Genomic DNA, 72,089 nt, shown 5'->3' on the forward strand with positions numbered 1-72,089 from the left:
AGCTTTTGTCCAGCACTGTACTCTGGTCTCTCTTGGGAGCACTTTGTTGGCTGGGCTGAGTTTTTCGCATAGATGGTCAGCGTGAGAATGCACCCCTGATCCTGCGGCGCGATTCACTCCAAATCGTACTCATTAGTTGGCCGTTAATCATGCCCAAATCAAGTTCGCATACCTCTCAAGCGCGATTTCAGATCCACAATCTAAGCAGCACGCATATGGAGCTGCCAGCATGAACCCTACAGCCTTCCGAAGTGAAAGTAAGCTTCACGGTACTACCGGGCAGGAAGGACGTATGCGACACTCAGCCTAGACTTATTAGGGAGGTCAAAGGGCAGAATGAAATTCTTCACATGCGCATTAACAACAACGCATGGCTTGTCATCGTGAGATAGACGTCGAAAGATTGGCACCTATGTGATACATTAACTCGGCTTCAGCAGCTGAGCTCCACGGGATACACGTGGCTTTAAGCTTCATCCCTGCTCAACCTACTAGTTTTCGATTTCCTGTGTACAGTGAGTGAAGACGTGGCCTAGATGCTTTGACATCTATGTTCGTAAATGAGCTCGTGGCATCAGTGATGCACGACCACACACACACACACACACACATACACATAAAGAGACGATGATGAGATGCGGAAAATATAGCGGAGAAAAAGACGTGAGAAAACGAGGTTGGCGGAACAAACTTTTTTGAAAGATTACAACTCATGTAACATGCTGCGGGAAGAATTTGGAGAGCGGAAGCGAACACGCAAGGACAAACGCAACAAAAATATTTGTTGTTTTACGCCACAGACACTCCAAGAAGTGTTAATCTATCATCTTTGATATTCTATGGGACCCATTACGTAGATAGTTATAGCTGATGGAATATTTCCCGCATATTTTAACTTTTTCTTTGCCATGCGTAGTTCAAGGAAAATGGCAGCTTTATGCAGTGGTGAGAGCTTCGAGATTGTGATTCTCATTAAACGCAATAACTGCTCCAAATATTATTATATTGCAAAGATTTTGAAAGCGCAACACAGGAAGTGCGGTGGACAATTTTTTTATTCGCCTTACTTTGTTGCTATAAAGAGTGCGAGGAAAAAACAAGCACAGGAACTTCGCAACCATGCCCTTCGGATGTTTTCTCTTCGTTAGAACGTTTGTACGCGCCTATACAGGGCGTCCCAGAAAACGTGTCATTGAATTATAATTACAAAAATACGCCACCTAGAATCATGCCATGAACGACATTTGTTCTTATTAGGTTTTTGCCACCTCCTAATGTGAACGTCATGTATCGTAGTCTAATTTTGTAAATATTTGCGAACTGAACTCGGATATTTGCGAAGTAAAGGTCATTCTTTTACGCCACCAATATGAAGAGCGTGCCGAATTCACTCAAATTCATGATAATTGATAGTGATATTCACGAGCTATCGCATCGGAAAAAATAGCCGAACGTCATGCTTTTCGGGGCACCGGACCATAACGCGCGACGACTTTTTGAGCGCAGTCGCTCTGAGTCCGACGAAAGGAGGTTCCAAACCCGATTGTATCTCATTACGGCCGAAGTCTCATTACGGACGAAAGTCTCAATACAGCCGATAATCCTTTAATCCCCAAGTGTCTCATTACGGCTGAAGTCTCAATACGGCCGAAGATGTCTCATAATGGCCAAAAGTCAACGTGTGTATTGTAACCTTCATTGATATGCAATGTTGCAGCCAGGTATGGATATACATTCAGCAGGGTATAAGCCATGCAGTGTGCCCTTAGGGCCTTTATATATATGTAGGCTGAGGTAAAAGGATTATCAAATGGCCACGAAGTTTTACACAAGTTTCAAAAAAAGACGCGGAAACAGATTTTAGGGAAGTTACATACACTAGTTTATTACATAGGGAGACGTTAAAAAGTAAAATGGGCAAAGGGTCGACGTTTCGACAGTGGCACTGTCTTCGACAGGACAAAACATGCGTAGGTGGTTACACTTAAATAGGTTTGGTACATGACGTCATAATCGGTACGGGCACGCCAGAGGCGTTTGTCAGTGTGTCAGATTTGGGAATATTCCAGAAGGTCAAGTCCGGGTGGTGATGTCATTCGCCGCAGGTCACTGTCCGCTTTGGGGAAACTTCCTGGACAGGGTGAGCGCTGCTTCGAACTTTGCTGAAAAAAAAAGAGAGAAAAGAAAACAGAAAAGAAACGAAAAGGAAGAAAGTGTGGCTCATCTAGGCAGCCAGATTTCTTATCGTTGAAAGTGCTCCCAGATCTTCGTTAATGGTTGATTGGAATTTGTAAATGAGATAAGATTCGCGTTGTTCGCTGCACCGATCTGAGCTAAAATTTGACTGGAGAATGAAAAGTGACACATTATTTAGTGAATGACCTGGTTGTTTGAAATGGCGAGAGACCGGGAGGTTTGGCTTTTTGGTAACGTTAGATCGGTGGTTGTTGAACCTGATCCGAAATGATGTTTTAGTCTGACCTACGTATTGTGCTTGGCACATGCCGCGCTGAATGGCATAAATGACGTTAGATGAATTACAGTCGAAGTCGCCATTAATTTTGACGGAAAAATTTGAATTAGTAGTGCTTTGAAGTACTTGGGTGCTTTGCATTAACTTGCATATTTGGCACCTGCGACCATCCCACGGGTGGCAGCCGTTTCCTGGCAGTGCGCTGCTTGGCTAACCTTAGAGCTAACTAGATTACCGTGCAGGTTGCGCGCGCGCCTGTAGGTTACTCGCGGTGGCTGAGGGAAAATTTGTCCGATGCCGCTCCGATTGGAGAAGGAGATTATGGTAACGGTTTAGTATACTGTTAACGCTTGGAATATTGCTGCTAAATGTTAAGATGAGGTTTACGGAACCATTATCTAACATGCGTTTCTGGTTTTGGAACATGGCTTTGCGATCAGCTTTGCGGGCTTTGTTTAGTGCGTTGTCAACTAAGCTGGGTGGATATTGACAACAGACGAATGTTTCCCTCAGTTCAGCTAGATTTCTGTCCAAGTCATCGTCACTCGAACAGGTGCGCCTGTATCGAAGTGCTTGGCTGTAAGGGATGGCAAGTTTAGTATGACGCGGGTGAAAACTGTTCAATGCTAGATATTGTTGAGAGTCCGTAGGTTTACGGAACAGGTTTGTTACGGAACCTGTTCCGTAAACCTACGGACTATTTCACAAGGGATGCATGAAACACTGTCGCAGTATTGTGTGCGTGAACCATTGCGTGTGACACAAGCAGTGAGGGCGCACCCGCCTCGGAGACGCTCTGGGAAGCATACAACACAGCGATTGCTAATATGGTGGACGCTTCCTTTTTCTTTTTGGCCGTGATGAAACATCTTCGGCCGTATTGAGACACTTAGGGATTTAAGGATGGGCCGTAATGAGACTTTCGGCCGTAATGAGACTTCGGCCGTAATGAGATGTTACCCCAATCCCAGCCCACAGTGCGATAGTAGAAAAAGTAACAGTTCCTGAAATTGGGAGAGGGAAAGCATTATCCCAGCGAAAGTCGGACGCGATAAGTCATTCATGTGTTATCTCTTTCTGCGATGCCGGGGTGGGCTGGGTTTCGAACCTCCTTTCGTCGGACTGACAACGATTCCGCTGAAAAAATTCGTCGCGCACAATCTTGTGGGAGATCCGTAGAGCATGATGTTTGGATATTTTTTCCGATAGGATAGCTCTTGAATACCCCTGTCAATTATCATTAGTTTGAGTAAATTAGACATGCTCTTCACATTGGTGGGGTAAGAAAGTGGCTTTACTTGGCAAATTCCCGATTTCAGTTCGCAAAACTATACATAATTAAGCTTACGTTACATGACATTCACATCAGGAGGTGGCAAAAACCTAGTAAGAACAAGTGCCGTTGAGCGCATAACTCTAAGTGCCGTAGTTTATAAGTGCCGTTTTTTATAATTCAATGACACGTTTTTTGGGACACCCTGTATGTATGCTGTGCCAATTGAGCATGTATCGTTGGAAGAATATGTAAGAAGAAACGGAGATCCTCGCTCATTTGGCGAGTGCGATACCCACATGCTAGAGGGGTCCTCAACCGGTGGGAATGTCGGGGGGGTGTGAATGACATCATGTAACATTCGCCTCCAATCGGCCCTTGCGTGCACTCTGCGTAGTATATCATTCACAGGACATCTCCGTCGCCGGAAACGCCTCGATGGTATACGTCATGATGGCACCAGCGCGCGGTACCGGCAGGGCTACCTAGCGGTAAGACCACTCAGCACAAACAATACTTTCAAGAAACGCAGAAGACACAATAAAATACCAACAATTTTTATGCGTGTATTGCTTTGGGGTTATTATAGGGGGTTTACGCTTTGATGAACGGCAAATGGGGTGAGTGACGCAAAAAAAGAAAAAGAAAAGGCTGTGAACCACTGTAGGCTAGCCTTTATTCGCATTTAAGCTCTTTTCTGGATGCTGTTACATTAACCGAAACTTCATACAGCCATTAAGATGATGTAGCGCACGTAATGCAGCAGTACACGAATTAAAAAAAAAATAAAGTGGTCAAGGGGTTATCAATTTTCTACAGGGCTGTGTGCCGGCTCTGTGGAAGCCTACTCACTACGATAGGGACTGTGCTCTCCGCTCTCGCTGCTAAGACACTTAGTGTGCGTATTTCATTTAATGCGATAGCATTATTGGGCTCCCTCCTCTAAAATTTGTGGTCTGCGCCGAAACCTCAGTTCGGATGATAGATGGCGCCACGGGAACCGTGGGGCGTGGGCGATGAAATTTTTATTAAACGTGACTCCCCTCCTCCAGCTATATGGGGTAACTTTGCCAATAATCCTGGTGGGTATCGTGGTACAGGGAGCATCCGATTGAAGACTATGCTGAGGGATGCTGCCCCTTGAACTACCCAGGTCCCAGAGTAAGAGGGTTAGCACGCCCAGGGTTAGCACGCAGGGTGTGCGACCATCATCTCCCCTCCCTTTTTCATCATCCCTCTTCTCCCTCCCCTGGGTGCACGAGCCGCCACTCTGGACCAGGCACCTTCCCCCTACATCACCCCATCCCACCCTACCTATCCCCTCCAGCTCAATGGAATGAACCGATAACATCTTGCAAGCGAGATTGCCAAGGTGAGAGAGCGATGTCCTTGCTTCGTCGTGGCTAGAGTCACTAAATAAGCTACGCTTCAGAGTATCGACACTGAGGCTGCGTTCCAATACCCCGGTTAGTCGACTGCCTAGCGGTCTAACCGGAAGTGCCGCCATGTTAAGTCTCGTTCCAAATCTCGCCAAGTCTGCTATTCAGTCGGCTACCGCCTAGTGCGCGTCGATGCAGTCTAGTTATACGCCTGACCATCTGACATCCGGGATGGAGACGCGCGATGACGGTACCAGCGTGCCCGCTGTTTCTGCTGGCTTTAAATGTAAAGTTGCACATAGTGGTATATTGTTTTTTTAACTGCGTAGAGAGTGGCAACACATGTTTAGTTGTGAAGGTGACAGTTTATGCACTATGTCCTACAAACTTAGCGCATTAGAGTCCTGCTGCACTTGCGCCGTACGCATTTCTTGCGTGAGCAACGAGATGGGGCCACAGGCGCCTCGGCTAGGCAAGCCTGTTCCAATGGTGACAAGCCTCCCCCAGCCTCCCCCAGGATGGCTAACATTCCCTACCCCTTAATCAAACAAACAAACAAACAAGCAAAGGGGTCTACTCAGCTGCCTAGTCAGCTGCCTAGTCAGGCGGCTTCGCGGGCGCGAGGTATTCGAACGCAGCCTGAGTTCCAAGAGCGAGCATGCGCCATCTTGTTTTCGCGCCACGCTGCCCATGCGCACGCGCACAGCGCACGTTAGCGCAGGATGCCATCTATCGTGTGCGGGTGAAATGTTCATTTCGTTTACGAGCAGCAGTTGACGGCCTTGACATGTTCTGGACGCTCAGGTGGACAATACATGGATTATCGCACAACAATCATACACGCTTCTCTATCCCACAGAGAGCATTATATTAGCCGTCTTTGATCCTCAAATGGGGATGATACCGGTGTGGTGCGAAAACAAGATGGCGGTCCTGCTCTTCCTTGGACCTCAGTGTCGGTACTCTGAAGCGTAGCTTATTTAGTGACTCTAGTCGTGGCGTGGGTCTGCCGGCATGAACATAGGGATATTCCCAGGATAGTCATGTCGGGTCGGTTACGCCCACTGATCTCTATAGTATAGGCTGTATCGCGCATTGGGTGCTCCACAGCGTGGTCACCGGCCGCAATATTGGTGGGCCCATCGCATCCTGTCGTCTGCATTTAGTTCAAGCGGTGCTGCTCGTATTTTTTAAAATTTCTTTTACATTAAAGGGCATGTCATGCCAGTTTGTTGCAGCTTTGAGTACACTTCACGCGGACAGAGAAAGAGGGATAATTTTTCCCAGGTAAGCTCTTTATTTTGAAGAAAAATCTGTTTATTCGTATAGCGTGCATCTGACAACTCGGACTTGTTTGCACTTCGCTTGTGCCATTGCGTACTAAGAAACTATGTGTGACTGCTCCTACAGATCTCAAGACCATGTATTTTCTATAAACAATGCGCTTGTGCTTGCAGGTTCCCATCACAGTCACTAAGCTGTGCCAAAGAACCGGATGCAGAACCTACGCCAATAAGCCAATTTCTTCCACTGTTCTTTTAATCTGTGAGGTACGGTGGAAGCAAATAAACTGCTGTGTTAACCTCGTATCTGCAGTCGCTCCTACAGCGTGTGTGATAAGTCATGCATGTGCATGCTTTTCGTGCAGAGGGCTTCGAATTTCTGTAATGAAATACGTTAACAGCTGAACAACTGCAAAGCACTCGTGACAATAACGTTATTTTAAGATGAGGAATAGGGAGTTTCATCGCCAGGGTCTATACTCCACCTCATTGCTGGTGGCGATGTGGTGAATAAAATTACGAGGCCCTTCAGAATAAGGATCGAGGTCTTATTGTAGCACACACACACAGACACTCGTAGAACATAATACGATACTGGAAAAGGTCAAACGAGAACCGTACAATACCAAATCATATAATAACGATCGAGAACCGCGGAACACCACACGAAAACCGAACAACAAACGAAAACAAACAAAAAATATAAAAAAGAAGGTACCTTACAATAACAGACAGTGTGAAATCTTTCTTTGTAAAAATAATTAACTTTATAGGTTGACATTCACCAAATTCACATTCATGCGTACGCGCCCTGTGCACGACAGTTACGACCCCTATTCGGAATACACATAGCGGAGAAAGAAAAGAAGGCAATCACCATTAAAAACTAGAGGAACACGGCTGAAGCACGTTTGGAATACATCAGCACACTGATTGCTAAGAAAGATGCGTGCTAATCAGCAATGAGGAGCGTTTGAAGGGACTATCGCATCCGGGAACGTATGTATGATACCGACAGGGTAATGTTCGTCACCGCTTCAGAGTCAATTTGGCTAAATTTCTACGAGTTTTTAAACGAGTAATTTAAACGAGTTTTAAAGGTTCGCATTCAATCTGCAGCCAACACGATGATGACGTAAGCAAGACGCACGAATGGGAGCGCAGCGCAGGCGATTGCCTCCGAGGTCGTCTGCTTTGCGTTTGCATCGCAATATACTAAGTGAAAAGTCTTCGGTAAATACGCTGACTTTCGCTTACCAGTGTGAGACCTGACGTAACCACGTTGCGTGAAACACGGTGTCACGCTCCTGGCTGTACGAACACGTCCAACGTTAATCAGAAACAACATTCCGCGAGCCGATCACAGAGAAAACGCCGTCCCCTAGCATTCCGGCTGGCCCGCCCGCGTGTCGGTCGGTCGCCAAGGCTACCAAGGTCCCTCCGGCCGCTCCATGATTGGTCTCCTCCGCGTCAAAGGGCGCGTAGTGATTGGCCTCGTCCGTCTGATGTTTCCAGAGAGGGAATCCCGGAATGCGTCGTCTGCTCTTGCCAAGTTTTTTATCAAACTGCACAGGAACAATGCCACCAATTCGCGTCGGACTTTCGGCGTTCTTATCAGTGATGAACGCGGAGTAAAACGGCACTACAGTTTCGGAATCGACCGGGGCGGACGCGATAGTCCCTTTAAAGCGCAATAAATACTCCAAATCAAATCGCTTCCCATTGTTTCCTATGGGAGCAGCCGGCGACAGTGGGCCCTCCAACATGGCGGCCGGTTGCCGCACCTCTCTCCCACGAGCCCCTCTCCTGTGCGCGATCCAGCCCTTATATATAGAGATCAGTGGCTGCGTTCCAATACCCCGGTTAGTCGACTGCCTAGCGGTCTAACCGGAAGTGCCACCATGTTAAGGTTTGTTCCAATTCCCGCCTAGACTGCTATCCAGGCGTCTTTCGCCTAGTCTGCATCGATGCACACTAGCTATGCGTCTGAGTGGTCGTCGCTGACAGCAGCCGTGAAAAATAATACGCTTGTCGACGACATCGATACTCTTAGGTCTGGTGCGTTTACGGCGTTCAACAATAACTCCAAAAAAGAGATATTTTATCTAATGTATTTATTGAAAATACAAGAATCGCGCATTTATTGGAATACTACGCCGTAACAGCTATGAGCCGTGACGGCATTTTCGCTGATCACTGTGTTCTGCGATATAACTATACGCAGGAAGAATGCATCGACAATTGAGTTGAATTATTTAATTATTTGAGCGTTTATAAATGAATTACGCGGCGTTTAAACCAAATGCGGAATTAAAGTTCCTACGGGCCATGACAGATGGCGATAGCGGCGCCAAGTCCGCAAGTTTGTCCCAAATATCCGCCGATAAGGCGTCTACCTTAGGCGTCTACCTAGCTGTCCACACAGACAGCTTCTCCTGCGCTGAGTATTGGAACGCAGCCAGTGGTTACGCCCATATCTGCGGCTATTGATACGTTTTTGGCATGGAGGAAGGAAACACAAGGAGCGGCCCCTCCGACAGTTTCCTATCGGGACGAGCGTAGCCGGCTTCGCATAGCATTCTGGGATGCTCCTGTCTACCACGTGACCGCTCACGTGACCCTCCAGTCAACAATGGCGCCACCAGAGCAGACGACGCGAGCTGTAGTTGTTTAGGTGGCAGTATTACGTTGAACGCTTGCTTGCACTTTGTTTCTGTATGTTCGGATGTTTACTGTTCTATGAGAAGATCGGTCACAGTGTGCAGAACGAAAAACGAGTACGCAGGACCGGGAACATCACGTGTGGCAATGGTGACTTCCAACGCATGTACGTTTCTTGGTGAAGTGGTAAAGAATGCCGTGCTCAGAACACTATTAATCAGATTTGTATAACAACAGAGGATATGAAATGAATGTGCGGCACGGTGTCAGGTCCAAAACGAACAGTTCATAATGACTGGAACACACACAGGCGAATCAACAACTGTCCGTGTGTACTTACGAACGAAACGTGTTCCCGTGACAGAGCTGGTTGCCGTATAACGAGAGCCGCAGCCGGGACAGGGACACATTACCATACGTTGTTTCTACGATGGTGCTCACATTTCCACAATAAATTACTTTCGAAAAGCAAAATCACACGGAGAGCAGCGCGAGAAACAAAGCCTTGAAAAACCGAAACTTTAGAGGGGATCACGTGGCGGACAGGACGTAATGACGATTCTGACTCGAGCGATCGCTAGTGGGTGGCTACGCCAGTGGCGTAGCCACGGGGAGGCTAGGGGGGGGGGGGGCTCGAGCCCCCCCTACCTGCCACGGACCGACCCACACAAATCGTACAAATCCGAGAACATAATATATGTGAGGGGGGGGGGGGGAGACCAGTGTGACGATCGCGAAAGTTCTTGCAGTTCATGGCGTCTATCTAAGAAGCACTCTTGAATGGCTTTCAAAGTATGAGCTTTTCAAAATACTTCCAATCTCGTGACACCACCTCATTGGTCATGACAGCCTATACATGTAATCGTACTGTGAACGTCTAAATAAACTATTTTCGTTCCTTTTTTTAATCCTCAGTTTGCAGTGTGCACAAGTATGTGTGTGTTGTCGACACAGGATCAGCGGGGGGGGGCGAGTTTTCGTATCGAGCCCCCCCCCTACCTTGGAGGTCCGGCTACGCTAGTCTGGAGGGAAGAGCCGCTCCTTGTGTTTCCTTCCTCCATGGTTTTTGGCCTTCCTGAATGATATTTCGGGAGTGTATCAAGATGCAACTGGGGGTGTGCTATGAAAATCCTTGCATGAAAAAACGGTCATAGTCGGAGTTCCCATGCTGGTGGCCGTTGTCTACTCGATCCACTAAATCCAGTTAGGCCTGTCCTCGTCCCCACAGGTTTCGTGCGAATGCTTAATATCATTAAAAAATTAATGGATCTCGAAATATAAGGCAAAAAATTAGTGCGATGTACGTATCATTCACTCGAGGCGATTGCCACCGGCAACGGCACGAAAAGTAGTTATCCTCCCATTCGGGTCAGTGGGTCTTACTCCTCCACGCCAAACCACACAGCGCGTTATCCTCTCTAGCATTACATCACGACTCATTGCATTTATGCTCCTACATTTGACCGATATCGGCAACCATTAGGCACGACTTGAAATTATCCCCGCATTTTCTGATCAGTTCAACGATTGGTAACTCTATTCCTCCGCTTTACTTCTGGTCACATCAGCAGAAAGAACGCTACTTCTTTTGTGTGTTCTCGATCGGTGGTACGCCAAATAAACACTTTTTACCTCTAATTCGGTTTATAGTCACGTCACGGGGATACGTGCTCACTGTTCCGTTCGGTCTCATTTCGCCGAGATAAAATCGGGAGTTGCACTGTTCGGCCGCCATCATTCAGAGCGGAAGGGTCGTATTGAAACAGCGATAGCAGAAAAGAAGTCACCGCCAACGCATATCTCTTTCTGCCCGTGAGCTTCGTCGTGTACTCGACGATGAAAGGGTAAGTGACATACGTACACTAAGAGCAACGATGAAAAAATCGCGCAGGTACCTGCAGTAAATCGCTGGGGACAGCAGCAAGATCTGTTCGTACGTAGGTGCAGTTAACTACTGTAAATCTCCCCACGGAGATCTTCTTTGTGAGCAGGGCAGGAAATGCAGTAGCGTGTTTCTTCTTGTTTCCACGAATGGCGAAGTCACCCTCGAGAATCGTCTGATACATGAAAGGCCTTCCAGATTTTTCTCTCCGTGACGCTCCTTCTCTTTCTGTATGTCTCCCGTGCGAGATTGTCGTGAAGGGCCCTCACAACGCTTCCCGGCTAGAAGGATGGCTTTTCGATTTCTTGGTGGCAGTACACATATCTCGCAGATATGCACACTTCAAGCAATGCATCGACGAAACATTTGTTCCATTTTGCGTCCCTTTCCTTTCCGATCTATAGAGGCATTTTGTTACATCGTAGGACAGAGTGGACAGTACTTTCACGTACATTTCAAATCCATACCCGCCAGACCGGGAACGGGGGGGGGGGAGTTATGTCGAAAAATTGGAATAGCCAGTACGTCGTGTAAAGGTGAGCGTGTTCCTTGAAACTGGAGTGCCTGTACATGCGAATCGAATTTAGTGAAACATGACGCTCCCCTCACACAACCCTTCCGTTTCGCAGCGACTTGAAGTGACGAGAAGAGCTGTATTGGTAATGGAAAACCTGCAGACTGAGAAGAGGCAGGCTGCCGGTCTAGCTATGATTTGTATTGGTTCCATCCCCTACTTAAATGTTGATGTGATTACGACTACCGCGTCAGTGGCATTACTGCACTTACTGCACATTACTCTTGAAATTTCCACAACACATTGGTGGAGCACAAGCACGTTCGGTTACGAAAATAAATTTCTGCGATGACGTGTGAGGCATAATTTCTCTCTTCAACTCCGAAGACGCTGAACGTACGCTACCTAACATCTCCGGTGCTGTACACAATATTCGAATGCTGGGTTGAGGGCAAGAACTGTAGCTTGCAGATGTGTCTTTAGTTTGGAGAATGGTGCACCAGTATCTAGGGCCCAACTTCTTTAATTTATTTTTGCTTCGTCAGACCGTCCACTCATAGTTGTGGGTGTTTCCAAATCTTAGCATATTTGCCTGATCAGCTCTGCATCCGCTATAGCTGTTCACTATGCGGTCTTGATACCTTGAATGTGGAAAAAAGCGGTTCATGCGCAGAAAGCCAGCTTAGTTGTATAATAATGTTGAGCTTATTCACGTAGGCCACACGCTACATCACACGGCGTCTGGAGAATAGCAGGGGCAATAACACATTTGTTGAGGCCCATACGCATCAATTGGCCCTGAAAAACACACAAAAAGAGAAGAAATTGAGGACATGTATGCAACGGAACGAAACACACACGGACGCAATGTGAAGCCTTCTTTCACATGCTCCTTTTTCTTGCGAATATTTACGGAAGACATATTTGTCAGTTGGTATTTCGGCGGCAAATTACCCCATCGGGCCCTGAACCATCGTCGATATGTTTCAGTTAGGGACTATCCATCACTAAGAGTCAAAATATGCGTTGAGTTCACGGAGGTCACTGTGTGACGTTTTCTTTCTCCATAAGCTTTTGAACAATAAGATCGATTCAAGTTGCCTTCTCTCTGACATATGTTTTCGATGCACTGCTCGTTCTAGTAGGACTCCTTTACTTTTCTACCCGTCCGTGTGTAACTCAATAGTACCTACTTCTCGAATGCAACTTTTGTATAATCAGATAGTGTGCGCGGATCTTGATATTTTCTCTAATTATAGACAATTTAGGTCTGTATGTGTATCGATTATTTGTTAATTCCACAGTATTGTATAACTTGCGCGAATTTTGGCCTTTGCCTATGTATCTGTATTTTGTAATTTTGACTGGTGCACTGCCTAGAAGGCCTCTGGCTGTTGGCAGGTACCGAACAAAAAATAAACTCACTTATCACTTATATGCTTTCCCGAATATTTGGGAACGCGCGATATGTGGAGTGAAGTAAGAAAACTGCACTTCACTTTCACGGCACGTGGTGTTTTATCCGACGTACTGCTTGCGACACGGTTTTCTGGAACCTCCTGTCAGTAGTTTTGCGGCCCCTTGGTTGCCCTGGAAAATGTTGTTCCAATATTGCATTTAAAGAAATACCATATGTTGCACGTGTTTGTCACTCAAAATAAATGCGCTTGCAACACATGGAGATTTGAGATGAGATAAGCCCAGTCCTGTACATAGCGTATTCGTTACCTTTTTCATTAGCCGAGTAACGATATCGCTACATTTTAAATTGGTAACGGGAAAAGTATTTCCGCTACAGATGTGGGTGGCGGCGGACTGTTTCCCCTCTACCGTTACCGATGCTTTTCATAATATGGGAGACGTGGAACACGGAACAAAAAGGCGAGAACGGCGAAGCTGAATCTTTTTCTTGTTATTCCATTTAGTTACTTGTTAATCAGGCAGACTGATGTGACGATCTTCCTCGGTTTCACTAACTCTCATAATCTAGGTGTAGTCGAACATTTATTAATATAATTTGTGTTCATTCTGTGCATTTTCTAACTTTCTTAGCTCACACTTGCGAAACACGAACAGATATGTATAACAGAACCACATAATGTGGGCTACGGTGCTATAGTTTCCGTCATACAATCAGTTGCAAGAAGTGTATTATAACATTTCAATATATAACATTTCAAACTCTGTTTTCCAACTTTATTGTTCGTCGTGTATTCTGGAAATGGAATACGAAAATATACCGGACACGCAACGAGATAAGGCGATAAGGCGATAGTCATCGCTCTCCAAACGTACCGCAGACTTTAGGGGGGGGGGGGGCGCAGGTATAGAATTTCTGGAAAGATAGAATTACCTTAGCTTACACAGGTTGCCGAACGCGATCTAGTTAATTTCTCACATTAAATAGGTTACACTGTAGGCATATGAGCCAGACAAAATGAAGAAATAATAACGTCATTCGGGAGTCAGTGTATATGCAAATATGTTTATTAATGTTCCTTGCACACTTGCTTGGCGGTACAAAAGCGATTAACTTTAAAGCAATTTATTGTTCACATCGTTTGACATGTTTAGAGAAAAATTACATCATATTTACTTCTAGAAATGCTTCATTATGGTGGTAATCTCCCACGGGTCGACTCTTCGTGAGGAACTCATACTCCCAGAAAAAGCGTACTGAACGTGGTTTAATGGTAGCAATTAAACGTAAACGTAGTATAATCAAACGTTGTGTAAGAGAAGCCGTCGTGTGGCTGGAAGAATGGAAGCAGCGGTATAGGCAACAACAGTAACTCCTAATTCCTGTGAGACCTAAGCTTTAGTGCAGTATGCCAACAGCACTCGGAAAGCTGTCTATTCTCTTGGAGGCGTTGTTCCTGGCAAAAGCTTGAGCGAACATTATGCATTTCGTTTAGTGTTTTTCCCACATGGAAGCTAGTTATTGATGACGCGATGAGAGTTCGCCTATTTGCACCACTTGACCACAAGAAAAACTGCTCAATCCGTCTGGAGTAAGCAGACGGAAAAGTTGGAAGTTCGGATTCGCGGATATCTCGAACAAAACACTATCACTGCAAGCTCAGTGTGAAATAATATATCTTTGCTGTAAGTAACGACATACTTCACGCTGCCTAAATACTGCACCGTGTTTAGACACATTCGGCAACGAGACGCCTACGATAATGTGTTGCCTAGAGAAGGGTATGGTAGCGAAAAAGTAGCGGCATAGTATTTTACGTTTTTACGTTTACGTACTACTTTTTTGTAGAGTATCGGGTAGCGCCATTGCGTTATTCTGTTTTGGTAGCGGGTACAACACTAGATAAACCACGATGAGCTGATTCCAGACAACCGCGTCGCAAGCAGTACAACCTAATGCCATTTTCCCGCACACATGTAGCTCGGCAACAACGACATCACCACCTGATATATGATTTCCATTCACAGTAGATACGGACAATGACACTTCGCCCTTCGTGGAGGCAGCACTATTGGGAAGGCAGCTTCGGGAGCTGAAACTGAAACCGGATGAGCTTGTATGCCTCATGAGCTTGTACTAGAGCACTGCACGGGCCTAATTTTCAGGCCCGTGCCCGGCACAGGCCCGGCTGCTACGGCCCGCACCCGGCCCGGGCCCGACGTCTTCTATAGATTTCCAGACGGATTTCCCGACTCCGCCGGCCCGGGCGCAGCCCGTACCCGACTGCTTCCATGCTCAGGCCCGGTCCCAGCCCGCCTCTGCTCTATAAGATAAGATAAGATAAGATAAGTTTAACTGGATTTTGGTGTATTGGAGCTAGGTGGCTGCCCTAAGGGCGCCTGCAGCTCCAACTCTTATGCGTTAAAATATAATAATTGGGAGTGATGGAATTTAGAAGCGGTCTTTTATACCGCTGTCTTTTCAGAAAGCGCAGAGCGCTTTCAGTGCTCTGGATTGTTTGTGCCTTGTGGGCCATCTTCCGGTAATCTTGCAAAAGGAGAAAGGCTTGTTGTCCAGTGCCGCTAGAGTCTGTTGGAGTTTAAGCCTGGTTTGGCTATATTCTGGGCAGTGCATGATTATGTGGTGTGTATCCTCTGGGACTTTGCATCGTTTGCAAAGGTCTGAGTCGCAGAGCCTTAGCTGGTGCCTTGTAGTTCCTGTGTACAGCGCTCCAAGTCGTGTGCGATGTATGGCTGTTTTGACTGATCGTTCAATTCCATTTGGAATTATGCTGTCTGCTTCAGGGTCGATGAACGCAAGGTAGTCCTTTGGTCTCATTGATTGTTTCTATATTGTGCGCGATCTTATTTCTGTACTTTTACGGAGAAGGCTCTTGGCATCTGACTTTGGAAAGGGTATTGCAGATATCCTACTTTTGCTAAGGGCTTCCTTTGCAGCTCTGTCTGCGCATTCATTTCCTGAGATGTCGCAGTGAGACCGTATCAATTGGAGTGATATACTGTGTCCTAAGGCTTCCGCTTCGCTGTGCGCCTTCATGATGTTGTACACAATACGGTCTTGTGGGTCCTGGTTTTGGATGGAGTAGAGGGCCACTCTGGAGCCGGAGCACACTACCCATGTCCCGGCTTGGGGGGGGGGGGAGATGTTTATTAAGAAGAAAAGAAAGGAAAGGTTTGCCAAGGCAAAGAGCTGGCTTGCTATTCCGTAAAAAAAGAAAAAGGGGGAAGGGGAAAACGAAAAAGAAAAGGAAAGAAAACAAGAAACAAAAAGAAAGGAAAAGAAAAGAGAAACAAAAAGAAACAAAACGAAAGGAAAAAGAAAGAAAGAAAGAAAGAAGGAAGTCCCAGGCAGATGGCGTAGACTGCGACTTGCGTAGAGCCTTGTTGTTACCCCATCGGTATCTGCCAAGGATTTTCATTATGTTGGTGTAGGTTCTTGTGGATTTTTCCAGGTTTTTAACTTGGTCACCCCATGTTATATTCCTGTCGATGGTGACTCCCAGGTATTTGTGCTTGGTGTTCTTGAGGCTCGGAGGCGTATTTAGATTTACTAAAGAGCACAAATGATACTGTGGTATTGTGATGTTACACGTAAGGTTTGTCTGCGCAGTGTGGTGACATGTTGCACATGCCACAGGGTAGGAATGCGGATAATTTGGACTACATGGGGTTCTTTTGGCGTGCGCTATGCTCTGGTCTCTGCCCTGGTCTCCCTTCAAATCCGCGTATCGAAAGAGCACGGTTTACAGCAAGTTTACGGAACATGGCACCTGCGTTTTTCTGCATCGTAGCGGCCCTCTGCTACCTATCAGGAAGAGGTCGAATAAGAAACGGGTGGCCGGCTATTCCATCCATCCCGCAATTTGTGTGTCCACTCCTTTTTACTGCTAGGTTGTCCCTTGATTGGAGAAATGTGTCCCTGTGTTCCGTGAACTTTTGTCCCAAGCTGTACCTTGCGGATCAAGAGAGACTCATTTCCGCTCTATTCCGCATGCACCGGTGTTATTCTCCGTTCTCGAACTCTCACGCGAACGATATATGTCAGAACACCTAACCTAACTGACCCTCGCGCCGGATTCTCACGCGAACGAAATACGTCAGAACACCTATAACCTAACTGACCCTAGTGCCGGACTTGCTTAGCGTACCCGCCACACCAAACGTCCGCAAATGTGTGTGAGTGCACGTGTTAAATCCAGACCCATTACACGATATAAGCATGATCACATATAATAAAGTGATACTTCTCAGATGAGAATACCATGATACACCATACCCAATGCAAAAAAAAAAAATAAAAGAAAAGAAAAAAGTGAAATTAAAATTCAGTTGTTCAGTCTCGCCAAATATGTTCGCGTACATGCCCGGCCATGGTCTGCGTTGTCAAGCCCGTACCGGCCCGGGCCCAGTGGCTGAAACCCGAGCCCGGCGCAGGCCCGCATAAAAACGCAAAGTCGGGCCGGGCACTGGCTTTCGGGTAAGCCCGGGCCCATGCAGTACTCTAGCTTGTACCGTCCTCCTGGTTATCTAGTAAGTTAGAGTTAGAAAAGAAAAATACCACACCATGTTAACAGCTAAATTTGAAATCGCTTGTAGAAGAGTCCTGCGGGAGAATGAGAGATTGTCGTCGTCCAGGAATTCCAAGCATCTGTTCTAAAAGTGGAATTTGCATAATTTTCTTCGGGTAGCATCAACTCAAAGTGGGCCCCTCCCGCACAACTTCTTTCTGTACTCTATCCGGGCACCATTGCCGAGGCTGACAGATCTCTGTCGATATACTGGTTTCCCCCAGTCCTGGCAATATTTGACCTCAATTCCTACGACACACTTTGTTTTCTTCTTTTGTGCTTCTCACAGATACAATGATTCAACAGTGAGTATGTTGCGAGATGTCTTCATTGTGTTATCAGTACCTACCGTCATTAAGTACTTGACAAACGACATCTCTTTTTCCGTCTGCACGTTTGCCGTTCGCACAGTGCGTCTTAATCCCTGTTCCGTTGACGCAGCGAAAGTAGAAAGTGTTGTTTCCAGGGGCTGCGTGCCAGTGGACGCGTCCTGTCTCACCAGGTGGTATCTCGCGCGACGCGCAGTCATAGTTTGCCTGCATTTGCACAATCTCCTCTTCGGTGTAGTTGGTACCTGCACGCTTCGCATGTCTCGAAGAAGCTGAAACAGGTAAAAGCTAACATGGCATAAAGAGAAACGAGAAAAACACACACACACACACACACAAGCCACACAGATTATTTTTAATGTTTCGCCTCTGTCTTCTTAATTTATTAGTATAACTTTCTTTAAGTGTACATTTCGTTGGCAACTCTGAGTATGCTTATAGGATATAGGCAAAGCGCAACCGTCGAAGTAGAAAAAAAAAAATCGTTTGTGTTAATATTCCTGCTCCTGATCTTCCGTCTCGAACACTTACAGACGCGGTCCGCATGCAGCTGCGGCACGAGGGCCCTTGACCACGCAACAGAAGGAAGCTTCCTTCTAAAAAATTAATAAAGAATTAGGAATTAACCAAATTTTCAGATATTGCTTTTGCCTCAGGCTGGCGTAGTGCTACCTCTGTCAGGCAGCACTTCTGCCTTGTGAACCAGAACATTGTCACGGTCACAGCAACTTGGTATTCTCGTGCACGTTGGTAAACTATCACTGTAAGTAATGTGAGGATTAAAATGAGTTCATCTTAATTCTCGCACTAAGTTTACAAGCTTATAGAAGCAGCAGCCTCTCCGGATGTCATCTGCGGGACACTGGAAAAATATAGAGAGATTGCAGAGAGAGAAAAAAAGAAAGAAAAAAGAAACTGAAAGAAACTGACCAGTGATGTACATAAGGGCCATTGTATTTTAATTTTTCAGCAGTCATATTAAAGCAGCAAACGCTAAATGGTTGCCTCCATGCAAAAGTTAATTTTGAGGCATTTTGAGCGTTCTAGTGACGCCTTTCTTGAGCGACTTGTTACAGTTGATGAAACATGGTCGCATCATGTCATGGAATGGTGGCACTAGGGTTCTCCGAGGCCGAAGAAGTTCGAGACTCAAGTTCAAGAAAGGTCATGGACACGGTTTTCTGAGACAAGGTGTTTCGATGACTGACTCCGCCCAAAAGGGGTGAAAGAGCTGACGCAGCGTACTGTATATTGCTCTGCAGGTGAAAAGAGGCTTTGAAAGAAAAACGGCCCGGGACGCTAAGGAAGGTTGTTATTCTTTTACAGGACACGGCTCACAAACCAGTCAAGACAATGCAGGTTCTGAAGGACTTGCGATTTGAATACATTGAACAACCGCCGGACTCGCCGGACCTTGCCCCATCGGACTATTTCTATTTCCAAACCTGAAAACAAAGTTTGCAAGGAAACATATTCTCGGGGGACTTAGATGTGATAAGAGCAGCCGGTGCATATTTAGAAGAACATGGGTCTGATTAATTTTTTCAAGGGTTAAAGAAGCTGCATGAACGATGTATCATGTCTGTTGAACTTTGACGTGAATATGTCCGATGGCGATGAAGGTTTATGACTATAGGCCACCTCTTCCTAGTCGGGTTGAGAAGCCTCTAGAGAAGCCTCTTCAGCAGCCCGTCGTATAGACGGCGTTGCATGTAGCTTGAACAAAACACTTTTTTTAAGCATGTGTACACGAATGAAACCGGCTCCCATTGTGTAAGAGTGTACATTTTAGAAACCTCGCAAATATTGTACATTTCCAACTCAGTGGAATTGCCACCCGACAGAGATTCGGGGAAGGCACGTTGGACGGGGGACACTTGACGCCTCAGGAGGTCTTCGCGACCAGATGCTCGCTGGCAATAAATCAGTAGAGTGGGCCAAGGAAGATGCACTGTCCAAAGTTGCATGGTGCACGGGTTGACAGCTTGGTCCGTTACCCATAAATACCGAGTAGTGGGCGAACAATTAGGAGGTGCCTGGTTCGGTCTAAATTCAAACTAGGCCAACCATGAGTTGGAGACGTTTGAACCGGGCTTCTGGGATTGGTGTTTGCTGGCGGACGGTTGTGTCCCAAGTGTCACTCTCTTAAGCGGAGGACACACGAAAATCCGTGTGTGGAAGCCGCAACGACTTGGTGAAGACGAGGCGAAAGCCCCGTGACTTCAGTCGTTATAGTATTGTCTTGTATATAGTTATGTAAATAACTGTGTAAATAAAGCCCAGTTATTGTTCGAGAATACCGCCTGTCGGACGTCTCTTGGGAATATCTCCGATCTGTGAGCAAATCGACGGACCACCTTCCAGCAACAACAGAAGCAACTTTACTCATTGTTAATAGTTTTCCGTAGATAATGGCATCTTTTTGTATTGTTCCCAGTTGATCGATTAATTACGGTCGTTTTAAATATAAATTTTAGAGCTCGTATGTCAATTGGATTTGGTAGAACGCCATCAGAAACCATCGTTCGTGGTCCCTGTCTTCAGGTCAAAAATAAAAACAAAGAAACCCCGCAATATCCGAATAAAATTCACAAAAACTAAAAAAGTGTAAAGAAAACAAAAACACGTGTGCCCACTGGAACTGTAACGCTCCCAAGAGCTGCTCTTAACGAACGGACCCCTACAGGCCCTGAGGCAGGCTAGGAGTAGACTTCATTGGTATACTTGGACTCCAAAATGGACATTGGCTCGATTCGTGTACGAAGACCAAACGGCCAACTTTACCAAAAGTACGGCATTTGGGATTAAATGGAGCAAAAAGTATTGTGTGGTCAGCCTTCAAAACATGTGATTTTGAAGTATGGAAGGTACAGAACACGCTGAATATATTTCTCTCTTCCAGCTTGTGCGAAAAGTGCTCTTAGCAAGGCGCAAAGTTGTAAGAAATAGCGCCAAAAAGCAGCCCTGTTTCGCTGGCCGAAAATGAAACACGAGGGAAGAACTTGATATTGGCAGAATGTTAGGGCCACGTTTTTTCATTCCATAAAGCCCACCTAGACTCAAAACCCTGCTCAGTAGGTAACTTTCTTCATAGCTTGGTTTTCGCGATTCTGACGAACTTTGACCCCGCCTAAATCGACAACAGTTCAACATTGTCCAGTAAAACTCGGGAAAATGTCTTTATTTGCAATAAGGAGTCCATGATAATTTTTGGAAGCAAAACTGAGGGGGGTCGAGCACGACCTTTGGGTGATTTGGCCTGGAATGACCCTCAATGTACTGCGCGTGATATGCAAGAGAGAAACTGATGTTCTGAGGCTGGAACAACATAGAACGGACAGATACAAACAAAGCCTCAAATTGCCTAAGAAATCAACGATGAAAGATGAAAGTCACTGCAAAGGTTAGTAGACGCAATGCATTTCACGTAGCACAGCAAGAATGGCCCCGCGTGAAAGGTGGACACTGACGCACGAAATTTTTTTTGTCCAGCGTGAGTTATATTACGGAACACACACGTTGTCGAAACGCAGAGCGGCTCTAATTTGTATTTGTCCTTAAATGTAGCCTGCCTCGTCTAATTCCCGTTGTTGACGGCTCTAATACCTTCAAGTACACCAGCAAATCAGAGGGCGAGCAGAAAGTTTCGTAAAAGCGGTGGTAAAGCATCTCACAAACGCTCGAAGTTTAGTCTGGCTAAAACTCACCCCTGTGGCTCGTCGTCACTACAAAAGAGCAAAGCATAGCTGCGAAGGAAAGTTGGGGAAATTGTTTCATTTCCGCTGCGCCAGAGATGTTTTTCCCAAACTCCAAGGAAGCTCAACGCTCAAAGCATGCGCCAAAAGCGTTTACGAGCGAAACGTTATCGGGAGCCGTAACCTCCGAACAACGAGTTTCTGAGAAACGATCACTCGTGCTAAGAATCGAGAATGAGAGTGTCGATTGAAGAAGGGCGAACCTCTCTAGTACCACCATTTTATGAGTCGTTGTTTCTGTATGAGACTGGCGAAAACGAGCGATTTGCATCACAGGCCGTTATCTCCATCCAGTTCAGAATCTCTCTGCGCTGAATTCTTCTGTCGTAAAATACAAATTGAAAGTCGTTCACAAATAGACGGAGGAAACAATTGAGACGATCAAGTCGCAGGGTGAAAACGAGCGGGGAGCTAGGAATCAAGATTACACGGCGAGAAAAAAAGAGCTTGGACCGTAAAAGAGGATGTCTTGCTCAAGGAGCGCCAGATCTGATCTTCAGTGCTCGTTTCTTTAGAGATTTTGTTGTCCGTACCTCTCCTTTTGTTTTGCTGCGGCTTAGACTATACATCGCCCGCTGATGGACCAAACATCTTCACTATCCCATTTGTGTACAGCTCAAACACACGCTGTTTGAGCGTGTGTTTGAGCCATTTGTGTGATCGCTTACGCACTGCGTAAGCGATCTTCTTAGTGCAGTAATATGTTTGAGTCGCCGCTTGGAGGAGATGCCCCTGAATATTGGCGACGTTTTGTCCTGACCACGGCTCAGACCGTCTGACGCAAATGCAGTGTGCGATTTCCACCAAGTTTGCCTGGGGCGCATAGCGCTATCTGCGCAACTTACCACTAGCTACTCGGAGAACTCGGAGAACAAGGAGCAGTCTAAACAGGGACAACGACACAAGAAGACACACAACCAGAGGCTCCACTATCAACAAGTTTTTACTGAACAACACACGCACATTTATAACCAATGGTCCCAAGCAGCACAATTTACTGAAAGTCGAGTGCAATAGGGGTGGACGGGTAGGTGGAAGGCCTTGAACAGGTTCGTGCAACTAAGGGGTATTGATAAGACACATACCGACCACCCCTACTGCACTCGACTTTCAGTACATTGTGCTGCTTGGGGTATGAGGGGGAAAAGGGGGCAAAACGGAACACACGTGGGGGCCATATAAACACGAGGAACAATCAGATCTAACTACTCACTTCCAGCTTTCAGTCTGCATTCTAAGAACCCAAACTCTTCCTTTGTTAGCGATATTGACGGCTCACTGACACATTTATCAGACCCATACTTCATTATCAAAAAGGCCTCGAAAATTTCTATTTCATTGTTGCAGTTGAATCGTCCTCTATTCTTTGTTCACGGAAACTACGGAACGCAACCGCAGACCCTGACGTGTTCATGCAAGGTACCCCCACCCGTTTTATTTACACAATTCTTATGCGCCATTAAACGTTCATTTAGGCACCGGCCAGATTGGCCCACATAAACCTTATCACACGAAAGTGGGATTTCATAAACAATAGACCTTTTACATTCCACAAGAGGACACCTATGCTTCTTCTCGCACTCTAGTGATACCTGTTCTTGATTCGTTAACCTAACGAGTGAAGATAGCTTAGAAAAAGACTTAAAAACTACAGGTACACCGAACCTTCCTGGCAATTTTTTTTAAAATGATGCGACGTTTTATGAATGTATGAAATCACCCCGGTCTTCCTTCCATTCTTATATGGGAATTCTTTGGACCCTTAACCTCTGTAAGCAACCTACGGAGGATCATCAGCAGTACCTGCCGAGGAAAACCAGCTTCTTCAAGGCGGTTCAACTGTACCACTACGCTTTCAGACATGGTATGCACACAAGATTTCTGGAGGGCCTCCCTAACACAGGTCAATCCTATCCCATTCTTTACTACTTTTGAATGGTTCGACCCAAAGGGTAACACAGGTTTTCTGGACCTTTGTTTGTACTGCCAACATATATGTTCTGAAATACATAGGTCAAGAAACTGGACCTTGCCACCTACAGGTTTCTCATGTGTAAATTCCAAACCCTGTTCAAAAGAGTAAAACACATTCAGAACTGCATTCCCTTCCAACTCACTATCAAAAAACAGAAGAAAATCATTATCATCTACAAATCTAAAAACCTTCTTTGCACCTAAATTCTGCAAAGATTCATTAATGCTAACATCAAATTGTCCCCAAAAAATATCTGACAGAAGCGGAGCAATGCTGGAACCAATACACACCCCAGATTTCTGAGTATAAATCTGCTCGCTAAAAGAGACCCTTAACGACTTTAGATACAGCATGAGTAACTCTACAAAGTCATCAACACTAACGCCACACTCATTTTGAAAGCCGACAACACCACTCTGTTCAATGCAAAGCTTTACACAGTGCTTCAAACCTTCAGTAGGAAGGGAGTAATGTAAGTCCTTTACATCAACCGACATAAATTTGAAAGCAACCCCTTCATTTGCCTTCAAAAATTTCACAACTTCCATGGAGTCACGTACTCTAAACGGATCCACAATCTGTAAACTACGTAGGCCTTTCTGAATGTACGCACCTAGCTCCTTCTGCCAGGTTCCTCTTTCAGAGACTATAGGTCTGAACGGAACAAGAGGCTTATGAATCTTAGCAGTGAAAAACACCTCCAAAACATCCTTCTTTACATTTCCAATTCTTTTTGCTAGAGAAAACAACGTTAGGTCCTTGCATCTTTGTATAACGGTTTTTCTAACCCCTTCTTCCTTAGATACTTTAAAGTTTGCTGCTAAGGCCTGACCTGCTTTTTCCTGATACTTCCCTTTAGTCAATAAGACAAAGCAACCATCCTTATCCGCTTCCAACAATCTCAAGTCGTCTTGCCTCAGCTTATCCGAAATACTTCTGAAGTCCACTTTCATTCCAGTCCTCCTTTTGTCCTCAGTCTTCACTAGGCACGTAACACCCTCTTTAACGAACCTGGTCCTCTCAAGGTCTGGTACCGAGAGGCATAACTCCCTGATCATAGAAACTTCTTAACAGCCGGCACACTCCGCTGGGGACAAAACTTAGGCCCTAAACCCAGCTGTTCCACGATGTCAACTGAAACAGACGCTCCTTCCATACATCTAACGCCTACATGCGCAGTTTCCCGCTTCCTTCCGCCTTTTGGAAGATATGGGACCACTTGACCCCACATGATCTCAGTGACACATTTTGTCAACTTGCTTAACTGGGACAGTCTTTTCCGCTTACCATCCTCTGATTCGTTGCTGAGCTGAACCGAAGCCTTTAACCAGTCCTTGAATAGGTTTATTTGGCACCACACCTCACTTCTTAAAATCCTTGTGATACTGCTAACGTGGCTGGGGAGGCCCCCGCGAGGCCCAGGGTAAAAGAAACTTCTGGAGGAGTGGAGTGTTTCCGAAGATGAAACGATAAAAGCCTCGCCCTACATGTAAGGTAGGCAATCCTCAGAACGAAGACGGTGAAGTGTTGGTCTCGTCCAGACGAAGATGATGAAGGTAAATTAATTACTCTTACCACTAGCTAGCGGAACGTAAACAACTTTGCAAATAAATGAGACAAACAAGGCAGCTACTCATTAGTTTGTTGCACTAAATCTAGTCCTCAATATTCTGCACCTCTGCTATTAGAAAGCGAAAGCGAGGTTTTTAAATGATTGTTATCTTTCCGATGCGCCTACCTCGATGAAGTGGGTGGGTAATTTGTGGATCACGTAGTGTAATAATTACGTGCATTGTGCATGAGTTGCTCCTGGGGCAGTTACTGCTAACAAGATTATGGTTTTCGGATTCATTAGCCTTGAGGAGTTTAACTTCTATCCCTGTAGCAGTTAGCGGTCACAGGTCCTGTCGAAAGGAAGGCAAAATGTTAGTATTTTCGTGCGCTTCCGTCAGTAAGTCGATTTCTCTACATTCAACGACGTTATACAGATAACCGCGTTGTGCGATAAATGCCTGGAATTTTCCCGTCCACTTCGTCTTTAAATCTGCCTCGGGTGTCGTCTGACAACGCATTCGGAAGCTTCATATTCCGCGTCATCGAAATGCATTCGAGACGAAGCAATTCACTTCGCGTCGGTCGGGCAGAATCATCCGATTCATCACGTCACACGGGCAGTCTTAACCGCGGTTAGGTTTAACCGCCGTCAGTCGAACAAACCGCGGTTATCGTAAACCACGGTTTGTTGTTGTCACACTGCAGTTTGTGACATGTTAGCAGTGACCACGTGATAGTGACACAAACGCCAGGTATATTTTGATTACGCTGTATATAATGAAAAGAAAATGGTATAATGGTGATTAAAAAGCTTCACAATCATCAAATACACTCTACGCACATTATTATTTGTGTGAAATGTAATTACACACGTATTGACGTCGGGCAATCGGAATCGCGGAACCGAAGTTACAAAGCTCGGCCGTGTCACTGCGGCGAACCGCGGTTACGCAACCGCGGTTGCCTTAACCACTGTTGGCGCTGCCCGTGTGACAAAGGTATAAGATAAAGTGTTGCTGTTGTTGGCACTGGTGCATATTGTAACATTTTCACCTGATAAGTCGAGCTGACTATCAACTGTCTTCGTCTGCGACGTAGCTTTGCGGCCTCGCGACTATCTTCGTGGGTCTCGTACATCCTTGTCTTCTCGTCGCTTCATTATGGAAACGCACAAACCGTGAAATACTAGTACTTCACCAGCTAGTCTATAACGTCTCATTTACAAGCTTCTTGTCTTGAGCACCGGGCTTTTGCAAACGCAGATTCACTGCTAGTGGACAACTCGTGTTTTATACAATACAGAATCATGTTAGAGCGCAACGTTGCCTGGTAGTAAAAAATTGAGTCTTCTAAACCTGCGTGGGGGTGGGGGGAGGATATGCAAATTTAAAAGAACCAAATGGCATGTCAACGATATGATAGAAGGTAAGGATACTGATCGCAACGAAAGTCGTGAACTCATGAAGCCTCGTTGTTCCTTAGGAACTGAATTTCTCGTGGGCATGCTCATTCTTCCATCTTGACACATTCTTGTAGGTCAAGGACAACTGTCCGAAGTACATATTACCTCCAGCAACAAAGTGTCCTGCTCTATATGGCGGCATCATAGCAGCAGCCAGTATCTAGCGATGAGCACGTTCGCATCAAGTCCCCATCGACTTGGACACGCCTTTTTGATGCAGCTATCATTCGTACCTCCTCTTATGCCTCGCACGTATTGATCGCTTCCCTCGGTGATCTGAGGTTGTCATCGTCATTCCGGACATCTCTCTCGAAATGACTCCTCGTGTTCTTATCTCTGCCTGGGTCAAACAGTTCTGTGCGCTGTGCTCGCATCTTGGGCTGGATCGCGTATAGCTGACGTTGACGCATGTCAGGATTTTAGGTTTTGTCGTCCAAACGAAACGCGTGCGTACCCCTGTGCGACACACTCCCTAATGGCGTATTTCATTGGGAGAGCAGATTTTGCCCAGCGCTGGGTTTGAGTGCATGCCCCCGGCGGGGTCACACAGGTTTGCTTCGTCAACGGAATGTTAACAATCGTTCGATGTACGAAGCACGCGCTGCGCATAGCGCGTGAGCCCGTGCTTCCCCGGGTTAGATTTGGTCTCGTGGCTCAAAAGCTATTGCTCTTTCGAGCAAGCGTTTTGCCCTTGCTCCGCCAATGAAACATTCGGCGTCTGACACGATTCTGCCAATGGAACAGCTTTTGTCCCTTCTCGGGGCAAAAATTTGACCCTGCTCTGCCAATGGAATGCGCCATTGGTGTTGAGCCCGGGAGGGGTAACTTGTATGACTGTGTGCGGTCGAATACTATACACGATGGTCGCTTTTGTGTAGCGCAGTGCACTGTGCCAGCACGGGGGGGGGGGGGGGGGGGTACATGTGAAAGGAAAGACAGGACAGTATTGGTTCAGTGTAGAAACGAACGAAGAGCCATGTGACGCACCGACGGACTGTTAACCGGAATCAGAAATGAGACGCTACACACGAACGCATGAGAGAAGAACGGCTACGGACAAGCAGTTCTCAGCGAATACTACTGGAGCAGAACTTGAAGTGTACATTGGTAGTGTAGTGTGTGTTTCGCTGAAACATTTGAACCTCACACACGCTTTTCTCTCTTCTTGTTTCCAATTCAGGGTGAACGCCTGCATAGGCGATCCAATGTGCGATTGTAATGATGATTTTACTGTCGGCGATATCAGTATATGCGCCTGCATGTGGTTGCCCGTTCTGTAAGGTCCGTGTTCCTTTGGCTTAATGCGACACGTCGTCACACGTCGTGATTGATTGAAAAAAAAAAAAAGCTGAGATATAGCATGTTCGAGTCGCCTGCATCCATTGCAACCTTCACATGCAGGGTGTCCCAGAAAACGTGCAATTGAATTCTAATAAAAAAGACTACGCCACATAGAATCATGCGGTCAACGGCATTTGTTCTTACTAGGTTTTTGCCACCTCCTGATGTGCATGTCATCTAACCTAAGTTGAATTATGTAAATTTTTGCGAACTGAACTCGGAAATTTGCCAAGTAAAGGTGACTTTTTTACCCCACAATGTGAAGAGCGTACCGAATTTACTCGAATTAATGGTAATTGACAGGAATATTGAGGACCTATCCTATCGGTTAAAATCGGCACGGTTAGCTAAAATCACCTGTCAGTACTTCGCCGTCCCACTTTACCTTGGTTGCGCTGGAAAGTGTTGTGCCAATATTGTATTTGAAGGTGGACCATATGCTACACGTGTTTGTTACAGATCGGTGGTAAGGCGATTGACTATAAAAGCCAATCGATAGCGTCGGTAGCGACGTCGATAGATGGCGCAATAAACATCATGATTTGTGACACGGACATGGAATACATATGTACATTTTCACATGCTCATATGATGGAGTGGGATGATGTCGGGTGAGCTCGTCCGCTGTGATCATTTGCTGGCATCGGACACGCCTGCTGACGACCAGTACTTAAAGGGACTGAATAGTGAAAAATAACCCCCATATTTTTGCCCACTATCGTGCACAACATCATTGTTTGATAACACACAGAAAGCATTACTTCTCAATTCGGCATATTTTTTACGTATAAATATTTTGAAGATTGCCGGAACATGGACGGTGCTGCCAACGAACTGCAAAATAGAGAAACTTAGGTTTCGGGTCTAGGGCTCCCAGAAATTGGTCAACCCTTACCACGTGAGAGTTAATTTTGTGGAAAACAAAGTTGACGTACACTATCTCACAGCTAATCGCCATTTTAAAAAAGGACGCTCACTTCCATGGTTTCTACATTAATAAAGCGTTAATAAAGCATTCAGCTACTTTCGCCGCTCCAGCCGCTACGAGCTACGATCCGCAACGCCATCTGCTAGGCGTTTATTGTGGTTTATTGTCTACATCGTGGGTGGTCATGCTGGTCGCGCGAAGCAGAAAATGGAAGTGAATGGTATGTGTGTGGCTGCTGTGTCATGTATTCGAGAGACCGCCTGGCGTAGTTTTGGTGTTCGGGGATGCAAAAATCATCTTCGTTCATCTCCGACGACGGGCGTTTCCTACCACAAGATTCCACGGGAGAGTTCGCGTACACGAATGTGGTTCCAAGCACTCTGCTATTAGATACAGCAGTCGTGTCGTGTGTGCTGAGCTCATTTTGCTGCCGATGACTACGAAGATGACGTAGAAGGCAAATTGCGAGGACGTCCGAAGCAAGCTGCCATTCAGTAGTCAGTGATTTTGCTTTACCCAGGTGACGAGTTCAACACAACATCTTAGGTATGTGCAGGTGTCACGCATGTATAACTTATAATATAGCAATTCCATTTAACTTATGTTATCCCACTTGTCCCGTACTGAGCATTGTCAACATCAACAAATTTGATTTTAGGCGCCTTTCACTGAGTGTTGAAGTGGCGCCAGACTGCATCGTGTGTGTGTGATCCAGGCACTCCAGTTGACATGACAGAAATAGCTGAAAGCAGGTATGCAAAGTCCACAGATATAATCACTAGATCTGTTACGTGTTGCAGACTTCGTGACATTTTTGGCGTCTTTGGGCCGGTGCAGAACACTGGTATGACACCAACAGCAGGAGAAGAAACCGATGAAAACTACTAGCTTCTTTGAAGGGTAGAGGACTACTTCCTGCTGAGGTACAGTTATGACTAGGGAACGTTAATTAATTTTCTAGAGATGCATCCTCTACACTTGAATGCCCACTGAAACAGCGAAAGTTCATTGTATTTGAAGCCCTCGTACTGGAATTGTTCAAAGCGTGTCACAGCTGCAGTGAGCCACACAAGGCTACATCATATGGGTCCTAAATTTGCAGAGTTCACCTATCTCGGAAACAACGGTCATTTCTCTTTATTGCTCCCTCAATCCTACCTTCTAGATTCAGGTGGTCCTGCGTTGCATGGGCACTGCTTATGCTTTTTCTACTTATGCTCTCAGTTTCTTGTTCTGTTGAATAAATCTTCAATTGAGAGTTTGCAGCCATCACGCTGTCTACTGTGTTTGCCCCTCATCTATATTGATGTGCTATAACGGTATAGCACATCAACATGCCGACAACCACCACAACCAAACAACCTTGCCTAGTCCTACTTTTGGACTGAAACTACACGATGTAGTAGCATCCACATCTATAAGATTTTAGTCGATGGACATTTTCTGTTTTTGTACAGCTTTCATTGTACATTTATTTTGTCTTGCTTAGCGCAAGTGAAGGAAAGTTCTCATCTTCATGAAGATGACTGGTCATTGTTGGATCTATCTGCAGCATTATTGTTCCTGTAATTTTCTCATCAACAAGAGAATACAAAAGTGCACACATGGTGAAATATAACTTGCTTGTTAAATTCAAAAGGGAAAGAAAAAACTGTTTACACTTCTCTTGTTTATTTTGTTGCAGGTTTTACAACTCTATCAAGTATGTCAAAACATCAGAAGGCAGGAAGTCTTACTCTGTTTCCAAAATTTCTGGACAATAAAAAAGAAAGATATAGTTTGAGGTGTGACAAAGTGTTGCTTCTGCTCTTATATTATATTTCAATTAAATGTTATGATGGATTTGTCGTGTACACTGAAGTCAGTTGCAGTTTGCAGGGCTGTCAAAAGTACTTTACAAAAGTACATCTCAATTACAGTAACAGAGAACTTATGCACTAAATTATTTCACCATTTTTGACCATTATGCACACCAATGCTGCATGGCTGACTTTCTACCCAGATCCGAAGAGTTGATAATACCTGAAGTCAGCCCTCAAGTCCTTCTTTACAAATGTTAGTTGGTGACGTGATAATGAACCAGTTACAGGTACTCCTTTTAGTAAAACAGAGTTAATCAAGTGTTAAATCCCGATCTTGGTTCAAATATTAATTGGCATTTGCAAACGTGGTCAATAAGAAGTATATTAAAAGGCTATGAACACAGTTCAGCTGAATGACACTGATGAAAATTATCTTATTTATTGCTCATATATACAAGACATGAGTATAGTCTGCAAATACAGACTACTTAACCCTCAGGATCACTTAGCCCCCAGGTTACGTAACCCTCCAGGAACAAACTAATAACTATGCTGTGACAGCAAAGAAAAAGCAACGAGAAAAACTTACAGCAAGCAAGAAAAGAAAATTTGCTGACATCAACATTTCTACAAGTCTGCGAACTGATGGGAAAGCATCTCAAATAGCATGCACGACGCAGATCGAGATCCAGTGGAGTACTTTCTATTCTATTTTCTCGGAGCACCCCATATCCTTCTTGTGAATGGCCGACAAGTGATATAACGGAATTTCCTGCAGAAATAAGGGTTTTCCGTCCAGTTTTCCTTTCAAGTAGTGCGTAACGGCCACACGGCGCTGCCGGGTATGTAGCAATGCTCTTCAGTTTCTCAGATGTATGTAAAAGACACTTGCAGTACTTCGGTGCCAAGGCACAGTATTTCGAAATATTTGTTAGTTGTGATGCAATTGTCTGTCCGCTTTCCACACGCATTCTCTACCTCTTGGCAGCACATGCCCAGCAATTCGGTACAAAACGTTAAAGCAGGCTTCACCTGATACTGCCCACATGGAAGCCATGTATTAGGAATAGAAAAGCGCGTGTAGCACGTTCCTTTGTTACCGCTTTGCATTCGTTCTCTAGTGGGACGTTCTCTGTGTCATAGCGAAACATATGGTGCAAGTTTCGTTAACGAATATTGGGGTCTTCGAGGTTCCATTTTGGTTTCAAATTTCTGACCTGTAAAGTAGGCTTCACCAGATGCACTGAAGCGCTGGTTGAAGCCCTCTACCTGGTGAGTTAGCGCAAATACTCCATGTACTTTGCAAGAAACGCGTGAGAAATTGAATGCTCTGTACGGCATCTCAAACACTCCGCAAGACAGATAAGTTTGCATAATTTGTTGCGCATGCAAACAAGAAAAAAAAAAATATCTTGCTCTCACAAGGCTCTTGCTTCGATGCACGGAGCTTGTGAGGAGGTCTTAGGCCAGTGGCGCGCGCAGGCAAAGAATATCGTGTTATGAGCGGTGGTAAACAAGCACAGAGGCTGATATTAGAGCAACTTTTGCGGTGCGCTCGCACCTTCTGTGGTGCGATCGTACCGTTTCTTTTGTTTTGGGGTAGCAGAATTCGCTTGCACGAATTCAACCTACCCTTGTTATTTAACCAACCAACAACAACAAGCTGATTCCTTTCGCATGGTAATAAGCAGGCATCATCTACCTACCGCCGCGGGATGCGCGTATTGAAAATCAAAGAGCGCGTGTAGTGTTGTTTTTGTTATGGTGATGCTTGTAAATGCATATTTGTGGGTGAATATGGTCAGGTTCTTTTGGGGTCTCTCCTGCGTCGACTCCTTCTCAATGTGGCTTTCACCCCACAATTCAAGTGCATGATCAAGTGCTGGCACACAAGCCTCTGCTTAACGTGCGGTGTCGTTGTGAACTCTCAGCACATTCTTATGGAATGTGCACTCTACTTCCCGCAAACAACATACTGTGTGATGAGGTAGCCCCTATCAACAAGAGACCACTCAATTTAGCTGCATTCATTGTCCCCATGAAGATCCTGTGCTTCATCCATCTCGGGTTCTTCACCTGGTCATGTACTTCCCGTCTTCCATTGAATGGACGCTCTCATTCTTTCTCGTATTTGCATCCTTCCTTCAACAGCTTCATATAATGTTCCACGTGCAATGGGTTAGGGTACTAAACCACCGCGGTGAAACACCCCATCTCATCGTCATCATCTATTGTTGGTGTTGTCCTTTGAGGTTCCAAACTGTTCCGCTCGGTTTGTTGAGGGAGCTTCACTTGGGAGCCCCAATGTGTGTGTGTGTGAGGGGGGGGATTTTCTCTGCATACTTCCGCATATACTTCGCGTGCTCAACATTCCGCTTGCATGGATTCGAAATAAGGAACAGATCCAATGCTCCTACAACCCGAAGTCCTGAATAGGCTGTGAAAAGAACAATGAAAATCAGGTGAGAAGATGGTGATATTCAGAGGGCGATGGTAACATCCCCTTTCTTTTTCTTTTTTTTCTGCCAATAAATCCCCCCCCCCCCCCCGCAACGAATATCTGTTTTCAAAGTCCCGAACGTACACACTCATCCTGTCCTCCTTTAATGTTCTCTATGATTAGTCCTTCAAGGAGCCATATTTGCGTATGAATGTCTTTATGTTTGCGCTACTTGGCTACGCGCGTTTCGGATCGTTTTTCCTCTGTTTGGTTGGTAACATGTGTCATGGTAACATCTATTTCTGTCATTTGTCATCCATTGTACATTCTCCCGTCTAATTTTGTACAAGCCAGACATTCTGCTGCTGCACGAAAAAGAAAAGAAACGGAAGAAGCAAAGCTTTTCAGACATAGCATGCGGAAGCAGAATTGGCACAAGCGGAAGACCAGCTGTCCAGCACCGGATCAGAATCCGTAAAAGTGAAGCACAATTCACTTTGTTGAGTATGAGGTCATCGTAGTGCAGCGCACAGTTCAAGCAATTCCAAACAGTTCTAGCAATTCGTCGAAACATTTATCTACATAGAGGTGGCATCACGGGCTTTTACAGCACCCTGCTGTGTGTGATCAAGAAACTCCAAGAGCGTATACAACGTGTTGCGATAGAACCGTGTCACCTTTGGTTCACCAGTAAAATATCAATGAGAAAACATACAACGCCCTCGTACCTTTATCGCTTATCGGTGCTTCAGAGAGATGTAAGAGGGAAGCAACGCTGCCTCTGAGACACCCAAAGCGCATAATATCTTCTCTTTTTATCTTCAGATTGATCGAACCACAGTTAAAGCACACGGGTATCAAGCAATGGAAGCTATATGTGAGCACCTGCTGTACAACGCCTGCGGTCTGTTTATCAGCATCGTGATCATACCATGTAAAGGTTTATTTTAAGCTCTGTACAAAGAGCGGCTGGAACTTCCGAGCATATTGCATGATAAGCCAATCGCCCTGTTTCTTTGAAGCGGGTGGCATCACACTGCTAAGCTTGGATATGAGAATTTATTTATCGTATCGTTTTCGTAGAGTTCTTCCGATGTACTAAAACTCGCTATTAGCGAGGTTTAGCGAGAATTCTTCCGGTGTACTAAAACACACGATAACACGCGTTTTAGTGCATCGTACGCTATCGCCTTTGCATACGTAAGGGATAGTGTGGTGGTCCTGCGCAGCTCTCAAATGCGCGAAGCTCTGTTTTCCCCGCAGAACCAACAACGCTATCCTTTACGTGCACAAAGGAGATACCGTACGATGCACTAAAGCTCACTATCAGATAGTTTTAGTGCATCGTACGCTATCGCCTTTGCGTATGTAACTGATAGCGTTGTTGGTTCTGTGCACGCGTAAAACATAAAGCGATCTACAGAAGATACGCAGCCAGAGCCAAGGGACGACAAACCCGCAACAACTGCATGCTTACTAACAACTGACATAATTTCATGCAACAGAAAACAAGGAAAACACAAGCGGAAGTGATAGGAAAAACTGGCTTGTTAGTCACTATCTTCCTCTTCGGTGGTCTAACAGCGCCTGTCGTACAGGTAGCTAATCTCTTGTGGCGATAAGTCAATTGACCACCGAACAGGAAGGTAATGACTAAGAAGACAACTTTTCTTGTCACTTCTCTTTGGGTTTTACTCGTTTTCTGTTCCATTAAATTCGGTTAGTAAGCAGTTCTTGCGTGAAGTCTGTCGTCCCTTGTCTCTAGCTGCGTATCTTCTACAGCGATATGTTCCAGCAAAAGAGAGCTTCGCGCATGCGCATAACCACCACGCTATCCCTTTGCACTAAAACTAGCTGTTGGGGACTCCGGTAAATAAGGTACTTTTTACATTGACGCTTGAATGAATGATAACGAAAAGTAAAGTCAGCAAAAGGAAAAAAGAGCATATAGTGCTGTTTTCGACACCCGGAGAAGTTGCCTAATTCGATTACAAACAGCTGAAGAAATATGTCTTCCACATAACACGAACAGCAATTTACCTGCCGAAGCGTGATGTAGAGTACGATCATGGCTTTTCGCTTTTATTTCTTTTTTTACGTGCGAGTGATCTGAAGCAGTCAGCACCGCATTATTGAGACTCCTCAGTTTGCACTTTGGTTTGATTAGGTAGGAAAACACAGAAATTTCAGTATGCAGAAGGCCACTAAGACAGAAAATTACAAAAAGTTTCAACAAGAAATGCAGCGGCGGCTCAAGGGCTGTTGCTCAACACACATCGTAATATTTGCCTGAGCTTCCTTATGTCCTTCGAGGTGTCACTATGACACCTCGCCTGATTTGCGTCGAGCTCCGCGCGCAGTTCGGCGTACGTCATTGAACCTACGGATATGTGGTTCCATCAACCTGAAGATAAGAAAAACATAAAAACGAAATAAGAAAAACGATATTGCGCGATTTGGGGGCGTCAGAGGCAGCGTTGCTTCCCTCTTAGGTGTCTCCGAAGTAGCGATAAGCGATAATTCTACCAGGGCGTTGTATGTTTTCTGATTCATATTTTACTGGTGAAGTAGAGATAACGTGGTTCGATCACAACACGTTGCATACACTCGTGGAGCTTCTTCATCGCATACAGCAGGATGCTGTAAAAGCGTCATGATGTTACCTTTATGTGCGGAAATGTTTAAACGAAAATTGCTGGAACTGTGCGCTGCAGTGCGATACTCAGCAAAGGGAATTGACGTTCATTTTTACGAATTATGCTCCGCTGCTGGACAGTTAGTTGGTTTTCCGCTTGATGTGTAGCTTAGGACACCAGTTCACGGCACACCGTGGTGTTGCATTTCTCCATTGGAGCGACAGCCCAGCAACAAACCAGAGCGGACGCACACACACACTCAGAGAATAGCTGGTCACCCGTTTCTTATTCGATCTCCTCCTGATAGTTAGCAGAGCGCCGCTCCGATGAAGAAATACGTCAGCGCCGTGTTCCGTAAACGTTTATCCCAAGCTGTACCAATAGACCCCCCGCAGCGGCACGTCATACCAAGATATCATGAAACTGGGAAAGAGTGGATCTTTGGCAAAGCAAGCACACGTGGTTGTCGCCGTCGTTTAACGTCGTGGTTTTCGCGTTTTGGTGAGGTGAGGTCAGGGTAGTTCTGCCTCACACATGAAGTTTTCCTTGGTATCTCCTTCTTGCAATGGCATCCATTATCGGAAACAACTCATGTGGTCGGCAGCTGCCAACCCACGTCGCTTTATTTTGCCAACGACGGTCGCGACATTTGGCAGTGTGACGTAGACTGTTCGCAAACAGCGGGTAGTCTATTGCGCACATTCAATGTACGAAATGCTCTGCTTCTTTCTTTTCTTTTGCGGGTAGCAGGAGAATTCCCACCTTGTACAAAGAGAGACGCGATGATAAACACTGGACGACAAAGGACACAAACAATTGCTCTTTTTTAAGTTCAGTGTTAGCGCCGCGAAGCAAATGTAGCTATGAGCTGCGTACAGACGTGGACAGATGCAGAGAGGACAGCAGGAAGGATAGGGGGTTAGTATGCGTCTTCGGCAGATTTCAGCGGGAACTGTGCAGACATTCGTCTGGAAAGTCTGCCCGAAAAGCCAGAGAGAACCTCAGACAACACAGCCGGTGCCAGGACTCGAACCCGCGTCACCTCCCAGTCTCTGCGTGGAAATGAGTAATTCTAACCACTATGCCACGGTAGCTAGCACAGAAATATATATTGGGTAATGGGGCAAAATGAGACAGAAATTTGCAATTTAACGTGAAATTTTTATTTTTCGTGTTTTTCAAGAAAACTAGCCATAGACACATTCTCCGGGTTCTACAACTTCTGACCTGTAAATGGAGAACGCATGTAGCCGGTCTAATATAATTACAGAACAAGAAATTTAAAAACGCAGATTGTCTCATCTTGCCCCAACCCTCTGGGCAAGACGAGGCATCGCGTGGGGCAAGATGAGACACGCCGTGGTAATGAACTACACAAATTAGTTTTTGCAATTCATGCACACAAGGTGAAGCCCGTAGACCCCTACACAACCCCCTGAGCCCACCATAACCACATATAATGTCCAATAAAACCGCACCCAACCCGGTGCTATTTTGCTCCACGGTCCTTTACAAACAGGGCACGGCCCGTCTGACGTGTCGCTGGTGACTCGCTTTTGTGTGCGCTTCTGCTTTGCTGGAAATATCCTAGGAAACAGGAAAATTTGCTGGAAAATACTACACAATATGCACAAAAGAAATCCCTGAGGAACAGGCATAAAGCCACCTAATAGTTAACTTATCAGTTTTTAAATCACATGAAATTGAAATTGCATTCAATTAAAATTACATTAAATTGTCGCGTCTTGCCCCGTGCATGTCATCGGACGCATTATTTTTTCTGTTCAACAGTGAATAACCAAGAGTGCCCATATTTTGTATATATCTAGAAGAATGAATAAAAAAAAACGAGATGTGAACTTCCATTGACAGAAAAGGCTGCGAAACGCTGCCGCATTGATTGCAACAAACGGACTACAGAAAATCGCGCCTTTTTGTCGGGTCTTTACATTCCAGTCAGAAGTAACCGATATTTTTCTCCTAAACGCATACACCAGTACGTACAATTCTCACATGCAATAAACCGGACATGTAGAGCCGCACATGAGTAAAGTTTCAAGAGCATGCAGCAACGCGTCTCTGAGACAGGCGGCGTCGAGTGAAGAATGTCGCGTCTTGGCCCGTGTCTCATCTTGCCCCACCTTACCCTATATGTTACCAATCAAAGTGAGAAAAAACGATCCGCAACACGCGTAGTCAAGTAGCGCGAACAAAAAATCTTCTATACGCAAATATCGCTGCATAAATCAGCTGTTTCAAGGACGAATCATAAAGAAGAAAGATGGCAGATTCTGTACTTTCGAGACTTTCGAATCCGATGTTCGTAACTGGGATGTTACCATTATCGTTTGAATATATTGCATTATTTGCGCATTAAGATTGTTAGCGGTATTTGGAGCACGCGAAGTTCATGCGGAATTGTGCAGAGGAACCAGCCAGATTGGGGCTCCCAAGTGAAGCTCCCTCACAAGCCCAACTGGAAAGTTCGGAACCTCAAGGGACAACAACAACAACAATAAATGATGACGATGAGATGGGGTGTTTCACCGCGGCGGTGCGGTACCCTACCACATTGCACGTGAAACATTATATGAGGATGAATGAAAATACGAGAAAGAATTAGAGCGACTGGAGCAATCCAGTGGACGACAGGAAGTCCATGAACAGGTGAAGAACCCGACGATGGAGCACAGGATCTTCACGGGGACAATGACTGCAGCTAAATTAAGTGGTGTCTTGCTGATAGGGGCAAGCTCATCACACAGAATCCGCCTTTGCGGGCAGTAGAGTGCACGTTCCATAAGAATGTACTCAGAGTTCACAACGACACCGCAGGTTGAGCAGAGGCTTGTGTTCCAGCATCTGATCATGCACTGGAATTGTGGGGTGAAAGCCACATTGAGGAGGAGTCGACGCAGGAGAGACCCCAAAGGAACCTGACAATATTCACCCGCAAATATGCATTTAGAAGCATCACTATAAGAAAAACAACGCACTACACGCGCTCTTTGATTTTCAATACGCGCATCCCGTGGCGGTAGGTAGATGATGCATGCTTTACCAGGCGAAAGGAATCAACTTAGTGCTCTAATGTTGTCATCTGTTCTTGTTTACCACCGCTCATACCACGATATTCCTTGCCTGCGCGCCACTGGCCTCAGACCTCCTCACAAGCTCCGTGCATCGAAGCAAGAGTCTCGTGACAGCAAGAGATTTTTTTGCTTGTTTGCATGCGCAACAAATTATGCGAACTTATCTGTCTTGCAGAGTGTTTGAGATACAGTACAGAGCATTCAATTTCTCACGCGTTTCTTGCAAAGTACATGGAGTATTTGCGCTAACTCACCAGGTAGAGGGCTTCAACCAGCACTTCAGTGCATCTGGTGAAGCCTACTTTACAGGTCAGAAATTTGAAACCAAAATGGAACTTCGAAGACCCGTTAACGAAACTTGCACCATATGTTTCACTATGACACAGACAACGTCCCACTAGAGAACGAATGCAAAGCGGTAAGAACGGAACGTGCTACACGCGCTTTTCTATTCCTAATACATGGCTTCCATGGGAGCAGTATCAGGTGAAGCCTGCTTTAACGTTTTGTCCCGAATTGCTGGGCATGAAAAACCGTAGTATCCGTCGGTTTGCATTTCACACATGAACACCTGCACGACGAAAAAAACGGCGCTTGTTTCGGCTTACACAAGTGCTTCTCCCTGTTACATGGAAATTTCACAAAGCAGTCGATGTTCACGGCACAATGAGCTACTGGTGAAGACGAATGTGACTCCTGTTAACCTCTGGACGAGGAATCTTCTACTGCGAAGCACACACCAGTGGCACACACTTTCCAGCACGCTAACGCACGAACAGAAGTTCTGTGAGCGACAGTTCTCGAATGCGGAATTCCAGTGCACTCATGCTCAAGAGGCTCGACATTCTCGGCGTAATACGTGGTCACAAATGCCCTCTGCCATTTTCGTTTACGCCGGATTAGCGACCGGAAGCGCGCGTATTACATGCGTCCTCGACAGATGGCGCGGGGTCATGCAATTGTTGAGACTGCTCGGTTTCCTACTAGGTCCCAGAACATGCAATTATGGAAAATTCTATTACAGAAAAACTACAGCGATTTCAGCGGAGTTCTTTGATATATGAACGTTTGAAGGTTTGAGCTTTTCGCTGAACATAAAGTTTCGATAGGTTTATATTCACTTTTCGGTCCCTTTAAATTTAGTTCAAATGAGTATTCTACGTCGAAGTTCGCATTACGCTTACGGAACTGGAAAACTTGGAGTAATACTCGTGAGGACGCATTTTCCGCAAATTTCTTGATCGTTATTCTTTGCCGCGAAATATTGGTAACGATAACAAAATAAGTTCAAGGAGTAGGACTTGCAACGAGCCAGTTCCACGAAGTTGATGAGTATGGAGAGTGCAAGCTTATTACAGGCAAGCTGCTTCCCCTATGTTCCGACCAGGCATGTACAAACTCCTGAAAAAAATATTCAAGTTAAGTTACTGTGTACGAGGCTAAAATGTAACTGGGTAGAGGACTAAATCCTCAACCTTATAAAGTGTTCAGTATACTACATACTCATAAAAATAACGCGTTACTTTCAAGATTCTGTCAGGTTACAATTTGTGAAAATAGCTGTCAATCAAATACAAAACAAACTGCAGACAAAAACGGACACTCTTTCGGGTAGTTTTGTTTCTCCATGGTATCTTCTCGGCGCATGCTTTCGTCTGCGGACATGTTGCCCGAGGTTGCAGGTTGCGCGGATACCCGTTGCTGTGCTCGGGGGAGGGGGGGAGGAACAACGCAAAACAAACGTAAGAGAGCAAGCCACCTTAAACTCCATCTATTCTGTTAATCAACTGTTCATTTAAATTTCTTTACATCTATAGCCGTCCTCGCCCGCCACAACCAAACCAGACGCCCAAACAAAACCAGTGCATGGCGTTTCCCTTTCTCGACTCTCCTGTATGCCGAAAAAATACGAGTGGAAATGGGAATGTCTTTGGAGTAACATAAGAAATGAGTACAAATTAGTGCCAAAAAGTATTTAGGGCTAAGCTTAGCTGATATTTTAGGTTAAGATAGTGAATACTGAATTTTAAAAGTATTTGTAAGGTACAAGTTACTCCCAAAAGTATATTTAAGATGTTAAGATGGACTAACCTCAGCGGAGGACCTAAGTTTCGTACAAGTCGAATTCAGACATACGATGTTGCGAGTACCGTACCAAAACAGTTCCCGCTTAGTGTTTTTTATCTTTATACACGGGCGTACCGAGAGGGGGAAAAGAGGGGGAGGGCGTGGCCCCATCTGGAGCTCCAAGATCACCGGCTGTGGGAATTACCCGTGCTTTACTCACAGGTCGTCATGGTCAGATATCGTTATGATAATCTGAACAGTATCCATCGCATCCTCAGCATGTCAGAGCTTTCTATTGACGTCGTAATTCTAATGTCTAGCGTCTATTGGTTGCGCGCTTTGCCTCCACTTGCAGGCTATACTTGCCCTCCCCTGAAAAAATCCTGGGAACGCCAATGTCCTTATACGTAGTATATTGTTTGAGTGCGTAGAAATGTTGCAATCAGCGTCTTACCCCCCCCCCCCCCCAAGATACCACCATGCTTATTTCACTTCTCGTTTAATCTCCTCCTCACTTTGGTTTGGACTTCACCTTATTGTGAGATGATGAATGGGGAGTTTCATCGCCAGGGGTGATACTCTACCCCATTGCTGGTGGTGATGCGGGGAATGAAATAATGAGCCCCTTCACAATAAGGATATAAGTCCTATAGGGCATCCAGAAAGGTCTGGAGAGCTCTGAGGGCAGAGCGTTGGTGGGCTGGATGTGGCCAGGGACCAAGCAATTTTGTGTGAGAGAGGGGGCGAGAGGGAGACTTCGGAGCCAAATGGATTTCAAGCTTGCGGTATTCCCACAATCATTTACACGAACTGAACACAACTGTGAAATACCTCACTTGAAAACGAAGGTGGAATCATAAAAACGACATTCGAAATTTGAAAAAGTCTGGCTCCCACCGAACGTGGATGGACGTACTTCTTCCTTTCTCTGCTCCGCCAACGTCACCGTGCATTAGTCATACCATTCCTGCGATGTTTTCTGACTCTCAGGGAAGCAGATGACCGTTGTTTCTTCCCATCTGTGTCTGATTGATCTGCTCCCCAGTCTTCGTCCATTGTTTTGTTCCGGGAATGTAACGCAGCGGCTACGACCGGCATGGTATACTACTTGTCCGCTCCATGCAGGGTGACGTAACGCGTTGGCTTTCGGAAGGGAAAGTTTTTGATACTCCTCTCCACATTCCTCTTTCGGTTTGATTGCTCGCTTACTTGAGGCATAATTCGTTACACGAGAAAGGAACAAAGTTGATGGCAGGTATACTGGGGATGTTATGCACCAACTACGATGTGCAGCAATTTTTTCACCGATCGTTCCGAAGTGCGGTTCGGGAAGGTTGGGAGTGTGGGGAGAAGGTCACCGTAGAAATATGGGCTTGTTGGTACACGATGCCACTGCAACGCGGATAAGATAATGGAGGCTGCTGAGATAAGCACCCAAGCAGCACAATGTAGTGAAAGTCGAATGCAATAGGGGTGGACGGGTAGGTAGAACGACCTTGAACAGACTCGTGAAACTAAAGAACATTGATAAGACACATACCGTCCGCCCCTATTGCACTCGACTTTCAGTACATTGTGCCGCTTGGGCAGAATGGGGGAACGGTGTGTTGCCACACCGGTTTGTCCATCAAGGAACTTGTCTTTGTGGGGGTTGTTTCGCCTGATTCATAGTGGGCGTTGCGAAGAGCAGTGCTTCGGATCCTTGTTTGTGTTTCTGTGTAGTAAAGACGTGTCGGAAGTGCGCCTTGTGTTCTGTGTAACTTCAGCTGTGTCTTTGTTTTTCGGCACGTTGCAGTGGCAATGGAGAAGAGTGTGCTCTAGATCTTCTAGAGCACCGCAGTGACAGCATTGGGGAGAGTCAACTTGTCTCAAGCGGCAACGCCACTGGGCTGTAAAAGCCATTGAGGTGCATTCGATGAACTAATGCGGCATCTTGACGAGAGGTATGTCGAGACTTGCGGAAAGCCAGCGCTGGATCAACTCTGCTCAGCATAGCTGAGGGGAGAATGTCAGCGGTCCATTGGCGGGAAGTCAGGGGTGCCACTATAGGCGTCGAAGAATGGAACGACTGTCTTTTCTCAGCAGTGCAATACTCGTTCGTCACCGATATGAGAGAGCTGTTTCTGTTCATTCCCCACGACACCACAATAGGCTGAAGCCCACTGGAGAACCACCGCTTCGTACACATGCTGGTAAGCCATTAACATGTCCGTCACTATAGGGGTGCGGACGAGCCTCGTATGCCTGTCTTCTTCATACCTTGCACTCCAGAGTTTGAGTCGGTGAACACTTTCCATTCTGGCGGGGTAGAGTCAATTATGTGATGCAGAAAGAATACAGGAAATGCGCGCTTCCAAAAAGAAATATTTTGCGTTACAGTTATTGAGAGAATGACGTTCATATGACGCGGTCACAAATGTACGTTCGAGGTGCCCTCCAACATCCTTCACCTACCATGTTACTGGCGAAACTGTTTTTTTTTTTTTCGATGCGGTGAGAAGTGTTTCACACCAGACACCACTCTTGCTTGGCTTGAGTATCTTCTGCTTGCAGAATGACGACAGGAAACACGAAGCAAACGACTTCGTATTTATGTTCAGCATATATATACAGGTGTGCGACCTGTGCAATAAAATATCAACGTGAATTAATACGTACATCAGGGAGCCGGCTTTGTACTTCCTTCGCTGCGCCCTAATAAGACACAAATTGTCGCCACGTTGAGAGACATCGAGCGCTTCGAACACTTCTTCATGCGATGAAATTGCCTTCGTTAAAGCCTCGTATGTATCGATGAAGCACAGCGTTGGTAACGCTCTCAAGCCTCTATGAGTATGCGTTCGTTGGACCAAAATGCAGCAGACACAGAGCGCCAGCGCACAAATGAGGAAGGACACTCTGCCTAGTCTGACGCGGAGTAAATTTTGCTTCTGTGAAATGCATAATGTGCTCCCATAGACTGCCCTCGAGCACCCTTCGACTACCCATACCCCGCTTTGGTGCTATCCGTCCTGATATGGACACCACTAGGTTCGCACAGATATGTGGCTATATGCACACACTCTCATACGTGGCGATGAGTTTAGGCTTTCCCTGCTATTTAGTGCTAACAGCTATTTGTACACGGGTTAATAAAATGGAAGCCAGGCCGCCTACTCGTTAAAAATGTGCCGCAAATGAGTTTTCCATGAACTAGTTTGGGTTCTCTGGTAAAGGCTGTGATGGTGTGGACAGCCTACGCTCGTGTTTTTTTTTTTTTCCTTTTTAAATCCTAAAATCAGAGTGACAGAACTTCAAAACAGTGAAGGATGCACACTTTTCGAGCACACTTGAACAGAAAACTTTTTTTTTGTTAGATGACACTCAGAATACTTTCCTTCTACGCAGCATCATCGAGGAACCGGACCTTCCCACCCAAATCGAAATTAAGAAAATCTTGACGTTTCTCTTGAATTTCAGTTCACCCCGGAAACACACTTTTATCCGATTTTATGTCTGCGTCCTGACTTCGACTCAACACCACCTCCATTGAAGGAGGTATAATTTAATTTTTAAATTTTTTAAATTCCACGTTAGCGCCGCCAAGCAACTGTGGCTATGAGCGGCGTACAGACGTGGACAGATGGAGTACAGCAGGAAGGAGTGGGGGACAGGGGGGTTAGTATGCGTCCTGGGCCGACTTCAGGGGGACTGTGCCGACATTCGTCTAGACATTCGGAAGTCTTAGGAAAACCCAGAAGGAGGTATAAGCCACGATACGCTGCGCAAACCATTTCGTCGAAAACTCGACTACCGGCGAAGTATCTAAGCATGAAACACCGTCACCACAGTCCCTTGATACCTTTCTGGTCATGCAGCTCCATCAAAAAGTTGGCCGCGATCGGAACCTGGTAGGAGCTGGCGCTCGGGCCAGTCATGGGAACGGCAGATGCAGTGTTGTTTTTGCGCTTTTCCAAACACCCTACAAAAAAATATTTGTTGCGATGGCTTCCTGCTGCGTTGCAGCAGCTATAATGCGAATAGCCGTTTTCTGTTCGACTTTATTCTATGTGGAAAGCTGCTGCCGATCACTTCGAGTGGCACGTATGTGTTGTCGCGAGTCTCCTATCTTCTAACCCTCAACCGGAGATTCTGGCGCCGTTTATGTGCATAGTACCCGGCGGTAAGGTGATCCGTACTTTATTTAGCGCGTAGAGGACCTTCTACAGTTAATCGCAGACAGTTACTGTGCCCATGACGGCGTACTAATTGACGCGATCGGCCGTTCGCAATCACACCAGTCTCTTTCACGTGGTACCAGATGAGTTGACTTACTCTCAGTTGTTGCCGCGAACGTGATGAAGACAAAAGTATATTTCCTAATAGGATCTCGACTGACTCAGGCATGTCACGAAATTTAGCCGCTGCGCTTGTCGTCCACCTCTTGTTTTAGTCATCTTGTGTCGACCTCATTTCTTTTTCGAGACTGAAAGGAACTGCCATGTGTTTGACATGCTTGCGTGAATCAGTCCCGAGCAGCATTTTTATCCTGCCATGGTAAACAACTTTAATAATGCGTACTTTATTTAGCGCGTAGATGACTTTTTACAGTTAATCGCAGACACTTGCATGACCGCATAGTACTCGTATTTGACACGATCGGTCGATCGCGATTACGCGATTATTGCACCAGTTAGCATACCTGGGAGCCAAATCAGCTCAAAAACCCCAGTTGCTTGAGCAATTTTCTTTAAAATTCCATCCATCAAAGCACTTAACAGTGAACGAGTTCTCATTCATTACGCAGGCGCAAGGCTCATGCTGAAGCGTCAGTGCCGAGGAAGCAACTCTCAAAGTCAGCAGACGATGACTTGGACACTGTGTTCGTTGTTGGTGTCGACGGCGCGCGCTTTCTTCTTACGGGACTGTTTCCCTGGGCTCGTGTCTGACGGAACGGTTTCGCTATTTCGGCGTGCTCACAAACGACGGGCAGCCGTCGAATATGCGCGGCACTGCATCTTCTCGAAGCTTTGGCTTTCCACGCTTGTGCAGCACTTTCTCGACGTTGATGACGAATTCCTCGTGCCACACGACGTCGCTGTGGTCAAAGTTCTTCTCGCAGACACGTGTGTGAGGAGAGTCAAAACTGAACCTCCCACCTTCAATGCGAGGAATGGCACGTTTCCACTTCTCACGCTTGTCAAGATCCGCGGGAAACGCGAACATGGATACCTTGCCACCTCCCGGATACCCAGAGCGACATTTCGTAACACAGCATGATTCTGGCATGCTGCTAGCACACATTTATCACGAAAGGCCTCACCATCCTCATCCTCACATGCCTTCACCTCATGAGGGCTCTCATGGCCTCAGGAGTCCTAATCCTCACGTGCCCTCACCTCATGAGGGCCCTCATGTCCTCACGGCGCCTCACGTACTTTCGCATAATGAGGACCCACATGGCCTCACGTGTCTTCAAGTCACTAGGAGGCATGTGAGCCTCAAAAGAACCTTCCGTCATGTTAAGATGAGACGTCGGCGTTGAACAACTGTGTCGGTAGTTGGTACTAATGATACTGCGCGGTATTAAACTGTCCATAGGGTTTCGTGCTGTGCTTGGATAAATGTGGTGATAGTTGTTACTGTCACAGGGAGGTTTAACGTTAGTGTTTGGCATCAGTAAAGTGTAGCCCGAAATACTACAGTGCAGAAATGATCGGGAGGTGGCGGGGAATAGTGCTTGAAGAGATCCTGTACTGGATTTTCAGAACGGTATGACGCTGCTGCCAGAATCGGAGGATACGCTCACAGCTCAAGTGTTTGGGCACAACGATGGTACTAATCGCATGCAATCAGGTCGTGCCTTTTTGTTGTTGTTTTTTCTTCTCCTTCTTTTACATTTCAAAGGCGCGCTACAGTCACAGGGTTTCCAGTTTTCCTGGCGTCGTTTTGAGGAGACAAAGAAAGATTTTGAAAATTCTTACAACTCCATGATGAAAAACCCGAGACTGGGGAAAAGACAAAAAAACAGACGACGCACACAAACTCTCAATTTCAACGTCTGTTTTTCGTCTCTTCCCCAGTCTCGGGTTTTTTCATCATGGATCTTTTTGATTGTTATTTGTTTGTTCTGCTTTGTTAGTTCCTTCCTTAGTACTTCCTTCATTATTGCTGTCGCACAGACTTTGGGGAGCCTGGTAAAGGCTGCTTTATATTGAACTTTATGCTGTTAAGAGCAAGAGACGTCAAAATAAAAAGAAAGCCTCGTTACACTCCCAGCAGTTGTAACATTTGTTTAAAAAGAAAATACAAAAATACCGCACGTGGCACCTTTGGCACGACACAGCACGCGTGTGTCCAATTGCATTCATTCGAAATTAGCGGGGGAAAGCAGCTGCACTCGCCTTCGAAAACGCAGTACAGGGCCTCTCGAAACGACGCTGCTATTCCAGTAAACAGGCAGAAAAACGAATCCACGAGAGGTAGTGTGGCTCTCAAAGCACGACTTAACGTCAACTAAATCGTGTTCCCTATTCTCGGGATTGTACCTTATGCAACAACATAACGTGACTGCCTAAAAGAGTCATGACTTATCTGTAAGGTCCCTCATGAAAAAGTCGCATCCCCCCACCTGTGAGGTTCTTCATGGTAGCCTTCATACAGGGTGGTCCACCAACCATGATAGAAATGCATAGTAAAAAACGTGGGCCCAGGAGAGACATGCGGTCAAGGGATTTTTTTCTGCCAATAACTTTTGTCACATATTTGTAATATTTTAATTTCATTTCAATTGATGGAAAGTTAATTTCTTGAATTGAACTCCGAAATTTCCCAAGGCAATCTAACGTATCCTTTGCGGAAATGGGTTCCCCGTCGTCATTTTACTCAATATAGCACATAACCCCACTCGTAATGCAATGGCAATTGCCGAAATAAATTCGCCGAAAATCCGTGGAAATGAGCCCTTGGCTCCGCCTCTTTTTTGACGGCTCTAAGTTTGAGCGCAAAGCTGCGAAGAAAGGAGACGCCACTGACACGCATCCACACACATTGACACGCCACACGAGGGGGAAAGGGTTACAAACCCAACCCACAGAAGAGTTCCGTTGCCAGGTGTCAGCTTTGCCCACGTGAGTTTCAGGGTCGCGGTCTTTTTCCTTTATTCGTGTTTTGCTCAGTGTGTTTGTTTGCTTTTGGGTTCGTACGCGACAGTTTTCACTATGACTGATAACGGTCTCGCAGTTTTTCTGCACCACCTTATTGTCATGAACCTGTGTATGTGTGTGTGTGTGAGAGAGAGAGAGAGAGAGAGAGAATTGTATGCACGAACGCTTGTCAGCTCTCTTCTTTTTTAAATTCGTTTGTTTCAACATGCTATGGATTTCTTCACATTCAAGACACTTCCTGTGTCTTTTATTAGGTTATCATTAGCGACACTTTCGATGCAGAACAGGTAATGCAATGCACAGGTGGGCTCTCCGAATTGTATCTTTCGCGGCCCTTTTTATTTCGGATCTGGAAAGCGACGAGCAGAAAGCAGTGATTTTCTCATGCTGGTCAGCCGGCGATCGTGGTTCACTTTTGTATAGGGACCGTGCGACGCCTAAAGGGCGCGCGCTGCTCCGTCGCGACAGCGCCGCCAGTGGCGGTCTTGGAAGTATCCGACGTGATACCACGCGGTCGTTCTATGCATTCTCAAGTGGAACCGTAGCGTGCGTGGCGACCACCGTAATTAGAAGGGGTGATTTTGGAAGTGCAAATAGTGTGGAACCTTTCTGGGGCGCGACCGAAGAGAATGGAAACAAACTGCGCAGAAGCAACCACCGTATTTATAATGTACCTAACCAGTGCGGAAGAAGAACATCCACTCGCGACTGTCTGTGTCAAAACACCTGTAAGCGATACGTCGAGAGGATGGTTATTTGATGTCTCACAATATCCTGGCTAGCTAGCGAAGACTATATACGTGTATTTCTCTGACGACAGCCACTTGTAATATCATGTTTTTGACTAAGTGTCGTGTTTTCTTTTGTCCTCTTGGCACGTCACTGCGCACACAGCTTTGTCACTGAAATCTACATCGTGCGTCCGTTTTATTCATACAAATAAACACATGTGGTGACAACTTATTCTCTGAACTTGTACTGCGGTTTTTCCAGTATCTTCAGATACAATAACGCTAAAGAAATCCTCAAAGAAGAAATTATACGAGTTTTTACATCGGCTACCGTCGTGGGCTTGCTGGACGACAGTTGTGAAATGGTCGGTGCGTAAACATTAAACTGTTTGGACAACATAGAACTTCCGTTCTCACTCTAACACTCGTCAACCAGATTACCGGGAGCAATATCGGCTCTGGGCACTAGCGATGAAACACCTCAATCATTATCTCGAAATAAGTTGTCGTTTGGTCGGTGCATTTCACGTGATACAGTATTCAGCGGCGTTTCGCCGTCACGAAAGTGGTAACTGTAAATCATTGATCATTTTGCAGGTCCTCATTCAGTTTCATCGAAACTAGAACAAAATACATAGAATATATTCGCTCACGTTGTGCGCACCTCATGCAAGGGCCGAACGCGCGTCCGAACGCTATTCGCTGCGAGTCTGATGCCCTCGGTGGTAGTGGAAGCATAGAAATCATGAGAAATGAAACATCTGGTCCCTAGTGAAGAGTTCTTTTAAGTGATTTAGGTCCTAGGTCTTTTAGGTGCACAGTTTGCAATGCAACAGCTCCAGTGTGGCACAAAAAGACACTCGCACTTCACATGTAAACAAAGCGGGCTCCCCGGCGGCTATCATGCAAGGTACTTTCTCCGGAGGCCGCATCGCGGCACCACCAGTTTCTCGCACAGTCCCTATACTTCGTCTTTGATGCGACCCCAGAGGTAAAACTCCATCGACGTTAAGTCAGGAGACCTGGCGTGCCATGACACTGGACCAAATCGGCCAGCCCACTTCTCCCGGAACATGTGACGGAGCAGCTGTACTGCACGCCGCGCGCTGTGAAGTGGAGCCCCATCGTGCTGAAACCACACGCGGGTTCGTTCAGCAAGAGGCAGGTCATCAACAAAGCTGAACACTGCATCTAAAATTTCGCTACAGTACCGGTTGGCATTTAGGGATCCCGTGAAAAAGATTGGCCCAATAATGGCTCCGTTATAAATCCCGGCCCATACATTGAATCCCCACTCGTACTGATGCTTGCAGTCCCGTAGCCAGTGTGGGTTTGTTTGGCTCCAATAATGCGCGTTGTGGCGATTCACTTGAGCGCTATGGCAGAAGTGGGCCTCATCAGCCCAAATGACCCTGTTCACAAAGTTTCTGCTTTCCTCGGTCTGACATAGGATCCACTTACAGAAATCCAGCCGTTTCTCGTTGTCGCCCGGCTGGAGATGTTGATGAAGGCTCACGTGGTAAGGGTGGAGTTTGTGTTTGTGTAGTATCCTCAGCACACTTGACTTTGATGTCTGTACTCACTTTGCCAGGGTGCGCAGACTTTACGTGGAGATCATCTCCTACTTCTTTCAGGACCTTGTCTGTTTGTCTCGACTCACTGGCAGTGATTGGGTGTGACCGGCTGTGGGTAACGGAATGGAAACTTCCTGTTGTGGACAGTCTCAAAAATGCACGCCTTATGGTACAAGAGCTCACCACCCTAGTTTCTGGAAGCATTTCACTGGATTTGAGGACTGCTCTGTCATAGTCCATACCTCGGCCCCTAGAGCAATGATCATCCTTGTTTTTCTTGGTTGGAATACACGGTGCTTGCCATCGCTTCCGATTACTTGTTCACTGCATTCACTGAGACGGGAGTGCAAAGCACTCCAAAAATGTATTTCCTTCCCTACCTGTCAACACGTCAGGTGACCTCATTTTTGATAAGATAGCTCTGATTCCCGCACTCACCGCACGTGTTTGTTCCTCGGCGGCAACAACCCAACACATTCTCGAAGACTGCAGCCAGTACGTACGCGAGCGACGGGCCTTTAAATGTCAACTTGAAATGCTGGATCAGAGGTCATTCAACATCTGCAAAGTTCTGGGCCCATGGAGTAACCCTGGACATCAGTGCCGTGCACTTGGCGCTTTTCTTTCCTTTCTGAGGGCCACCGGCCTCCTTCACGAACTGTAGGGATTTCCTTCTCTCGTCATCCTTTCATGCGAACCTTTTTGGAATGGGGTAGGGTCCTGCACTCAACGCAGTGAAACATCCCATATCATCATCATCATCCATTCATCTATGTTGTTGTTGTTGTTCCGTGGGTAAGGCTTGTAACCCTTTCCCCCCTCGTATGGCTTGTCAATGTAACCTCCTTTCTTCGCAGCTTTGCGCTCAAACTGCAGCCGTCAAAAAAGAGGCGGAGCCAAAGGCTCATTTCCACGGATTTTCGGCGAATATATTTCGGCAATTGTCATTGCATTACGAGTGGGATTATGTGCTATACTGAGTAAAATGGCCACGGGGAACCCATTTCCACAAAGAAAACGTTAGGTTGCCTTGGGAAATTAAATTGATGGCCTCACGACGACTGGCCTCGTGAGGGCCCTCACGGTGGGCCTCATGAGCGACAATGCCTCACGACTGTCCTCATGAGGAACATTCAGCGTGGTCTGGCCTGATGTGAGGGTGAGGCGTCGGTCCTCATGAGTGAGGCCGCCCAGCCATGCAAGGGACCGTGCGATCACCAAGCACTGCTCTTCCCCAAGAGATTATGGCATTCAAGGAACCATTGGTGATGCACACTTCCATTGACACACCAGTGCGGGTAGGCATATATACATATTTTGCCCTATCCGTATCGGTAGTACACGAAGACGCTCCAACCACTCCCGGATGGGCTAAGCTTTGCATTTAATGACAATAATCGCTCCCTTGGTTGCGTCGGAGGTGTGTAGTCCTGCTATCTTATTTCTCACGCCGGGCGTTTAAGATCAACTCACTCCCCACGCCGAAGTTCACGGAATTTCGTCCCACGGAGAGGACGATATAGAATACTACATTGAACGGTTTCATATTTTCTTTACGTCTGAAGTAACTAAAAATGACTTAGGCGATGTGGTGCGTTTTTACCTATAGGGACTTCCGACTAGACTTTGGCACGGCGGCAGTGGCGCCGGCTTTCTTCCCTGGTGGCGGGCGGAGTAAAAGTTTTCCAGCATGTTCTACAAGCGTATCGATGGCGATGTTGGCGATTTCACACGTCATTGCGTGAATTCTGTCTTGTGTTCGACCTACCTCAGTGGATGTGTACAATATGCCCCATGAAATAACCACAGGAAAGTGCGAAATAACTGAAATAAATGTTGGAAATAACTATCCTTGCTACCACAGGTGGTACTGATGGCAGTGAGCGAGTGCGCCCCCTGTGCAGCCGTACGAGTCCATTAGCTCAGCATCGCAGTAAAGTTGGTAATATGACACGATGGATGAGGCTTGGCTAATTCCATGAGAGTTGGCTCCTGCAGACGTGGACCTTCTATGTAAAATAGCCTGCGCAAATCGGTATTCGTACACCTGCCCTACCGCACACGCGGGACGGGGTAACGAGGTAATCAGGTTTCTGTATTGCAGAGGCAGCTAACTGCGCAGTCAACATGAACTTGAATAATTAATAAACAGCAAAGCCTATAGTGCACTCGTAGCACGATTTGAATAGGAAAACCATTCCATCCGAATACGCCATCGTATCCCGGACCTACCGAGGAGAAGGAGATTTTCGAGATAGGTCAACGCGTACCTAGCACGAAAAAAATGGAAAATAAATAAATAAAGAGGTCAAGCCTCTGTGGTCACCTCCAACCTTTAATAGAACGGGATAAAGAAATTGGGAAAATGATAGACTCCTTGTTTGCATTGATTCCTCTCCTTTCCCATTGTCATCATTCTATGAGGTTTGTCACGTCTGTTGCTAAAGCACCATATTTACAGCCCAATATTTGGCGAACAAAATAGCTCGAACGACATATAAGAAAAATGTTTTGCCTCCATGTTATGAATGTGGTTGTTGTCGTCCTGGTATGTACTCGCTGTATCTAGCTCCTCACATTGAAAAAGCATTTTTGTGTATCTTGTGTTTTTACGGGCGCAGCAGAGACGCGTAACGCTGGTCTAATCCATCGTGTACTTGACCTGCGTCTTTCGTACAGTTGCAACCTTAATCGCAGCTTCGCACTGCGGTGTTGGGCGAAAGACACCCTAGCGCTTAGCAGAAATAAACGGGAGAGAAAAGGTTTCTGACTATCCGTCCGTCGCTAGACCGCACGCTGTTCAGAACGCATGGCTAACAACGAACATCTCTAACACGAGTGTGATAGTGCAAACCAGTCTTGGGAAAAGTTACATGAAAGAGTAACTGAGTTAGAATTACAGTTAGTAACCAAATAAAGTAGCTAAGCTGCAACTGCCGTTACTCTCCACAAATAGTAACTAGCTAAGTTACATGGCAAGTAACTTGGTTACTTTACAGTTACATTCCAAAGTGGCAAAAAGGCCCCCAACACCTTTTATTCTAAATTATTCACTAGTGTAGTGTCAACTACTTGTACGAGTTACACATGAACGACAGCTACTACTCGCAGTTTGCCTCTGTAAGTCTGCCCGGCCCTATTCCAAAGCGTCCCTACCAGTGCCGAACAGCCTGGAGCACTAGACAGGACCATCGCTTCTTCAATATTGCACTTAGGAGCACTGACCATGGAAGTGTTTTCGTATCATCAGATAATGGTTCCCCAATGAACTTTACTTTGAGCCCTTTGGCTACAGTGTAAGCGTTGTGCGTCTGTGCGAGGATACTTGCAGCATATCCTGGCATAGTGAGGTGTTACCATGGGTAGAGTCAAGTTGAGGGCCTCCTCGAAATGCGGTGACAGCTGCACCGTTTTAAGGGTGAACCGCATGGCAGGAAAAACTGTCCAAAAAGTGGCCGAACCGAAATCGGGACCACCGCATGCTACCGAAATGCACCCCGAATTTCGGCCGAAGACTTCTGGACTTGGTTAACATCGCCTTTCAACCATCCAGGTCAATGAGTTAATCCCTGTATTCATATGGGTAGAAGTCGCACACACGGCAACAGTCAACCCCATAGCTACGTCATCGTTGCTATGGTTCTCCTTCCGGCTGGATAGCCATTGGATGCTTCTACTTTTTCGGTTGGTGTCCCTTCCCATTTCGGAGGAGAAATCTTGCTTGGCCAGATCGGGCGAATTCGGCACGGAATTCTGTTCCCCGAAAAAAGTTTGGTCCCGGAGTCGGTTCAAAAAGAATGCGGACGCTTTTCGGGCCATGCGGTTCACGCTTTACAGTGGCATCTGTCATGTGCAGACCTACTCGTAGTTCCGTGGTCCGGTATCTCCACACGAAACGGCTCCGAAACGGGAGAGGGCGGAATATGAAAGCGGGGAGAGGATGAGGTGCGTGGAAGATTGCGCAAAGTTTCGTCAACGCAGGAGGCGGTGCAAGATCGTTCAAGTCGGCGTATCAGATAGAATGCATCTCTTGGCGGGCACATCCGATGATTGTGGAATTACCGCCTAGAAAGTCCCAATCGAGAATTACGTCGTAAGAACAAGTAGGAAGAACTAGGAACTCAGCAGGGTAACAGACGTCTTCAATTATAAGTCGTGCTGCTCATACTGCGACAGGTAAACTAGGTTCGCTGGCGGACTACTCATTAGGGGGGCCTGTGAAAGGAGTACTCAGTTTGTGTAACTCCTTGCACAAATCAAGGGGTACAACAGAGAGAGCAGCACTAGTGTCGACCAAAGCAAGAATGGGGCGTCCGTCGAAGTCAATAGGCATTCACCGGCTTCATTCATGTCTTCATAACATTATGGGGTGAATGCGGAGGCGTTTTAGTCTGTGACAATATCGCGCCATTTCAACGACCACAAAGCGATAGTCATCACACTGAAATAAACATTTTGTGTGCAAACTTTAATGCGTCCTCACTCAACCACACCGCTGGAATTCGCGTAACAAGAGTGGTAACCGTCCTTGGACATGCCCTTTCCTTTGGACCTATACGGGCAGTTGTATGAGCCACGAATAACATGCAAGAACGGGTGGAGAAACAAATGCAACCTTCCGAAATTATTGCCAGAAAATTATGATTATGACAGTAACTTTAGTTACTGTAGCTAGTTACTAAAAAGTACCTACTACCAGCTGACAGTTACTTGCTTAGGAAGAGTAATTAGTTACAATTACCAGTTACTTTTCAGTAATAAGTTGCTTTAACTAGTTCCTTCTAACTAAGGACTAGTCTAAATCCTATCTCCCTTATTTATCCTAAATTCCTAAGGCCGCTAGGGCGTCCCTCCTACCTAAGCCGCGTTTCAGTTAACGTTGCAGCAAGCTTCACAGACGTTCAGGCGATCCAGTTCCGTACTTACTAACCTTTGCAATGCAGTCTTTTTAACAGCGTTCATCCGGACTAAGAGGTTGTGAAATTGAAGCGCTTGGTTAACTGGTCGGTGTTATTGGTGGTGGAGATAGCCGAGCCTGGTTGCGAAATTTAAGTGTTCCAAGAAAATAAATTATCTGAACTGGTTAAAAAAAAGGAACTTCGCAGAGTGAACTGCAGCAATGATTTGCTTCGCGACGAATTCTGCCCGGGTAATGCTTGCACGCGTATCTCAATTTTCCGGCATTCGCTGTTAATTATGCATGACGGCAGACTGCAGCATTACAAAATCCTCGAAAGCAGTTCGTATGCCGCGATATCCAAAAAGAGCGCGTGTGCCATCGTAAATCACTACGCATTTGCGTTTAACGTTTTATAACATGCGCACAGTCTGTCGTTCGTGTGAAACTAGGACCCACCCACATCTAAAAATTGCTTCCTGCATGAACGGACAATAACACGCGAAACTGTGAAGGTGGATAATTCCGCAGTAAGACTGTTTACAAAGTGCGCTCGGCTCAATGTTAAGCTGATAGTGTGATGCCGGTAATGCAAAACATATCTCTTTAGGGATATGGAGACACATTCGCGTTTCTACGAAAAGGCTCTATAAGCAGGCAAGAGTAGACGTTAGAAATGATTACACTCGTACTAACGTTTGTATTAGACGCCTTCATCATGTGACAAATACCTAAGTGGTAGAAGCAGGTAGGAAGAACTGCGTGTATTTTATTGTTGTCCGTTTTATAGTTTCACTTCGACTCGTTCAGCGAATTAAAAGTTGTAATTCTGGTTCAGCTTCTTGGCACAACGTCCTGCTCCCTCCTCTGAGTGTGTTGCAACATATTCATTCTGTCAGACCATTACCGTGTATTCACACGAGCGCCTTTTCTGACTGCGCAGCGACTGAAGGAGGAGAAGGAGGTAGCAGCATTATCACGCAACCATCCATTCATTCGGTCGCGGGCGGAGCTTATCGCACAGCAGAATCTATGAAGCGCGCACGTTTTTATTGTATTTTTGGCGAGATATCAAAGAGCCTTGTGCAACATCACTGCGCTCAGCAGCTCCGTCCGTCAGAAAGAAGCACACGGATAGTTTGTTCGCGGGGCACAGAATCTGACGACTGACGCGCAGAAGGAGGACGGAGCGAAAAAGAAAGCCACCCTCTGTTGCCAATGTTACAAGCTCTACTATTTTTTATCTATTACACCAGGTAGAGCAACATCCGATCTTGTGGAAGCTCGCCGATGAGCAAAACCGAAATGTACCGAGGAAACATGCCATGTGGGAAAAGATCGCTCTTGAAATGGAAAAGAGACACCCGGATGTCGAAGCAACGGTAGAGGTGTACATCAAAACACTTTTTATGTCCCCATATTCACGGCGCAGTCGTTGTATCAGTTGTTAATTAATAATAACGAGTTGGCAGCATTCGCGTTCCAAACCAAAAGGTATCGGCTCAGGACGCTAGCAGTTTGGTTTAAAAACGAGAAATGTGTGAGCAGTATCGCACGCCGGGTAAGACAAAGGGGTGCAAAATTTTATCCCCAAGCCGGCCACTGTGGGGTCACGCATATTCATATAGTTGTCTGGCATCGTAAATTAACCATGTAATGGTATAATATTTTAGGGCTATCATTACACAAGCCTACATGGCAGCTCCCCGGGGTCATCATCACGTCATGCAGCGCATTCACGGGGGGCCACTGTGTGCATACATCGTGTTTTGACAAGCACCAACGAAAACGATCAGTTGTAATAAAGGGAGTCAGTTTTCCGCGGTTTCACTATTCTTACGTGTTTCCCATTCATCGCGGCCACACAGTTTGAAAACTGCCACAGTGCTTTAGAGTAACCCCTGGACAAAGCTATAGTGCTGAAGATGCAACACTTACGTGATGGCGTCTCGATTTGTCATGACATTATTTCATAATTAGTCACTAGGGGAGCTTCCTATATAACGCGATATGCAAAAAGTGCCAATTCGTGAATTTCGTTTTGTTCCATAATTTTATATGTATGTATGGGACGGTAACGTACCTCCACCAAAAAAAAGAGAAAAAGAAAAGAAACAGATCATAAGGGTTGTTTGAGTGGGTGTGAACTCTGCCTCGCTATGCCACCGGTATACGCGATGAACGTTTTACTGGGAATGAGTAGTAGACACAAAAACATGGCCTGTCCAACGTCTAACGCAATGGGGCCAATGAAACGCAGGCATTGGAAGCTACCAAAGCTAGCCGAAAAAAAAAGCAAGACGGATGGAGGATAGAGGATGAAGGGTGGAGATGCGTTGAGGGTGCATGAGTTCGTCGGGGAGCGCAAAGTATTAGATGGGCCGTTGAGCAAGACCTCCCTTCTGCAGAAGGAGGACAAGGTTTCTTGCTTTAGCGGAACGTACAGCAGAGGGACCACCAGAGACACACAGACAATTGACACAAAAAGGTGTACGCTCCACTCTGTCCTCCAATCAGAAGTGAGAGCCCTATCATTCACGGCAATGATTGGCGCAGAACCTGCTATGCGGTGAAGCTGTTTTTACTGTGTTCGAAAGGTGCGACCTTTACGCCACAGCCGTCTCTGCTTTACACCACACTCAACACCGTCAGACTGCTGCGGAGTCACGGTAAAAAACGACGACGCACAGCTTTCACAGTACTCTCTCCTACACTCTTTCCCGCTCACTCTTATTTACGAACGTTTTATGCATTTAGAGGAATGTTTAAGCGCACATAATTCGAACCAACCTGTTGCAGACGGGTTACGGAAAGACGATCACTGGCTAGTATACTGTCCCGCATATTGGCCTCTATACTCTCCTTTTGCGCTTTGCTATGCGGAGCAGAATGTATTTAAAAGTGGCCGCATCGATGCTCAAAACCTTGCGGTAGACATATGGGTCCTCGTGTCGTAGCTCCCGTAGAAGGCTATTTTGCAGACCGTACTCTTTCCTCAGCAACCATTCATTCGTCCATAGCTTCTTTAACCGCTTCTTTTCGTGGCAGCATTCACTATCGTCAATGAGAAAAGCAAGAGCCACAAATTTTCGCTTTCTTTCGTCCATTGTGTACCAAGCGCCGTGCACATAAAATTAATGCTGCAACGTTCAACCGCAGCGCGAACGTAATCCCCGGCTTCCCCAGCATCTGAGCCGACAGCACATTGGAACACTATCTGTGTAGGCGTTCCAAAAGGGCGTAGCCTCAGCGCCTTATCATTTACCCCTCTCGCTCCTTCAGTCGCTGCGCCGTCAGAAAACACGCTCGTGTGAATACACGGTTACTGTCACATGAATAAGTGCAGTTTGATGCACGAATGCACGTTTTTAAGTCAATGTTTGACTATTTTGACTGTTTTGACTATTTCCTCGTTTACAGCCATACACTGACTTTTGTGACTACCCCTGCTCAGTGCACTACTATGTGATAGTATGGGACTCCCTGCATAATTTATGACTTGTTATGGGTATTTCCTTGTTTACAGCTACAAATTGACTTTTTATGACTATGCCTATTCTATGCACTACTATGGGATGGTATAGGACTACCTGCACGATTTATGACGCGTTTGGACTATTTCGCACTTTAGAGGCATACATTGACTTTTTTGTGAATATGCCTACTCTATGCACAGCCATGGGATAGTATGGGACTACCTGCATGGTTTACGAACTGGTATGACTATTTCCTTGTTTATGGCTATATGGTGACCCTTTTGTGACTATCACTGTTCAATGCACTCCTATGTAATAGTATGGGACTTCCTGCGTGATTTATGACCTATTATGACTATTTCCTTGTTTCCGTGTATAAATTCATTTTTATGATTATGCCTACTCTATGCACTACTATGGGATGGGATGGGACTGCCTGCACGATTTATGACCTGTTTTGACTATTTCCTCGTTTACAGCCATAAATTGACTTTTTATGACTATACCTACTCTATGCGCTACTATGGAATGGTATGGGACTACCTGCATGGTTTATGACCTGACATGACTATTTCCTTGTTTATGGATATAAATTGACTTTTTATGACCATACCTACTCTATGCGCTACTATGGGATGGTATGGGACTACCTTCATGATTTATGACCTGATATGACTATTTCCTTGATTACGGGTATAAATTTATTTTTTTGACTATGCCTACTCTATGCACTACTATGGTATAGCATGGGACTACCTGCATGGTTTCTGACCTGATATGGCTATTTCCTTGTTTATGGCTATAAATTGACTTTTAATGACTATACCTACTCTATGCGCTACTATGGAATGGTATGGGACTACCTACATGATTTATGACCTTATATGACTATTTTCCTGTTTATGGCTATAAATTAACCTTTTTGTGACTATCACTGTTCAGTGCACTCCTATATGATACTATGAGACTACGTTCATGATTTATGACCTGTTTTGACTAAGTATTTCCTTGTTTACGGGTATAAATTGATTTTTGATGTCTATGCCTACTCTCAGGACTACTATGGGATAGTATGGGACTAGCTGCACGAGTTGTGACCTGATAACGCTATTTTCTTGTGTATGGCTATAAGTTGACTTTTTACCACTATAACTACTCGATGCGCTACTATGGAATGGTATGGGACTACCTGCACGATTTATGGCTTCATATGGCCGTTGCCTTGTTTATGGGTATAAATTGACTTTTCTATGACTATGACTTCTCTATGCACTACTATGGGAAAGTATGGGACTACCAGCATGATTTATAGCCAGTTATGACTATTTCCTTGTTTAGGCCTATAAATTGACTTTTTATGACCAGGACTACTCTATGCACCACAATCGGATGGTATAGGACTATGTGTATGCTTTATGACCTGTTACAACTATTTCCTTGTTCCTGGTTTCCTCGTTTGCAGCTATAAATTGACTATCGCTGGTAAATACACTACTATGCCATAGTATGGGAGCACATGCATGATCTATAACCTGTTATGACTATTTCATTGTTGTTAAGGTAAAATTTATTAGGAAAGTAATATACAAGCTGTACTAAACCCGTGCTTACACAAATATGATTTTTTATCACTGTGTGTACTATTTGAACTACCATAGGGTAATTTAAGATACCTGAATGTTTCTTGACCTGTTGCAACTATTTTCTCGTTTGTAGCTACAAATTGATTTTTAGGCATATAGCTATTCTTTGCACAACAAAGGGATATTATCAGACTACCTACATAATCTATGACCTGGTTTACAGCTACAAATGATCTTTTTGTGACTACGACTACAGTGTGCACTAGAACGGAATACAACAACAGTAACAACTTTATTTTGAGATGATGAATGAGGAGTTTCGTGTGTCCAGTAAGGTCAAAAGATCTTTGATCTCAGAGCTTTGTCCGGCTGGATCCGGCCAGGAATAGCACGAGACTATCCTGCACGATTTATGACATGTTATGACTGTTCCATGTTTGCGGCTTCAAATAAGCTTTGGGTTGAGCGATGGAATAGTATAAGGCTGCGTTCACAATAACGCATGCTATATGAGCATTCAAGAACGGGACTCACGTCATTTTAACACAGACGGCCTGTGACGCGAAAAGAGATCAAGGAAGCGATAGATTGTACGGAAACAAGAAGAGCATTATAAAGACCTGATTACCAGGATGTCGTACTGCGATGTGCATCGCATTGCTGACCAACTTACATTTGGAAAGAGGCGAGAAACACAAGGGGGCTTTTCGATGAATGTCTTATTTCAATTGTTCCTGTTCCTAGGAAACTCGAAGGTAGTGTTGTGCTTGTCTATTTGTATGTTCCAGCTTCAAAGCAACTACTTCCCAGGTAGTTCGCGTTAGTTCCAGATACTCTCATACTATCTCATAGTGGCGCACATAGTAGTCAAAGTCAAAAAGCCCATTTATATGCATAAACAAGGGAGTACTGATCACATATATGTTTTATATTATGCAGGTAGTCCCATACTACCCCACCACAGTGCATTGAGTAATCCTAGTCATAGAAAGTCAAATTATAGCGGCAAATAAGGAAATACTCGATACAGTCCATAAATCATGCAGGTAGTCGCATCACATCTCATTGTAGTGCATAGAGCAGTAGCATAGCAGTGCGTGGCAGTAGTCACAAAAGTCAATTTATAGTTATAATCAAGAAAATAGTCAACGGCCCATACATCATGCAGGTAGTCCCACAGATCCCATGGCAGTGCATAGGGCAGGCACAGTCACAAAAAAGTCAATTTATGGGTGTACACGAGGAAGTAGCCAAAACAGGTCGTAAATCATGCAGGCAGTCCCATACGATCGAATAGTAGTGCTTGGAGTAGCCATAGTCATAAAAAGTCAATTTATATTTATAAACGAGGAAATAGCCAAAACAGGTCATACACAAACAGGTTGTACAGGTCATAAATCATGCACGTGGTATCATAATATCACATAGGAGTGCATTGACCAGTGATAGTCACAAAAAGGTAAATTTGTAGACATAAACAAGGAAATAGTCATATCAGGTCATAAATCATGTAGGTAGCCCCATACCTTTCCATAATAGCGCATAGAGTAGGTATAGTCATAAGAAGTCAATTTAGAGCCATAAACAAGGAAATAGCCATATCAGGTCATAAACCATTCAGGTAGTCCTATACCATACCATAGTAGTGCATATAGTAGGCATAGTCACAGTCATTTTATACCCATAAACAGGAAAACTGTCATATAAGGTCATAAATCATGTGGGTAGTCCCATACCATGCCATAGCAACGCATAGAGTAGGTATAGTCATAAAAAGTCATTTTATAGCCATAAACAAGGAAATAGCCATAACAGGTCGTAAACCATGCAGGTAGTCCCATACTATCCCATGGTAGTGCATAGTGTAGGCATATTCACAAAATTCAGTGTATGGCTGTAAACGAGGAAATAGTCAAAATAGGTGACAAATCACACAAGTGGTCCCGCGCTGTCGCGTTGTAGTAAAAAGAGTAGTGAAAAGATTACCCGAGAATTTAGGATTAAATTCCACGGCATAAGGATTAAAATTGGTAGCACCAGGATTAAATTTAACAGAGCAAGGATTAAACCCCACGGTACAAGGATTAAAAGTGACGGCATAAGGATTAAATCCAGCGAAACAATGATTAAAAGTGGCGCCATGAGGATTAAATTCCACGGTATAAGGATTAAATTCCGCAGTATAAGGATTAAATACGACGGGAAAACCTGTAGTAACTAAAAATTAACGACAAAATATTTTAAGGGTATATATTCCAAAACGGTTATTCCGCAAGTGATTGTCGTAGGGAAGGAACATAAATGCTGGCTTGAATAGATATAGTGAGATACTCATTTTTCACTATGATCACGTACGAATTCCACAGAACTAAAGCAGTGCACGTGTAACAAAGCTTCATGAGACGCTGCTGCATCGTTTTCGGTTGAATGTCCCATACGGTCAACAGTTCCTCCACAAGATTGGGCGGGCTGACTCTGCAGACTGTTCACTGTGTGCGACAGTGGAGGACACTGAGCACATTCTCCAGCATTGTACCAAGTATGCTCCACAAAGGGCTAGGTTGAGGTATACCCTCGACCGCAAGGACAACAGGCATTTCAACGTGGTGAAAGTGCTTGGACTGTGGGACCCAAGAAAGCGAGACACTGCCTTTGCGGAACTTGAGAACCCCCTTGTGAGCTGCGGCATGGAACTCATATTTTAATATTTTGGGATTTTGTGTGAGTGCCTCGTATCAGTGCGTATCTTTGTAGTGTGTATTAGTGTGTATTTGTAGTGTGTATCTTTGCATTAGTGTGTATCTGTTTCTCTGCATGTTCTAGTGATATTTATTCACTTGCACATAGTGTACTAACACACTAATTGTTGGGGATGGGGAATGCACTTTTGTTTGTTGGGTTGTTTGTTTGTTTGTTGTTTTGTTTTGGGTGTAGCAGAACTAGTCAGGAGACAAGTTCAATTTCTCCCTGTTTTTTTTTAAATAATCAATCAATCAATCAAAGCTTCATGACAAACTGATGGAAATGCTAATCCCGAACCGCATTGACTGGTATCGGGAGTCTGGTAACCTATTATCTCCGGCACTGGCGGGCTTCGGAAGGGCACACTGCATAATGGACTGTGTGTTAAATGTTGTAACTCACGTAACAGGCTAGAGCTGACGATCTGCTTACTGTAGCGGTGTTTTTAGACGTCGAGCGAGCATATGACACCACAAGCAACACCCACGTGCTACTTGGATTGTTTTCAGCGGGCGTTACGAAAAGAGCTCCCAAATGGATAGCTGACTATTTATGTGACAGGGCGCTGTGCGTGAAGACTCCAGATGTTGGAATCTACCACCATCGGGCAACCACACGGGTCAAACAGGGCGCTGTTCTTAGCCCGCTGCTGCTGAACATAGTCGTGGCCTTATGACCAGGCCTCCTTCCACGGGTCGTGGGATAACACTGTTTGTTCTGCAGTAGTTTATAGTAGTTGTTGTACTAGTTGTTGTGTACTTGTACTTGTTGTAGTAGTTTTTTTGTGTGTGTTTGCGTGGTTGTTTTTGAGTTTTCCAGCTCCCACTCGGTGGACGAGCCCTCGGAGCTGATGACTGACAAAGCGAAGGTGCCCACGCTGCAGTCAGACGCCATTGCAATGGCAGAACTCCTGTCACGCATGACGGAGTTGTGCTCCTTGAATGTGCCCCCGACCACAGCCTGTCGTGGAGAGCAAAAGTCCATTGCACAGAAGAAAGAGCAGAGTCCTGGCTCAATATTCTACAGTACCCGTGTGACTCCCGCTGGGCGCTCACTACCAGGGCACATTTGCATTTACATTGGTCCCTCATACGTCAGATGATGACATATCATAATCCCCTTTTGCACAACCTAGGCGTCACTTCAGAACAGACGTTCGAAACTAGAGATGGGACGAATCCAGAATTTTCCGAATCCGAATCCTATGAAGGTTCTGCGAATCCACGATACTTACGAATCTCGAATCGTTCGAATCCTTTCTTAAGAAAAAGTTGAAAAAGCCATGAACAAAAACGCTTCTACTGAAAAGTGCTTTGAAGCAGAATAGGATATCTTTGTTTAATGACAAACAAATCAAATAATAGTTCACTTTCAGGAAGAAACGTACGTACGTAGACGTTAGTCTAGCAAACGTTACACAATTCGTTCGCATTGTAAAAATAGAAGACCGGGTTTAACCGACCCCAAACTTTGCGGACTGGTAGCCATTTGTCTGAAGTTTGTTTGGATTTTTTTTTTTTTTTGTGGGCGCTGTGGTTATGTAGAAGACAAATTAAAAATCACGCAAAATCTCACTCCATGCATTTTCTATGGCCCATCTCACTCAAAAGCCACCATTTTTTCCTGTGCGCGCTTGATATTCATTTTACCACACACAGGTGGCGCCAACATACAGAGCAAGACTGGAACAAGAGGATTGGTGCATAACATCAGAATGGCATGTCACATCGTTGTAGGCAGCGCCGCCGGTGTAAACGTGAAGCAGACACAAGAAAAATATGGCGGTGTTTGTGTGGGATAGGCCATTGAAAATGCATGAGGCGAGACTTTCCTTGATCTTCAATTTTCTTTCTACGTGACCATAGCGCTTACAAAAAAAATCCAATAGGCACAAATGGCTATCGGTCCGCACAGTTTGGGGTGGTCCAAACCCTTGTAACGTTTGCTAAACTAACACTGGGGCCCTATTCCGAGCCGCTGCCGAGCGGCAGCGACGGTGTCGATAGAGCAGTATCGGTAGAAGGCGATTACGAGCACCGGGAGCACATCAAACCTGTCAGTTTTGGTATTCCGATGTCGCTTTTAACGATAGTGCGCCTGGTTTGCGGACTGTCGTTACGGGTTAAGACGTTTGGGAACGAGACGTCGCGCTCTCAGCCAATAGCGCAGCAATAGGAGAAACACATGGGATGACCCTACTTTGGAAACAGACGACGACGCCGACAACGCGTTCACGATGGTGGAGAAGTGTCGCGCTTCTCTTTCACAGCACAAATAATATGGAATGGTGTTGCATTTCATGATAGCAAAGCAATTTAGCTGGCACGAGAATTTTGCTGGCGGCCCACACGCAATTAGACAGGCAAAAGCAGTGGGCAGAATTATTCACGATATTAAATTCCCGGCCAAGGAGCTGCCAGGACAGTTGACAAGTGGAGCAATGTACGCAATAGGCAGACCTTTATATTGTGCTGATAATCTGGACATGGATGACGGTGAGGTATAGCCTTCGCGGTGAAGCAGTTTCATGAAGGACGTCTCATTTGTCGCCCGATCTAAACAGCGACGCCAACCGTGGCGGTGTAACTTTCAGCATTCTCGACAGCTCTCCCTCCGCTTAACGACAGGGTCGAGGCTGTCGTTCCCGTGGGCGGCAGCGTCGTTTACGGGCGACGCATTTGGAGCGCAGGGAATACCAAATTCTGATCGCTAGCGTTACGTTGCGTCACATACCACGTGCGCTCGCTCCCGGACGACGCGTTCGCGCTACAGACACAGATCGGAATAGGGCCCCTGTACTACCTCTTAAATGCAATTTATTTAAAGGAGCACTGAGGTGACCCACATCTTTTTTCTTTTTTTCGTTTGTCGGTGCAGGGTGTTCTCTAATGAATAACATGAGTGACCTACAGAACGAGAGCGAGGGCTGTGTTCCGCACATCTTTGATATATCCTCCTCGTGAAAAAAGAGCATCGCCGAACGAGAGGACTTCCTGAGATATGCTACTCTCCTCACGTGACCAGTGACGTACAGCGGCACAGCTGCAGCACGTATAAGCGGCGCGTGAACTGCGAAGAAAGAAAAACAAAGAAACAAGGCATGGAGCCTTCACCGTGCCACGAGAGCATCGTGTCGGCCGTCCGCGGCTGCTTTATCCGACGGTAACATATGTATCCCGTAACATGTTGTTCACCGACAACAGGAAATACAAAAATTGTCGACTCTCAATTGAAACAACAACAACAACAACTTTACTTTTAAGATGATGTATGGGGAGTTTCATTGCCAGGGGCGATACTCTACCCTTGTGAAACAATCGGAAGCAAAACCCTGTTACTTTAAACTTGTGATGTAAAAGTCCCTGCCTTAACCCTTTTGCCCGGATTCACCAGTCCCACTTGGCCACTGGTTTAGTGACGTCTGGTTTAAGTTGATCACGTGATCTCTCCGGCTCTGAAGCCGTTTGACCACAACGCATGCGCATTATTCACATTGTCACGAGATGGTTGAGGGGAGGGAGAAATTAGCAGACGACGGAAGAGCCGCGAAGAGGAAGACCCCCGTTTTTTTTAATATATTTGTTTTGTTATGAGGTTGATGAAGAAAAGTTCAGGCGGCGCCGGCTGGCGCCGCTACAGGTGGTTGCGGGATGGTGCGTGGGTGGCCGGCGGTAAAGCCTGCCTTTGTGTTTGTTAATATGATAGGTAAAACAATGTACAAAGAGCGCGTTTGCCATGTTATTGAAGAGGCAGGAGTACGTATTCTCGTGGAGGCGATCGTTGTACTTTTGTCAGTGTTCGGTCGTCGATTGTGGTTGCGTGTAATAACTGCACCTCCATGGACCATCGCTTGTTTATCGTTTGTTGTGCGGCCTGTGTGGTGAATTACAACGATCAAGATAGCCTTTCGATAGCTGGGGCCATGTCAGCAGCGCGTTTTTACGCCTTCAAGTCTAGTGTCATGTGCGCAGCGTGTGTGCAGGCGCATCATCACGGTAGGCTGCCTGTAAGTGAACAGCAATAACATTGATGCAAGGGTGGCCATATCCTGCATCGGACTCCCACAGGCATAACTTTTATAGTGTTTCAAGATATTTATATGGTTTCAAGAAATTGACGTGGTACTTTACAAGGTGTCACAAATCTGCAACGCGTTAAAGCATCGCTTTGCTGGCTGCGTTTGTTCGGGCGCACGACTGAAAACGAACTGTGCAGTCCTGTTTACATCCGCGTACTGTGTGTGTGTGTGCGTGTTAGCGCTGTTTTCGTTATGTTACCCAGGGTGCCTCTGCCTGTGAGTTGTGTGGAAGTTGCCAGTGTCGTGAACCCTTGTCGTTCTATCAGTGCGGTGCTATGGTTAATTGTGACCTCCTTTATCTCTGTACTCTGCATATAACATTCTTGTACAAATCATCAAGCACTGAATTGATTTATTCTGTTCAGCTAACAAAGACTGTCAGTTGCTGGAACTTAATACAATGGGAATGTGCACACTTGTCCTACAGTCATATATTGAGCGCACTTGACATCACGGACGTCATATCTGCAAAAATGAAAGGGCACACTTTAGTGTCGTTACAATAAATCCGAGCCATTCAGAGTTTGGTGTTTATTGAGAGCACATACACAAAATACAAACAATCTTCTCTTTGCTGTTAAAATGGATCAAATATCTCATACAGAAGGCCTTATGTGTCTCAATAATGGTTTCAAGGGTAGAGCAAACATACAATGGACACAGGCAAACACACACAACAACAGCTGCAACGTCAGCTACAAGCAAATCCGTGCTGTTCTTTGCATTGTGCTTGCTTGTTCAGAGTCATATATTATTGAGGAAACACTTACATACCTGGTCAGGGTCTTTTTCTGTGCTCATTCTTTATAAGCTCCTCTCTTGACTTCATACTGGCATTGTAAACAATCTCACTTCCATTATCATTGCACCATTACATGCCAAACAATCACCACCACCAATGCCTAAAAACTCCCCACAGCTGATGCCATGCTTTAATATGCCAGCTGAGGCTTTTCATTTACACTTTTTGTTCAGAAAGAATTTCTATGGTGATGCAGTTGCATTTACCACTTCAATCTGACACAGATAGCTCAACTTTGACAGTAAAATCACATGAGAGGCCCGTGTGACCTCTGCTTCTCCTTTGACAAGGCTGCTCTGAGAACTGCCACTGTCCAATTGTGCAGATTAAGGTATTGCACGATTACATCAGCAGCTCTATACAGCGTTCTTCAGAATTTTCTGTTTTAGCTTTTAAGTCTTGCTATAGTTCTCTGATTGTTCCCAGTTTTCTACTGTCCTGTATTGCAGACAACCTGAAATACAGATGGTAAAGGTCTGAAAAATTTGTGCATGTGCACCATGCATTTGTGCACTGCGTAGTTACGCAGTTATAAACTGCACAGCTGTGTGCTGAGAGATTGTACTATTTCTTGAGAAACAACACCGTGGAATATCAAAGCAAACAGCAGCACTGATCATTGTCTGCTAGCTTTCTGCATTGATATGTAATGGGCAGTAAGTGGAAGGCTGCAATGGACAAATGAATGCAATGCAAATAAGCTCATATAAAGAAAAGAATGAAACTTGAAATCAGATGCATCTTATCTACAATGTGCTGCTATTATTTTTTAGGAAATACAAGATTGTATATCTTTCTTCCACATTTTCTGTTATCTTTTGAGACACTTTGGCAGTTGTAACTTTGCAAAAGCCGACATATTCATTCAGCTGTGTCAGCACAAAGCTACACAACCAAACAGTATATCAGGGTAGTGAATGCGGTGTACTGCATCATCAAGGACAAAGTCTGGGAGCAGAAATGTGGGACATTGCTTAATATAAAGAATAATAACATAGATGTTTTTGCATGGCTGACCACCTAACTTCAATAGCCAGTGATGAACATGCGATGTCTTCAGCTGGTGAATTCTGGAAATTAATAGGTGACGTATGGGGAGGGAGGGATGGTTTGCAAGTTAACAGCACCCAACAGCAACAACAGTTTCACAGATTTGGGGCAAACACATCTATGTTGGCACACATGAAGGGCATATAGTTATTTCATTACACTTTATTGAACTTTATGTACCCATAAGGGCGCATTACAAAGACATGTGGGAAGGGGCAGGGTTACAAAAAGAAACAGAGGTAGAGGTAGTGCGAAACTCCTCTTTAGAAGAAAGGAAAAATTCTGCATACACAACCACAATATTCCTGAAGCAATGGTTTCTACTCTTACAATTACATGTTTTTCATGCATTTAAGCAGGGTTAGTCACGTTCCAGCCACATATCTGTACGACAATTAGTTTTCTTCACGTATTGCATTGAAGAACTGCATTGAAGCATTGAAGAAGCATTGAAGAACTGCTTTCCTGAAACAAACTAAATACGAAGGTGTAACATATGTCACAGGCATTTTGTGCCGGTTATGCAGTAAAAGTAGTATGCTTGAGGCGCCACATATTCTCCTGGTGATGATGTGAAGGAAGGAAGCTTCAATCTTCGAAATGTAAATGAGTGCCGTAGTGTCTTGCATTGTAACAGCATCTAGGCACTCTTTCCTGTGGGCTTTCGAGTGACAGATTCATACATATTAGACCCATTTGTAATGATGCTGATAACAACACCCATAATTACATCAGAATTTTGTGACTGTAGTATGCCCATATTGCTTTCATCCTTCATTCACTGCTGTGCATTTAGGGGTGGAGTGTGAGTCAAGGCAGAGGTGAGCTAGTACGCAATGGGAGTACCTCTTCCTATCAGGTAATATACAGGACATGTCAAAATGGAAGAAACGTGTGCACTTAGCACGTACCTGTACTGGTGTAAGGAGAACGAAGTTGCAACAGAATTGAAAGTACAGTGAAGTGAAGTGTATATTAAAAGTGGCCATGGGTTTGGTTCATGCAGTATTACTACAATTTCTACTATTCTATACTTATTGCTCGAATTTAGATATTTAGAACACATTGAAGACAGACACAACACAACGAAATTACAGGCATTTGGACATCCATGATAAATAGAGGCATGTTTGCATTGTGGATGTGAATGCAGATGTATAGAATAAATCTTGTGACCTGATTACACAGGGGCGTGCTTTTCTATTCTTAAGATTTGCGCCTTATAGCATATGAGACTACACAACAAGTGCACAGATCACACCAGTGTAAAGCTGGATCGAGTGTCGTTGACATCCGTGTCGCCACCATGTCATGACATCAGTGTCATGACAGCTGTCAACACAGTGTCATGACAGCTGTCAGCAATGCATAGCATGTGAGATTTGCATGGAAATCTTGCAAAAAATGAGCATGCCTGTGTTCTCAGATCACATGATCTGTCATACATCTGCAGTCACATCATAATGATACCCATGATTTAGCATAGATGATACAAATGTCAATCTGCCACGTGGTGACTGTCTTCAGCATAGCTGCGTTTCAGACAGATCAATGTACTTGTGCGCCGCAGTACAAGGTGGAAAAACAGCATTACCAATAACAACAGGTCCCTGTGATCTACATATATTTCACGGTACTAGTAATTGTGTTACTGGTTCTCTTTGCATTGGCTCAGACACACCCTACATGTCCTTCCATCACAGTTCCCTTTTTCATTATCTCTATTTGTTCGTTATGTGTAACAGATAGCATTTCCGATATTCAATCATTCTTCATGTCCAAAGTACAGCAGTAATTTCAACTGTTCAGTGTTGGTACTTCCTTTGCAGGTAGAGTGTCAGCTAGTGGTTCTGCTTTTCATGCTAAACTGCCCAATAGAATTTCGCTCTGTTGCACTATCAATGCATTGGAGTTGTGTCTCCATGCACAATGTAGTAAATATTTCGTTTTTCTATAGCATGTGGCATGTGGCAAACATCTGTACTTCACGACTAATAGTTGATATCCTTAATAATAATAATCCTTGTGGAAATGCATAACAAGTTTTATTGATTTAATGCAAAGAAACAACTCAAAAGCATGAGGTACAGGCACAGCTGTGCCCATAACAGATAATTTGGAAGAAAAGAAATAAAGTGTTGGGCATACACAGTGCTGCTCACACAATGAAGGGGAACACTGTGTGAATCATGGTCATGGGCTTGTATTGGCAGTAATCGCATCCCAGAAATATGTTGCTTTGATAAAGTCTGCAGCCACGTCACTCGTGTTTTGTCTCTTGCGGTGGCAGTCTACAAAGCCACATCTACTGTTAGCAGATGATAAATGCGAGCATAAAAGCAAGTAGCTGTCACCTTGAATATTTTCTAATATTACGGTACATCATCATTGCAGAAATGTTGGTTGTTGGCATATTTGCCCTCCCCGTCTGGTGTGGTGTGCTGGAAGCGGTAGAGCACACATTTTAGCTACACATGTACTTACATGTGCGTCCTTATAAAATTTTGAGACCTTCACTTCTCTGTGGATTTTCTCCTGAACCGGCAAGGTGAAACCTGCTCACAATTTTGCACGCAGCATCTGCACACACCTGACAGTGGTATCGACATCATGACTACATGGGCTGCTTGACACTCTAGTGTAGTGTTTATATGCCCCCGTGAAGGCTCTCATTTGTCCATACAAATTCGTCGACACAAAACACTGCTCACAATATTTCCTTGTGCAGGATATTTCTACCTGTACTTTTATCGAATAACCAAGTCCGATATCCTAAAGACACGCTTTTTTGTGAAAATTTCTCCCAGTCGACATATACAGCAGCACCCTGCATTGAAGCCGATAAGCATAGCCAGATCTCACCAGCACAAAATTGTGCCAAGAAACATGCTCATAGTGATTTCCAAAAAACATTAGTGCTTTCATAATGACAGAACACAATAGTGCTTTCCTATGGGGCTTGCATCTTTCTGGGCAAGCAAATCAAGCTTCCAAGGGGATCTAGATCTTCCTCCATATGGTGCCCTTTCCAGAGTCAGATCTGAAATATTGTACCTTGTTAATGCACTGGGACATCCAACATATAACTCCAGGTACCCTCTCAATGCTACTATTTTAGAATGTCACTCATAGCATTTCAAAGGCGAGCTACGTGCTT

The 72,089-nt window shown here is 45.3% G+C and overlaps 1 long non-coding RNA gene across 1 annotated transcript; it reads right to left on the reverse strand.

The window, feature by feature from the left end:
* Positions 1-11,972: 11,972 nt before the first annotated feature.
* LOC135383702 (uncharacterized) lies at positions 11,973-21,658 on the reverse strand. Its single transcript, XR_010420014.1, has 3 exons — positions 21,510-21,658; positions 17,823-18,074; positions 11,973-12,263 (listed from the first exon to the last, which is right to left on the reverse strand). It is a non-coding gene; the product is annotated as an uncharacterized LOC135383702 (long non-coding RNA).
* Between the last annotated feature and the right edge of the window lie 50,431 nt (positions 21,659-72,089).

The sequence above is a fragment of the Ornithodoros turicata genome, chromosome 2 (genome assembly GCF_037126465.1).
Source record: "Ornithodoros turicata isolate Travis chromosome 2, ASM3712646v1, whole genome shotgun sequence".
Lineage (NCBI taxonomy): Eukaryota > Metazoa > Arthropoda > Arachnida > Ixodida > Argasidae > Ornithodoros > Ornithodoros turicata.